Source organism: Cupressus sempervirens, chromosome 4 (assembly GCF_028749045.1).
Source record: "Cupressus sempervirens isolate cs-2001-9-10 chromosome 4, ASM2874904v1, whole genome shotgun sequence".
Classification (NCBI taxonomy): Eukaryota; Viridiplantae; Streptophyta; class Pinopsida; order Cupressales; family Cupressaceae; genus Cupressus; species Cupressus sempervirens.
In genome coordinates, this window is record NC_143121.1 from 487,723,338 (window position 1) to 487,785,837 (window position 62,500).

The 62,500-nt window shown below is 36.0% G+C and overlaps 1 protein-coding gene across 1 annotated transcript; it reads right to left on the minus strand.

The window, feature by feature from the left end:
- Window positions 1-25,627: 25,627 nt before the first annotated feature.
- Window positions 25,628-49,169, minus strand: LOC149562076 (UBP1-associated protein 2C-like). Its single transcript, XM_089825614.1, has 6 exons — window positions 48,995-49,169; window positions 47,160-47,280; window positions 46,595-46,738; window positions 26,715-26,911; window positions 26,518-26,593; window positions 25,628-26,430 (listed from the first exon to the last, which is right to left on the minus strand). The coding sequence occupies exons 1-6, from the start codon at window positions 49,117-49,119 to the stop codon at window positions 25,981-25,983; spliced, it is 1,113 nt and encodes a 370-aa protein (XP_089681740.1). The 5' UTR covers window positions 49,120-49,169; the 3' UTR covers window positions 25,628-25,980.
- Window positions 49,170-62,500: the final 13,331 nt, after the last annotated feature.

Consider the following 62,500-nt stretch of genomic DNA (forward strand, 5'->3'; position numbering starts at 1 on the left):
AGGGTACTACAGAAGCAGCAAAAGAAGAAGGTGAAGAAGCCGAGGATGATGAAGAGGAACAAGGTCAGGGACCACTTGCCCTAACCCAAGGTTTGGAGGAGGATGTTGAAGAGGGGGAAGGTGTCAAGCAAGAAGCACCTAAGGCTAAGCCAAAGAAAAGAAAAGCTCAAAAATAGCTAGTTGCACAGCCAAAGGGAAGGAAGAAGGTAACAAAGCCAAGCCCAGCCAAGCCAACTACAAGGGCAAATTCTACGGCTACAACTCAGGTGGCTAAGGAACAAGAGAAGCAGAAGGCAATAGAGCAAGGAGGGCCTATGGAGTATAAGAAGAGAAAAAAATTATATTGCACCTCCTAAATTAGATGAAGAAGGGACAAAGTCTAATGATGAGCAATTTAGATTGGTAAGACGTTCTACCCAATCTAAATTGGAAAATATTTGTAATAACATTAGAGAAAATGCAGATCTAACTGGTCTAAAGACCATAGATTTTTAATCATTTATCAAAGGAATAATAGAACATAGTGGAAGAGTCTCTCTACACTATGATGGCTAAAGTTCAAGACCACCCCACTTGAACTTGACAACTCAATACCTAAGGAGCTAAGCTCATTAGTTGAGAATAAACGGCATTACTATCTCAAAATGGAGAAATAAATTAGAGAGTCTAAATTGGCTCATATAATGCTAGACCTTACAAAAGGTCAAATAACTAAAGCTAACAAGAAGCATGGGAGCAAATTTGCACCCAAATACAAAGCCTTTAGAATTTTGCAAAACCAAATAGAAGATGTTGTGCAAAAGTCCACACAAATGTGGAAACTGATTTATGGATTGACAAATATTAAGAAAGGGAAGAAAGAACCCTTTGAGGGGAGAAATGAGGAAAATGAGAAAGAGGAAGAGGTAGAGAAAGAAAAAGAAGAGGAAATAGTGAAGAAGACACAGGATGAAGAGGCAATAGCTGAGGAGCAGCAGGAAGAACGGAGTGTCCAAGACACCCAACTACCACCACCAAGTCCTCCACATACATCACTTGAAAAAATAGTAATTGTCAAGGACATTCCTGACACTTTAGATCAAAGCATCAATCCACTCACTACAAAGGATCTCAAAAAGATCCTTCACCAAACTAGATTGCAATCACAACCATGTACTAATCTAGTTTTCGTGAGTGTGGATGAATTACAAAAGGTTGTAGAAGAAATTACAAGGGATCAGGTGAATACACAAGAACCACCTACATAACCTCCCATAGCTATAGTAGATCAACCTGAAGAGCAAGAAGCACAAGATAAAACTGCTAGGGTTGATCATACAGTCTTAGAAACAACTGCTAAGGAGCCCACAAAGGAATAAACAAGGCAAGATGTTCCTACTACACAAAGCCAAGGTGCACCTCCTCAAATCATCATTATTGATCAAGGTAGTAGAGAAGAGAAGGAAGAGGAGAAAACCCCTAAGGAGCAGAAGGCAATACAAACATCGGTGAACGTGCCTACCTCAGGGACTCCTACCAAGAAGTTGAGCACTGATATAGTACCATTGTAGATTTTAGCACCAAGGTTGCAAGGGTACTTTACTATAGAGACCCTGTACTTGATGAAGAAATAGTCATACCTAGCTATGAGTCCAAGACAATGAATTTAGCACAGATAAATGAAGTGCAAGAGGCACTAGAGAGAAGGAAGAAATAAGAGATACTCAAAAATGAGTATAGACAGAAGCAAGTATTGGTGGAAATCAAAGATATATTTCTTGATGCATTTAGCTCACAAGTACTTGATGAAACCCAGCCGATCATGGAGCAATTATCCAACATAGTGGACCAGGTACAAAATGAAGACCTTGATTCAAATGTCAAATTATTAGAATGGTCAGAAAAGAAGTTTTAGATGAAAGTTAATGAGAAAATATCTAGTGAAATAGCACTTTCACAAGTAGAATTGGCTAAGAAGATTGAAAAGGCAAAAACAGTACTTGAGAATGTATTCTCATTGTATTCCAAGTTGTGTGATTCATCATATTTCCCACAAGAAACTAGCCAAAGGATTCTGAGCTTGGAATGAAATCTCAAAATTTCTAGCACACAACTACCCAAAGATCCAGCTCAAAGTGAGAAGCATTTTGCAACAACACTTCACACCCAAAAGGAGTTAGTTGTACTGATAGCAGAAGAGGCCAATATTAAGGCCAAATTAATGCAAATTCAATCTTCTATCACTCCACATTTAGAAGTACTCCATAAAGAAATGGCCTATGCAGAAAATATTCTAAAGAAAGATCCTAGTCTTTCTACTTTAGAATGCCTTGTACATCTTGCAGCTAAGATAGCCATCCAGCACAAGTCACTGGAAATTGCTTTAGATAGTTTGGATGCTTCTCTGAAGATGATACTAGAGGTAAATAAAATATTTTTGGTGAAATATTATATTCATTCTTTGGACCCTTTGACATAAGTATCAAAAAGGGGCAGATAAGCATTGTGTAAGTAAAGGGGGAGATATAATATTTTGGGGAGATGTGAATAAGAATGGGGGACAATAATTCTTTGATGGAAGTAATAAAGAATATCCAAAGGGGGAGATATTCAAATTCACATTTTGAGGAAGTAATAAGGGAATAAAGTCAAAAGGATGTAGAAACTGCAAGAAGATGTGAAAGGGGAGTAGAAACAGGGTACAAATAGTTATAGAGTGCAAAGAAGGCAAAGAGTATTAGATACATCAACATGAGACACATTCAGCACAAGAATTTTGGTTACAGATATGGCACATCAGCTCAAGGGGAGTTACAAATTTTTGAGGTATATAGTCTTCTACAAAATTTTGAACAAGATTTTGAAGTCTTGTACATATGCCGAATAGAATGTGTAGTATACTCATAGAGATCAGATTCATAATGCCTTGTTAAGTGTTTTTGCCACTCATGTCAAAGGGGGAGGTTGTTGGTCTCAGATTGGTTTTGACATTTGAGTGTCAATAAACTTAACCAATTCTCAAGATGATGTTGAGTATAATACAAAAGCTAAACTACAGTGTGTGTCGAGCTAGAGAATTCAATAGGTGTTGAGTGAACTTCAGGTGCCGAGTGATCTTCAGGTGTCGAGTGAAGTTCAAGTGTTGAGTGATAATTGATGTTGAGTCACTATAGGTGTCGAGCAGAGTATAGATGCTGAGCAAGATAGAATTCTTATAGGATTCGAGTGATATAGAATTCTTATATGTGTCGAGCATCAACAACTAGTAAGTGTCAAGTAACACAGAATTAGCATATGAGTTTGTGCCTTCACAAACTCAGATGTAAACCATTTTTGGAGCTGACATAGGATGAATCTCAAAGGATCTTGAAGATAAGAATGAATCTTTTGCATTACCTATGTAATCAACATGCAACCAATAAGAAAAGTGGAGAAGGCATGTAACAAATAGGAAAAGTGCAAGAATTAAGCAAGAAATGAAGAGTAAATATTGATCATAGATTCATACCTAACCCTAAGTCTTTGAAATCTTTAAAAGGGAGAAGAAACCCCATTGTACACATGTGAAAGAAGTGTATGGGTGAACTACAGCAAAGTGCAGAAGGGTGTAAAGACTTAGAGAAGGAGCAAAATAGCATTGCAGAATTTAGTTAATTCAGAACAAAGTATTAGAGTTTCGAGAAGAGACATATCAAATCAAGCAAGGATCGGAGCAGACGGAGCTAAACAAGGATCTGGAATCAGCAATTAAGGATTGCAAGTCATCAGGTCAAGACATTCTACCATACTTTCTAACCATTGTATTGTAAGAATGGAAATCCTATGTTGATAGGTTGGCTTAGCAACTATATTAGTTTAGCAACCATATTGTAAATCCTTTAACAGGGTGACATTCCAAGTGAATGTTTGTAAATCCTTTAACCAGGTCACTTTTAATAGGGTGTAAAGTCTTTAACAGGACAGGCTTTTCACAAGGCAAACCATTGGAAGTGGTCAAACATTGTAACCTTGAACAGTTATATATTGTTGTAGTGATACTTTGTGGGTGTCATCTCCACCCCAGTTTTACCTTCTCATTTTGGAGGCTTTTTGGGTTACTAAATATTGTGTTATGTTTTTTCATGCATGTCTTTACTTTCATGTTTATTAGATGGATTAAATGCATGTGAATGTTTTCAGTTAAAAGGATTTGAAAAGGTTAAAGTTAGTTACTTCTAATTCACCCCCCCTCACCCCCTCTTAGAAGTAAATATTCCCACTTGTAAATTCCAATAGCTTTATGGTTATGTTTGATGATTAGTGGTATTTGTTTTCCATATTGTTGGATATTTTTTCTTGCTCAGTTAATTATATGATGAGATTACTTGGTACTAGTTATTTCATGTATGTATGATTATTCCTTGATGATGAGGATTATTTACAGTTATTTTAGTTATTTCATGATGTTAGTTAGATGGATTATTTATACATGTTTTCTATGGATACTTACCTCATACTTGCATGTGTATGATGTACCTATATGTTTTATTTTTTATTTTATGTATGATGTTTCTAATATGGTTAAGGAAGGGAGTTGTAGTTACCTGCTAGTTGAGATCTACACGATGCACCACTTCCTATCATTTCTTGTTTAGTTTAGAATATATGTTATGTACATGCATGGATTTTATGCAGATTGCAGGTGCTAGGTATCGACTTCCCTGAATTGCTAGGATGAGCGTACCGTATCGCAATATCTCAATGGTAAGAGAGGGGAGATAACTCTTGAGTCTGAAGCCTATCCTTAAACCATATGTCTTAAAAAGTAGGGCAAGAATTTGAGTTGTCTACCTTTTGAATTCATCAAGTGATGTAAATTTTTTATTATAACCCTTGAGTTTGATCTAGTTTTTAGTACTCTATGATGGGTTTTTGTAGTTCGTCTTGTGGGTCTATGATAATCTTATGTTATAATTAAATCAAATTAAAGGAATAATTAATGATTTAATTTAGTGAGAATTTTATAAAGAAATTTCAATATTTAATTAATTGAGAAATTAATTAAATTAAAGAATTAAATTTAAATACAAATTTATAGTTCTAATTTTGGAGCGTAATAATGTTTATTTAATTTAATAATAATATATTTAGGAGATCATTATTAAATAAATGCTAAATATTGTTATTACTTAAGTTAATAAATATTTATATCAAAAATGCTTCAAAAATTTAATTAGAGAGAGAGAGAGAGAGAGAGAGAAATAATTTAATAAAGATATTTTAAATTGCAAAAAGTGTGCATGAAAATGTAAAAGATAATAAAATATTAAAAGAAATTGATCAACAAGTTCCCTCGCATGATTGCACAATCAAAGCGCCAAATTAGAGAACTCTTTATCAGAGATCTAGAGCTCATTTTGTAGGGACTGAGATTTGGAGAAGTGATTTTCAAAGAAGGAAGTTTTCAGAAGAAAGAGGTTTTTTCACGTTTGTCGTGTGATTGTGTGTTTGCATGTTATCATCAGATTCAGGTAGAATCTTGTGATTGATTTACACAATAAGATTTTGTTTTTCCAATCTTTTGTCTGCTTCGTGTTTGGATAGATCCATTCTCGGATATTTGTAGATTTGTTTGATATCGTTGATGAAACCCTATTGTAAATCTTAAATTATCTTTGTATCAAAGTTATATGTGTTTGAGGAATGGAGTTTTTGATACCCTCGTTCGTTTAAAAAAAAAATTTAATGGGTTTTGGATTAAAAATTGAATTCTAGAATGTAAATTTGAATGCTTTTTCTGGGTTTCCTTTTTAGGGTATTTGATCACGTTTTAATAAAAAATCAATAAATTCAAAATTCAAAATTGAAAGGGAGAGTGTTGTGTTGTTTTTTTTTTGTTTTTTTATAAAACAAAAACAATTTTAAAATATATAAATTGATTGGAGGCGGGGCCACCAAACCCCCAAACCCCCTCTGTACCTATCTGCAGCCTTTAAAATCATGGTGTTATTTTAATTTTTATTAAAATTTAATTTATTTAAATTTTAATCTATTTAAATTTTAAGTTATTAAAATTTTTAATTTTTAATTTTAATTTTAATTATTAATATATTCGATTAATAATTTTCTTTTAATTATTAAAGTATGTTATTTTATTAAGTAGTTTCTTTAAATATATCTTATTAGCAATTAATTTAATTTATTTATTTATTTATTTGTTTATTTGTTAATAGGACGTTAGAAGGAAATTGATTAATGAAATTTATTTTAATATTTAATATTGTTAAATAATTACTAGTTAATTATTTAATAATTATTATTTAAATTTAAGATCCTTATAGAGACGTCGGTTTGGTGAATTAGTGGTAGATAGGCATTCGATTTTTAAAATAAAATGGAGATTTTATAAACTTTATCAAATTGAAAACTTACAATGAAATGAGAACTTGAACCTTACTATCAACTCAATCTATGTGTTTTCAAAACCAAACAAAACTATGAAACTACACTATTACTTGTATGTTTTCTTGTATGTTGGGTTTGGGGTTGACTTAGAGTGTTGACCAATTTCAGAATGTCTACGAGAGGCTGGGAGTATATTCATTTGATGATGTCATGATTTTATAAATATGTACTTGATTTTGAATCAATCGTGTCAAGACAATTGTATGGGTAAAATCTGTGATTTTGATTAGTGATGTCTTTTCAATAATTTCTAGTTGCTTGCTTAAGGACTAAAGAGTATTTATGGTTTTATGAGTCCTTCTTTTTGTTGAGCCTAGGGTAGGTTTTTTGTATGTTATGTTGAGAAGTTGCTTGCAATGGAGGTCGAGGCCCTAAAGAGGCTGACGGGTAACCCATTATAGGTTATTTTAATAAGTGATAACACTACATTAAATGAGAATAAAATGAATTAATAAGAGTCTTTCTCTTTCCTCGCCCATGCCTCAAGTGCTAGTACAGACTAGGATGGGAGTAGAGAGGCCGCTTGGTTGTGACCTTGCTTCATTAGTATTCCTTGTTAGTACGAAAGGATACCGATGCTACATAGAGACACTGAGGGGCCAAAGTATTAAAAGACTGCCAGGGTAACCTTAGAGTTGGCTCATGCGATGACACTTGCCCACTTATATAGTAGATTCCCTAGGTGTCTTTGTTTTGACTCTAGGTTTAGATGTCACTTATGTCTTGGTACCTTGAGTTAAATTGCTTTTAGGTTTTCCTTGACCTAGATATTACTTTCAACTTTTTGGATTGTTATCATATTTGGGACTTGAAACTATCTCCTCATCATAGTGGGAGTGGACCCTTTTTGGGTTTCACGAGGTCAGGTACTAGTGCTTTTTACTTTTACCATTGAGATCTACTAGTTCGATGTCATGCTGGAGTTTTTTGTTCTACATTTACTTTCATCATATTCTTGTGTACTATGATGGATGGTTATACCTATTGTATTGTATTTTATTTCATGAATCTTAAAGAGATGATGTAATCTATTTTATGATGTATATTCTTTTAGCCTTTCATACCCTATGACCTGTACAGTGGGTGATTGTGCATTCCAATTACTACCAGGTTGCATTCAGGACAATTGTATATTATTTAAATGGATTTTTACATGTAGTTGTTCTTTAATGTGGATGTGTTATATATTGGTTTTAGTATTAATTAAACTTAAATGTGATTCAACGTCATGGGACCCTTAAGAATTGTAATTTGTTTTATGGTACATGTTTATGTGTATGTTATTGCTTCCACTGTTTTATATCTATTGTTGTTAAGTTATTATCTTTCTATATATATATGTATGTATGTATGTATGTATGTATGTATGTTTGGCAAACTTAGTGAAACTTTAGGTTAATTTCTTTTGGGTTCCCTGGCAGTGAAACTTTAGGTTAATTTCTTTTGGGTTCCTTAGTAGGGCGTTACAATATATATATATATATATATATATATATATATATATATATATATATATATATATATATATATATATATATATATATATATATATCATATACTCTCCCTATATCATTATTTTTTCCTATCTCTCTCGCTCTTCCTATGGACCCTCTTCCCCCCCCCCCCCCCCCCCCCCTCTCTCTCTCTATATCTCTATCTCTATCTCTATCTGAATTTTTCTCTGTCTCTATCTTTGTATATGTCCTTGTATTTCTCTCTATTTGAGATCATTGAAAAATTAGGTGAACTCCAACTAATCATTCCAACTTTGTGAAACATGTAATAGCTTCAAAAAAAAGTTAAATTACAAAGGATATAATATGTATTGCCCACCTTCTTTATGTACATATGATGCAATAAAAGGTAGGTGTATCCCCAAACGAGGTGAACAAACCCCCATCAAATAAAAATATAAAAGAAGTAAATGAGATACAATTTGAAACAAACTCTATTATTAACAATAGATCTTGAATTACATCAAATAAACCATATACATGTTGGGTTGTAAGGAATTCTCGATTATGAACAATATATTCCAAAATAAATACCAAACTCTAACTTGCAAGATTTCATGTTTCTCCCTACTTTGAATGATACTTTACAAAACTCAATTACATTACATATATAACCATCATGACCCACAGGTCAACTTTGAGTTACATTCCCCAAAGAAAGGAAATCTGTTATACAATATAGGGTTGAACCTCAATGAATTAATGACCAAATACATAATACATTATAATATGTTTAATGGCCTTAGATATAGGTCCACATGTTATCCACCTATCTAGATCCAAGAGTGCATAAGTTATCTCTTAAATATAGAACCTCACATAAACAAATACAAAGCATCGTATGAGGAATAACATAGAGAATCAACACCTGAGAACATGAAGCATAACTCCAACCAATTGCAATAGTAGATTTTGTGATCTTAGGATGATGACCCATGATAGGTCCACAATACAGAGCCAAGCCTACAAAATATGGAAAGGACAAACAAGTGTTTTTTGAATCAAACTGTCAGACAGATAACTGGAAAACATAAATAAAGTAAATGTTTTTTTGGGTGATGAAAGATTGCCAACAACCAAAGGATACTCCTGCATTAGACACCCAAGGTGATCAAAGATGTTCTATAAGGACTTATGAACATCTAAAAGAACTCAACACATAAATCCCATGCTAATTCTTAACCCATAAATCCTCTCCATCGATCAACATATAAGTTTTCTCAAACAAACTATTACAACCAACTATTCTATCAAATATCTCAAATTTGCTACTACTGCTACTTCTAGGATCAAATGAACCATACATTTTCTTCTCCTTCATCTAATTATAAATCTTATTCCATTTACCTCTATCCTTAATCATAGGATCAGATAACTTAACCTTAACTATAGGTTAAGTTGTCTTCAAACTAAAAGTCTTAAAAACACTAGGTTCTTTGCTTTTCCTAATTCCTCATCCTTCAAAAGAACAAAAAAAACTTGTTTTCATCCTTCCCAACTGTAACAATATTCTTTCTATAATCATGTATAGCTCCTATGTCAAGTTTCCATGATCTTCTAAGTAAAACATGACAAGCACTCATGTTAACCATGACAAGCACTCATGTTAACCACATCATATAAGACTTCATCCTTAAAAGGTCGAATACTGAAATTAACCAAGCATTGTTCTCTAACCTGCACCCAATGATCATCTTGAAACTAATTGATGCCATAAGGTGTAGGATGTTTCAATCTTTGCAATCCAAGTTTGCTAACCATTTCCTTAGAACTAAGATTATTAGTACTGTCTTCATCGATAATAACCTTTCAACATTTACCTCCTGACCAACAAATAGTTCAAAATAAGTTCCTTCTTTGCACTAGTTCCACATCATGATTAGCTAGCATGGTTCTCATCAAAAGAGATTCTCCAACTTCAACTAAAGCCAAATCAACATCAAAAGTTTCCACTTTCTAATCTTCCTGTACTACCGAGTTGTGTTTGTCAATCTTCATACCCTAGACATTAAAAACCTTGATGTACATCTTTACCACATTTGAAACAAGTTCATTTAAACAAAAAATCCTTATCAAAAACTACTTTCTTACCCTTAGCCACTTTTGTCAATTGTTTACCTTCCTTCCTTCCTAACTTATCTTCTGCTTCAATGCATATTGATAAGCGTCTTCAACTAAACCAAGTTTTAACATACTCAATTCACCTTGAATGTTTTTTTTTCAAACCTTTAACATACCTTGCAAGATTTTCCTTAAAAGATTTACAATGTCTAGATCTAATTTGTATCTTGTAAAATTATTCTGTGTATTCTTTTACAGACATATCCTTCTACTTCAAATTTTACAACTTCCTAAATAATTCAAGTTCATAATCTTTAGGAATGAATTCAACCTTCAATCTAGAAACCATGGATTTCCATCTACTAATCTTAGGTTCATCATTATCTTCCCTATCTTTCTACAATTCCTTCCACCAAAAGGCAACATGACCTTTCAACAACATTCTCAAGCTCAAAATAATCCTCAAGATCATTAACCCAATCTATCAATTTCTCAAGATCTAAAGAACTAGAATAATTTGATACCTCCATACTATGACTCTTACCAACTTGTGCCAAAGCTTTCAGCAATTTTTCATCTTTTGCATTAACCACCATCTAACACCTCACAACCAAGAAGTCAAGGTCTTGACAAGTCACCTACAAGATCAACCTTGCTCTGATGTCATCTAAAGTAGTACAAGGTAGGTGTATCCCCAAAGGAAATGACCAAGCTTCCAAAAAATAACAACACAACAAAAGTATACAAGATACAATTGGAAACAAACAATCTTATTAACAACAGATCTTGAATTGCATCAAATAAACCATATACATGTTGGGTTGTAAGGCCTTCTCAGTCACGGCTAATATGTTCCAAATTATAGACCAAACTCTAACTTGTGATATTTCCTCTTGCTCCCTACTATGAATGATACCTTACAAGACTTAATTACATTACATATATAGTCATCAAGACACATAGGTCGGCTTTGAGTTACATTCCCCAAAGAAACAAAATGTGATGTATAATATAGGATTGACCCTCAATGAATTAATGACCAAATACATAATATATTATTATATCTTCAACAACCTTATATATAGGTCCACACGTTATCCACTTGTTTGGATATAAGAGCACATAAGCTATCTCTTAAATACAAAACCTCATTGAAATAAATACCAAGCATCATACGAGGAATAATAAGGAAATCAACACATAAGAAGATGAAGCACAACTCCAACCAATTGTAACATTAAATTATGTGATCTTGGGATAGTGATCCATGCCCCACAATACAAATTCAATCCTATGAAATCTAGAAAGTACAAACAAGTGTCTGTTGAATCAAACTATCAAACAGATAACTGGAAAACAAAAACAAAGCAAATATGTTTCTAGGTGATGCAAGATTGCCAACAACCCAAGGATGCTCATGCATTAACATAACTATATATATTCTAGATAATTCAACTTACTTGTGATTTTCAAATTATTTGATTAACTCTAGATTGGTTACAATCTCCATATTATTGTGTTTTGTTTTCACTATGTCATCTACATAATAAATGTATTTCTTACCTACACTACATGTTAACAAAGGGTTATAAAACTTTTTACTTCTAATTCAATTACAAAACATGTTTTTCTAATTCTATCTAGCCCAAGATTTCCATTTTTTGGGTGTGAAAAGTTTAAACCATTATCTCACCTCACGAAAATATGTCACATTGCCAAATAACACATCAAAATTTCCACATAAGAAAGGTATCACATGTTTTATTTCATAGTTGCAATTTTGGTTACCATCAATATCAATTTGTGTTGAGCATGTACATATAAATTTTAATTATCAATTGAAATATGTGATACCTGCTCCTATTTCAATTCAATTTGTTATCTTTTCACTTCACTACTCTGACAAACAAACACAACCAAATCCACAACAATTTTATATAGGTATCAAATTTAAACTTTTAATATTTCTTAACTTTTATATGATGCAAATTGATTATTTATTTTTCATATAAGAAACAATAACAAATTGGATGTGTGAGCAAAAAGCTCGTTCGCTGGAAAGGAGCTATTCTCAGTCAAGCTGGCAAATGTTAGCTAGTTAAATCCGCCCTTCAAAATTTGCCACTATACGCTTTAAGCCTCTTTGTGATTCCAGTTAAATTTGCGGAGAGGATGGAGAAAATTCAGAGGGATTTCTTATGGACAGGAGTTGAAGGGAAAAAAGAACCCACTAGTTGCCTTGGACAAAGTCTGTCTCCCTAAGAATTATGGAGGTCTTGGCATAAGGAAGCTTACTCATCTTAATAAGGCTCTTTTGGCAAAGCAATTATGGCGTATCTTCAACAGCACTGGGGAATGAAGAGACATCTTGGTCAACAAGTACATTAAGAGGCCTTCTATTCAATTCACCCTTTTTAGTGATGACTTTCCTAGAGGATCAGCTATCTAGAATGGTTTTTTGAAAGCCAGGGACCTAGCAAAGGAAAAAGTATCTTGGAAATTGGGGAATGGGGAGGATATCCAGTTCTGGTCTAATAGTTGGCTTATTCAAGGGCCCCTAATGAACAATCTTGTCTATAATGTTTGAGCGAACCATTGTGTTCAACTTTTTGGGCTGAAAGTTTGCAACTATAGGAACGACCAGGGTTGGATAGATCTATCTATAATCTCTGATGATCTAAAACCAATCATGTTAATGTTAAATTCAATGGCTCTCAGTAACAAGAGGGATGAAATGATCTGGGGGAACAACTCCAGTGGAAACTACTCTGTTGCTTCTGGGTATATGGCTCTTTGGACCTTAAAAGAGAAGCCTCCATGGTCAAAAGCTTGGATCCCAAGCCTCACTCCTAAAATAAATATTTTTTTTGGCTGGCCTTACAGAACAAAATTCTCACTCAAGATAACCTTATAAAAAGAGGACAGATTCTACCAAACAGATGTAGTTTATGTAAGAACCAGCTGGAAATAGGAAACCACTTGTTCATTCACTGTTCCTTCTCTAGGGAGGTCTAGGACTTCTTGACCCAAGACTTAGGGATTAGCTAGTGCATGCCAGATAATCTCCTCGATTTTTTCTGCCAATGGAAATCCTTGTTCAAATCCCCTGTTTTGCAGGAATTAGGAACCTAGATCTTACCCCACTACTGCTAGAGCATATGGAAGGAGAGAAACAATAGAATCTTCAGAGATAGAGAGGAGCTAGCCATTGTTCTCAGGAAGAAGATTCACAAAAATATAAAGTAAAACTACCTAGTAAGGAAGGGGGGAGATATCGAAGTGGGCAATAGGAAAATGGAGAAGGAAAAAGAAAGAATGTTAAAAAGACAAGAAGCCAAGTGGCTTCTCCCCCCTAAAGGATGGCATAAAGCCAATTTTGACAGGGCCTCTAAGGGAAATCTTGGCTCCTCAGGATGTGGAGGCATAATTAGGAATGAATTCAGGGATGGAGTAGTGGTCTTCTCTCTCCCACTGGGATTCCAAACTAATCACTTTACGGAAGCAAGTGTGGCCTGCCATGTAGTGAAACTGGCTTTTGAAGTAGGAGTTACTAATCTATGGCTTGAAGGGGACTCGAATAACATTTTTAAATGTTTAAATGCAAACTCTCATTATTCATGGTCAATTGCTAATCTTATTGATGAGACACGTGAGACTCTTGCTAAATTTGATAGAGTCCATGTCACTCACGTTTTTCAGGAAGCAAACCCAGTGGCAGATTGGTTCGCAAATAAAGGTGTCTAATCTGACCAAAAAATGTCTTAGCAACTGGGAAAGAGTTTTTCGGTGGATGTTAAGAGCTTGATCGAACTGGATAAGATCCGAGGGAGTACAGAGGAGATCAATCTACAATTATGAATAGGAAAGGCTTATGGGGAAAGGGTACGACTCCTAAAGGCTATATTGGTAAATGCAAGAAGTGGAAATTATTACAGTTTATTCGCCATGCTTTATGGATCATTTTTTGCATTTTTAACCTGAGCAACGACAAGGCTTATTTCTTCAATCTCTCTCTAAAAAATAGAGAACCCTATCAGGTGGTGAGATTTCAAAGGGTTGTGCTTATGAGAATTGTGGGAGAGCAAAGTGCCGAAATGGTGGGTGAAAGGTGCAAAAAAGAACCGGTGGGAAAAGTGGAGAAATGGAGAAGCAGGGAGAAAGTGTGGGAGAAGCTGGTTCAAGGCGAGATTTCAAGGTATATCATGAAGCTGCATGGTTACGACCAAAATGTGACTGATAGCGTGGTCAATTCATGGAAGGATGGTAGAGTCAAGGTGAATGGGATAGCTTTTCTGATAATGAAGGAGGTGATTTCGATTGTTACTGAGATCCCAATGGTGGGCTTTAAGTTCTTTACGGACAAAAAGCTTTCAACCAATGCAGTGAAGGACTTTGCTGACAACTCTAAGGAGCTAAATGCCCTAAAAAAGAGTAATATGTTTTATGATCCGAATTCTATAATGAAGATTAGGAGGTATGTTCTACGTGCTGTCATTGAGTACATTACTCTTGACCCTAGGTTTGATCGTGTTTGCACCCACCATTTCATTCTTTTGAATCATTTTCGGTATGATAGCAAAGTTTCTTTCCCTTTCTATTTGTTGAACTCTGTGAGCAAGGCATTGTCAAGCTTCAAAAAGAAACCCTTTGCTAACCCTGCTTTGCATGAGGGGTTGTTACTGCTCATCTATGAGCACTTCAAGGCTCAAACGATAAGTAACATCCCTTCATAGGCTAGGAATGAGGAAATCGAAAGCTCTAGCTACTTCTCTGACTTGGATGATATACAGAGCATTAGTTTTGAGGAAGGGGGGCTTACTTTCTCTGATAAAAAAGCAACGCCTAATGTAAAGAAGTCGCCCTCCCCCGTTACCCCTAGAAGAAAAAGCCCTAGAGATCATGGTCAAAAGAAGCTTGGGAATGAGGAGCAGGACACCTGTGATGAAGAGGAGGCTATGGAGTCTGAAGATGAGGAAAAGGAGAGGCAGGAGGAAAAAAAGGAAACCTAGGGTGGGAAGAACTGCAAGAGGGTGGGCATGGAGGATAACAGGTTGCAGTAGGACTCGGACTCTTCTTCGCTCCCTCTCTCCCCTATCCATCCCCAAGCCCACTTGGTGGAGCAGATAAAGGATAGTTTTGGAGCTAGGGGGGGGAGGTGCTGGCTAAAGATAGGAGGAAAGCCTGGAGAAATTTTAATGTGAGGACTTCAAAAATGGGTATTTTCAGAGAAGTGATGAACCCCCATATCCTAGTGGATAGCCAGGAGGAACCGCATCTTGAAGAGCTCATTAACCATACTATTGTGGAAATCTCTGATAATGTCAGGGAATCTGGGATGAACCTCTTAAACAATGCCTGTAACAACATGATAGACAATTACAGGTCAATCAAGTGGCCTTTTCATGAACTGGAGGAGGTTAAGGAGAAGGTGGGTCAAATGGAAGGAGCCAAGAATCTAAAGGGCCTAGAGAAAGGGACAGATTATGATGATATGCATAGCCTAGCAGAAAGGAGGATCCATAACCTGGAAAATTATAATCACAATCTGTCAAGCCAGACGATCTCACTGCTCAACTCGATTAATAACAACATTCTATCTTTAACTGATTAGCTTAAAGATAGAGGCATGTAGGGGGATGTGGATGGAAAAGACAAGAGTAAAGCCAGATCTAATGATGATAATACCACTGGTATCAATTTTTCTACTCTAGACCAAGAAGAACACGGGACTTACCAGCAGGAGGCCGAGGAGAACCAAATGGCCCAGGAGGCTGCCCATGCAGGAGCTAGAAAGAAAGATTGAGGATTAGTTCCTGTCTTTTTCCTTTTTGGCTGGCTTTTTGTTCTAGCTTTTGTCTATTTTGTTTTTCTTTTCTTTTCTATTTGGCATTTTCTTTTGCCTTTGTTTATTTGGTTGGGCCTAGTGCTTATTATCAGCCTTTAGACTTGTTACTCTTGTGGCTAGGCTTCTAACGCTTATTTTCAGCCTATTATGTTTTAACTCTTGGGTTTCAAGATCCTTGTAAAATCTGTTTATCTAATCAAAAACAAATTGGATATGTGCAAATTTCTATTAAAAACGTTGTCAATCAAAGTCAAAAAAAGATCAAGTATATCATACACTCTACCAGAATATACTAGCACAAAAAGTGCTCATGTCTCAACTAAGTTATGACTTCACACTAAGGTACTTCTTTATAATTCAATCTGTCTTTTACTGAAATTTTTGAATCAAAATAGAGTATATTGATTATGTAGCAAATACTTTAATGGTTTATATCTTTCTTTGATGTACAATTCAAAGTTGACGTATCTTTGTTATAATTTTTTCATCCTCTAATCATTCCTTACTCATGCTATAAAAGGCAATAGAAAATAGGATGTTGTATTCCAACCAACATATGACTTCACAATTCATAATGAAAATGTAATACAAACATTTTCAACAAATCGATCACTTCCTTCAAGTTAATTTAATTTCTCTAACAATTCATTATATGTTTTTGATTAAGTAAAACGAGTTTTAACAGGTTCCTGAAACCCAACGGTCTACAAAAGAAACAAACATTAAGTCCTAAACCAAAGAAAAAAAACAAAGGAACAACAAGCCATAGAAGGCCAAGAGAACCTGACAAAAAAGGAACAACCTCTAAGAGAGCAGACAAGTAACAAGTTTTGAAAGGACCTGAAACCTTATTCATTACAAACCGTCAAGATTTTCATTTTGGTCTCATCTTTTGAGATCGTAAAGACATATCAAACGAAGGATTGGAGGACTTAACTTTTTTCCCTTTTACTGATGTCCATCCATCCTCCACCTTCCCAGTAGCCTTCTACCAATCTGGGAAATCAGCCCCACATCCAACCCCCAAAACCCTTGCAGCAGGAGATAAAACATCTAAAATAGCACCAGCAACAGTGTTTTGGACAGTAGTAGAAGGGATAGTAGCACCATGCTGAATCAGATCTGCCAAAGGGACAGAATTCGAACCAATAGTACCAACAGTAGAAGAGTTGGCAGCAACGACATTCTGAGTCACCGCCTTATGGACAACATTTGAATCATCAGAGATAGCAACAAAATCTTCCAACAAAGAAAGATCAATCTAAGAAGAGCTATCCTTCCCATCCACAACTAAGGATACTTTTTGAACTGTGTAGTGATCATTTGAAACCCCCAACCACCAAAAAGGTGATTTCTTCGATCTAACACTTTTAGAGGAACATCACATAGCGAGATGGTCGATCTTATGACATTTCCTACATCTGAAGGGAATTCCCTCATAATCAAGAAGTTGAATCCAAGAACCAAAAGGAGAGGCCAACTTAATCATCTCAACGAGCCCCTTGGATACATCAATCTCCACAAGAATGAGAGCATATTTCGTCCTATACACATTGGAAGACTCTGAATCAACCAACAAAAAGTCCCCAAGGGCCTCCCCCACAGCCTCTAAGACTGAATCCAGCCACAAGTGAAGGGGAAGGTTTGGCAATCGAACCCACAGAGGAATCTTATTAAAGGATTTAGAAGTCGGGTCGAAATCCTTATACCAAGGTTTGGCCATCAAGGGGAACTTCTCCTCTCAAGAGAAACCATGGCATAGGATAGACTTTCTATCTTCAGCATTTGAAAATTTCACATTAAAAAAACCCCTTGCCACAAGGTAAATTTGAAATGATAGGTTCCCAATATTTGGAGATCCAAGCATGCAAATCTGAAAGAGAGGGCCAAAAACCCCTAAAACAAAAAATAGCAGCTATAGCAGAGTAATCCACCTCATATGTGTTGATCTCATCAACAATATTAGAATCTAGGTGAAGCAACAGTGGGTTACATGCAGAAATAGACACAGCCAAATGGGCACCTCCTTCACAGCAGGACCACCAGTACCATCCCCCCAAAGTAGGACCACCAACACCTGCCTCGTAAGCAACAACATCCACATAGGAGATAGCAGATTTCCCCACAACAACTCAAGACTTAGAAACATGGTGAGCAGCAGAAATAGCAAGGGCAGCGGGAGCAAGAACCGCAGAAACAATTCATGCCATAGCAAGAGGAGCAACCAGAGCCGCACCCTAGGAATGAAAAACCTCCCTTGAATCAACCAGTAGATGATGGGTGGGAGGAGCAAGAGCAGGAGTTTGAAATCCACCATGAGCAAGTGTAAGAATTTAGTATATAACCCTTAATCTTAAAAACTGACATTATAAGCATATAGCTTGCTTTTGTTTTCAAAGTAATCAATTTTCTTTCAACCAATAACTCAACCAAGCAGACCCCAATAGCATAACGACTCCTAGTAATTTTGTGTCTTTTATCTTGGAAGCCTTCACGAGAGCCATAAATGTTAGATTATGTTGTTATAACAATTCATTATGTGTTGCTTCTAAACAAGGCCTATTGAAATATTTGTAAAGTTGTTTATATCCCAAACCACAATGCCATTTATGACCATTTAAAAAATCATTTTAGTGATTTCCATTAACTTGTATTTTTAAACACATAATTATATTTTGAGTTTTGTAGATAACAGTGCTCCAATGTTACAATCCAATGTATCTTTCTCAATGTTGTAGGTCTCTTTTAACAAGCTCAAACAATGCCAACAAACTACATCAATCTTAACTTCTTTGTGAAAATGCAACCATTGACTTTTTTCTCTCTAATTTGTGTTGTAATTTTATTTAGATTGGGCCCATTGTGTATCTGGTTTTGTTTCCCTTTATGATAACAAATTTAACAACACACATTTTTCAAGGCAATGCACCAACTATATATAGACTTACCATTTGCACAGGGGTTGTATATAGCTCTTCATTCCATGCATGTTTTTATTAGTTGAGATGTAAAACCAACTCTCTTGTTTATTGCAATAATCCATAACTTTCACATGTAGGTTGGAAGAAGATTGATGTCATAAGAACGTAGATTTGGCAACATTATATGCTCTGTCAAATTTCAATTCAATTTAAAGTGCATTAGTTAAACCACATTTAGAGAGTATATTAAAAGAGAATAGATTTATTTTCACGTGCATTTAGATAATTCATTGCAACTTAAGAACAAATTAAATTATCAAATAAAAATTGTTGATAGCATCATGATCCACCCAAAAAATGTCATGCAAATCAATATTCGAGCAAATTGAATCAAAATCAGCAATTCAACATAAAAATAAATAAATAACCAAAACAAAGTTAAACAATCCTACTAATGTTACTCTTGATTTTTTTAATTCCTCGCTTAATTTTTAATACCTAATTTTTTTAGGAATTAAATAAAATTGGACTAAGTGAATTTAAGATGAAATCACAACTATCCATATAAGAAACTCCAACAAAATAACATGGTCAAGATAAGAGAATCCCTAAACAAATTTAGGAGGCTAATGAACGGAGGAGATGCATGAGAAGATTTAATCTTGGAAGAATTAATTGAAATACAGAAATGAATGTTTAAGATATTAAAATCCATTTCTATGTTGCTAACAACATTCATATGGTTAGAATGGCTCCAACTCCTGCCCATGCAACAATTCAATCTTTTGAGAATGGCTCCTACTCTCGTGTATTGCTCTCTGGCCAGTGCTGGTGTGGAGGTTGTCTGTCCTTCTATTGCAACCCAGTTCCCTGCCACATCTACTTACGCGGCTTCCTCCGCCCTGATGAATCTTGTGCCCTCTCTTGTTGTGGTTAGGGTCGTTGCCGCAAGACCTAAACCTGTTGCTCCAGCTGCTCATGTTGTGGATGCCTCTCCTAATGTTTCTCGAGGAGTTGTGGGGAGATCCATTATCTCTTATGTAGATCTGGTTGCTTTTGAAGCAGGTATTAATGCTCTAGTTCTGAGGAAGGGGTTTCATCTGGCTACGGTTAGTCATGAGGTTGTGCTTGTTCCTATAAGTAATCTGCTTGTGCTTAATCTTGATTCAGACATTGTTTATGAGATCAACACATATGTGAATGATTTATGTGTTGTTGTTGCTATTTTTTCTTTTTAGGGGTTTTTGGCTCTCTCTCGGATTTGCCTGCTTGGATCTCCAAATTTTGGGAACCAATCATTTTAGATTTAGTTCAAATTTGCCTTGTAGCAAGGGGTTTTTTATTTTGAAATTTGCTAATGTTGATGATAGGAATTCCATCATGTGTTATGGTTTCTCTTGGGAGGAAAGGTTCCTACTGATGGCCATATCATTTAATAAGATTCCTCTTTGGGTTAAGCTATTAAATCTTCCCCTTCACTTTTGGCAGGAATGAGTCTTGGAGGCTATGGGGGAAGCCCTTGGGGATTTCTTATTGCTTGATTCGATCTCCTCCAATGTCTATAGGATAACATATGCTCACATCCTTGTGGACATTGATGTCTCTAAGGGGCTCCCTGCTATGTTGAAGTTGGCCTCTCCAAGTGGTTCTTAGATTTAGCTTCTTGATTATGAAGGTATTCCCTTCAGATGTAGGAAATGTCATAAAATCAGCCATCTCGTTGCTCAATGCTCCTCTAACAAAGTTAGATCAAAGAAATCACCTTCTTGGTGGTTGGGGGTTTTGGATGATCACTAACGGTTCAGAAAGTAGCTTTGGATGTGGATGAGTTGGATAGCTCTTCTCGTATAGATCTCGCTTTGGATGAGGATTATGTTGATGTCTTTGATGATTTGCATGGTGTCCCTACGATGATTTTGTCTCAAAATGTTGATGTTGATCTGTCTCCTGTTGTTGACTCTGTTGTTTTGATTGTTGTCCCTTCGGCAACTTTCAGTCAGAATGTTGTTGTTGTTCCTTTTGTTGTTGACTCTATCCAGAACACTAGTGCTTCTACTACTGCGAGGGTTTTGGGGGTCAGTGGGGATAGGCAGAAAGCTGCAGGGAAGGTGGAGGATGGTTGGACTTCAGTGAAAAGCAAAAAAGGCAAATCCTCCAAACCTTCTTTTGATATGTCTTTACGTTCTCAAAAGACTGAACCAAAATGTAAATCTTGATGGTATGTGGTCTCTTGGGTTGTTTGCCCTCTTGTTAGGAACTTTGGTGTGTCCCTCTAGTTTGTCGGGTGGTTTTTCACAGTTGTTTTAATATTCTCATTGTTATATATTTCTTATCCCTTTGTACAAGGTTTTGGACCTTTCAAAACCTATTTTTACTTAATCAAAACATTCATACAATTAGAGAGAAACACCAGAGAACCCAAAGGATAGAGGGAAGCCATTTGTTACTACAAATACATTATTGTTGCAAGACTATAAACCAACCCAAATCAAATTCATAATATAGAGGGTACTTGTGATGTCTTTGGTGGTTGTGGTTATCTCTCTCCCTTTGAATGCATGCCCAACGACCTCTCTTGCTCTAGTCTATGTGAAGTACATTGTGCAACCTGGTGATGAGCTTGGGGATTCTTCCCCTATTGGAGACCTTGGTAGATTTATCTCTTTTGTGTCAATGTTAGCTTCTCCTACAATGGTCATTCTATCAAGGTGTAATTTGCTTCATTCATCGTAGTCTTTTGGGTGGGCTTGTCCTTCATCTTCATTGCCTATTGGTCGTAGGGTCCAAGACCCGATACCTAAGAAGTGTGTGATGTGTGGTCCCTTTTCCATCTACAATCATATTGTCATGGATTTAGATGAGGAGACATTAGTTGAAATAGAAGGTGTTGCTTCAATTTTCTCTTCCTATAGTCAAATTTACAGATTTAGGGGGTTTTGGCCTAGTCTGTCGAAGCTTCACTATTGGATCTCCTAGCAATGGGAGCCCATTATTACTAATACATATCTTTTTTATGGCCAAGGGATTCTTTGTAGCTGAATTTAAAAATGTTGTGGATAGAAAAATGATTTTGTGTGATCATTGTTTTAGTTGGGATAATCGCTTTACGTTAATAATGAAATCATGGCTTTTTCATTTCTCCCCATTTTGTGAATCTTTCAATAAAATACCTATTAAGGTCAGACTCCTTAATCTCCCCTTTCATCTTTGGGTTGAGCCTTTTCTGACAATTGTGAGTAACATTATTAGGGAAATGGTGATGGAAGATGAGGACTCTTCAAACATGTTTTATTCTACATTTGCTCACATCTTGGTGGAAGCAAATGTTTCTAAGGGGATATACCTACGGAGAATAAACTTGTATCTCCTAAAGGTAGCTAGATTCAACATATAGATTATGAAGGGATTCCCTTTATATGTAGAAGACGTTTCAAAATTGGTCATGTGTCAAATAATTTTGACCTTGAGAAAATAAAAAGGTATGCCTCATTGTAGAATGGTGCTTCACTGCAACATTATACGATGAAGAAGTCTTCTTTCCAGCGAAGCTTCTCCCAGGTGATTGGGTAGGACTACACTAGACCTCCTATTGCTTGACTTTTGATAGTTGTTTTGTTGACGTATGCAACTGGTTTTGTTGACGTATGCACCTCGTTGGTTACAACTCCTTCTATGGGTCCTCCTAAGGTGGTATGTATGTTTCACGTTCTTTCATTGCCAGTAATAGGACTAATGTTGTTACTATTTTTGGTTATTTTTCTCTTGCAATTGTTGGCCCTCCTTCAAGTTTATCTCAGGATGTTACCCCTAGTTATGATAGGGCTCCTAGTAGTGAGTGTGATGTTGGTGTTGTTCCCTTCTCTATTGTCGGCCCTTCCTCTCATTCGGATTATTGTGTAGTTGATGTTGTCTATATGGAAATGGTTGGTCGAACTTCTCAAGTGATTTATCCTCCACAGAATGTTGTTCCCACTCAAGGGTGTTGGGATTTATGTGTTGGATTCATTGAATTTGTAAGACACAACTACAAAGGTGGAAGAGGATTGGATCATGGTAAAAGGTAAATATCCTAAGAGATTGTCTCCCTCTTTTGATATGTGGCTTCAGTCCCACAAGAATGGGGCCAAAGAAAAATCTTAATAACTGATAGTTTTACTTTAATTAGAAGGGATCTTAGATCCTTCCTCTTGCCTTTGCTTGCACAATATTTTGTTCATGCAATGTTTGCTCCAGGTTGAGAAAGCCTGTAGTGAAAACCCCCATTCTAGTCTAGACTTGTTTCTTGTTGTTTCATCGAATATCTTTAGTGTTCATTTTGTAAAGGGTTTCAAGTCCCTTCAAAAAAAAAATTGCTTTAATCAAACACATTCATATAATTAGGGCTAATTACTCACTTGACTAGATCAAAATTGTAGTGACAACACCTCTTCAAAGGTTTGGAAGAGGACATCTAAATACTCCAATTATTCTCACTTGATAAATAAACACTAATACCACTATGTTATCAATTTTCACAAGGTGAGTGAACTAACTAGTGCAGCCCTCACTCTACAAAATTGTAGCATATATATATTCATGAAACTTCTTCCATGCAAAAAGGGGCAAACAATTGGATTCCACATCTCAACTATGATTTTCCCACGAGTGAAAATAATTCAATCTATGACATCATCAAACATATACTGCTTGTGTTTCATAAGCCCATCTCATTTACTCTTATGGTGACTCAACTTAGAATGTCATAAATATTATCATATTTAGTAGGCAAGTGATTTTCAAACAAGCGTAAAAATAAAATAAGAGTGCAAGAAAAGAAAAGAAATTAGGTATGGAAGGTATAGGAGTTTGGCATGCTAAGACCATAGAGTTGACGTAGGAATATAGCAAAGTAGGGTTTGAAAAGTTGATTGATCTAAGTTGGATCTACTAAAAAATATTTTTCTCAAAATTCCAATTTCATACTAAAATTTTACCTGATGTAGCAAAATATGAAAAGAAACACTTACAAGACTAATGGATGGTTAAAAAATCCTTCATGACTACTAAAATAAACCATATGATCTTATACTTCATCATATTTATGCTGAACACAATTATTTTATATGCTCGCATGTTTTACAACACTCATGTTTGTTTTAGATATGTACTTAAGATATTTCTTATTCACTAATCATGATTACTTTATTAATATCCATTTGAGAAACATTAGGTGCATCCTTCAAGCGTTCTTCCATGACCATGTCTTTAGTATATTTCTATTGTGTTACTTTTATATTTCCATATAAATATTCATTATCCCTTTGTCGCATCATTTACAAATTTACTCTTAGTACTTTCTTGGTTCTTCATATGCAACTAACTATAAGAGGGGAATATAAGGCCTAGTAAGGCCTAGCATTCCTAGCATTCCTCCTTGGAGTGTATTGTAATATTTGATATCTATATCCTAATCTCCAATATATAAATGTTTGAATAAATTATTTTCTTAAAACAAATACAAGTAAATATTTCTCTTTCCATACGCACTCTCCCCCTACGAATAATCTTGATTCTCTAAATCTTCCGCTAAAACTTCCATCAACCCCTAGGTTAGATTTATGATGAAATATTTAGTCTGAAATGTGAAAAGTAACAGCTAAGATTTTAATTTTCAGCTTCAAATTAGGTCCGAACCTCCCGTCCAACGAGCACGGCATTTCAATTGGGAATTTTTTATTTAAAGAGGCTTCCCTCGTTCATTCTCGCTTATATAATTTGGTATGAAATATTATATCATTCAGGCTTTCCTAACAAATTTCATGGCTCCTTCAAAAGCTACAAGGAGAGAAGGAGCAATAAATAGAATTTCTCAAAACTTAATACCACAGAAGGTAAAATTATACTTTGTATTAATATTATTTGAATAAAAAATCTTTTTGAGATGGTGAGTTAATAAAATTGTTCGAAAATTATAGTACAGTATTACCTCTTAAGGGCAGGCTCAAGCTCAACTTTGATGGTGTGCGTGATGAGGCCACCGTTCGCATCTGAAGAGGGAACTTGAGAGGTTTATGGGATATTCTAATTCATAACAAAAAGCAATAGAGGTTATTTGTGGTGTTCGTTTCGAGTCCTTGGCAGGTAATGGTCGTGTCAATTGCAGCACAATGCTGGATTGTCACGTCTAACATTCCGGTTTCAGGGTTGTAGTGGGAGGACAAGTTGTGGTTGAGATAAGCTTTACTCTCGACTATTCTATACATTTTCTTTTAATTGATTGAGTTCCTATTCTTTCAAGACCTGCATACTTCTATATGTTAAACTTCGCCCTTATATCACGAGGTTTATGTTGCTTCCTTCCCTATTTCTTTGAGATCATGAAAGTCTGCCATGTAATTATGGTCAAATTATTATGTATGTTCTATCGGGGACCCTGTAGATCCCTCTAATAATATCAATATAATGTGCTTCAAAGATTTTATATATAAAAACTATAAACTGTATACCTAAAAATACCCCTGTGGATTAGAATTAAATGTCCACTATTTGCATCATTAAATGAAAAAATTAAAACTAAAATAATTGACTATTTAATCTGAAATGATTCAAAATATAACATAGAAAGGATGCAAATCCCCTCCAAACCAAACATTCAACAACCGATCTATCAATACTTGTTTAGAATATGTTCCAATAATAGATTAATCCGAAAGTTTCCAATACTTGTTAATGACTTGGAAACTTAATGCAACCAACAAAACTAGTGTGAACTTAGCTTTTGGATTTAGGAATTAAGAATATTGATAAAATGGCAATCTTCCTCACCATGCAAGCACAAAACATCTAGTGACCCTGAATTTTCAATCATGGAGTTCTATGTGATCTTTCCATAAAAGTAACTCTTTAAATTTCATAGTAAAAGAAAATCGTAAGAATAAAATTTCTACTTATCATAAGTAATGACAACGTGACATTATTTCATCCAACTAGAACAGCATTGCTCAAGTTCAAAACTACCATGTTTGCAATCAGTTTGCATCTTACCTTAGTAACTAAAGGTTACAAATGCCTACAATCAAAGTAAGCATTTAAATAAGTACACTGTTGTCACTACAGATCCACTGAAACAGAATTAAATCACCGAGTTAAAAAGAAATTACAAGTCTTGGACCAGTAGAACTGCAAGTTCAGAGTGCTACTGGATTTGCAAAGAAGAATTTAATAGGAAATGATTCAACTAAAAACTATTTCCACTTGAACCATAGTAAGGATAGCCTCCACTACCTCCTGTTCCAGTGCTTCCATGCAATCCAGATGGAACGACACGAGGGGTTTGCAAGGAAGATGCATATTTTGCATATTGGCTTGAACTGTAAGGTGCTGCCGAGCCTAGACCTCCATAATGAGACGCAGAGGAAAGTCCTCCATATGTAGGCTGTGTTGGATATGGTGTCGGCTGAACAGCATATGCAGATAGACCTGGAGGATATGTCGAGTAACCAATTGATAGGGGTGCAGAAGCTGGTGCCTGTGGTACTGACCTATGATATGACATCATGCTTGGATACTCAGCTGCATAACCTGTCTGAATTTGTGGAAGTGGCTGTGCTTGTGGAGATGCTGTAGGTTGTGGTGCCGGTTTCTCCTTCTGACCCTCGGCTGCAAGTTTTGCATTAACCCCTCTACCCTGCATGCCAAGCACATACCATGAATTCCTATGACTCCTCTACAAGCAATCTGACCACATTTCTATTGCAGAAATCCTATTACTTACATCAATGGTTTTGTTTGGTTCCTTCAGAGCCCGCTTTGCAGCTTCCACAGTCTTAAAAGTCACAAATGCAAATCCCCTGTTCATGACAAATATAACACAGTATTAACAAAGCAAACCGGCTGAACCGTCCCCTTCATGATCCAAGCTAAACAACCAGAATATTGTAGCAAAATGGTTAAATATTAGGGGTTAGTGACCTGGATTTGTTTGTACTCTTATCATATGCAACTGAACCTTCCTCAATCTCTCCATACTTTGAAAATACTTCCAGCAGTTTGTCAGTAGTTGTGTCATATGAAAGACCACCAATATAAAGCTTCCTCTGTGAGAGATCACCAGTTTGACCAGGACTTGAATTTGCTGCTGCCGCTAAATTGGATATAGTATTCCGACCCTACAATTTTTATATCAAGAACACAATTAAAAATCAAAAATAGTAATGAAATCATGTCAGAAAAACTCATTTGTCTTTACTCCAAAAAAAGTAAACAAAAATAAAGCTTATAAAGTAAAAGCAGGCCAAAACAAAGCCCCAATCCCAAATGGAGAAGCCATCTTGAAAATCAGATCTGGGTTGTAAAGTTTAAACTATAAAAAAACCATCCACTATGAGCCAACAATGTATACAAGTGATAGAAGGCCATGAAGCAAGTGTTAATACAAGCAGCGTGTAAATTACAACTGAAAACTTAAATTATATTCCTGGTTAAAAACTGCTGTCTATCAGTCAGCATAGAAGTGACCTTGGAGATTCTCAGAAAGGATTTTTTTAATCTCATAGGCTGGCTAATCTTCAGTCCAGAAAAACTAAGGAACTCCTTGTACTCTTCGGAAGGAACAGTCTATGCTGTTAGTTCCACAAATTTGGTAACCAGAGTCAGAGAGCAAAGTAGCACATGCAAAAATCATTTTTGCTACTTCCAGTGTTCCTCTGAGTTCAGGGACAACAAAAAATTCCGAATTTTGGGGATGATTGGTGGTGTCTACCAAAATAATATACAAAAAGAATTACAAATAAGAGGAAAGTGAAGTTCTAACTTACAATTAATGTAAACACTACAAGAAAATGAGATATATACAAATACTGAAAATTTGACATCAATTGATCTAATGGCCAAAAAATAAGACTGAAGCTAAACATAATGGCTAATTAATTTGATGGTCCAGTGCACATTCTGTGGCTCATAACTGACACTAAATATAATGTCTAATTAATTTAATTGTTCAATGCAAATTCTGTGCTCATAACTGGAACTGTTAGCCTCATCCAGCCTGTATTTACATCCAACCTGTATGGTAGGGTTTTCCAAGAGAACATGTGTCAGGGTCTTTGAATTCATTATTTTTTGATGTGTGTGTTTTTTTAATTTAAAAGCTCTTTAAGTGGTGAGATGCACCCAGATGTCTCTGAACCAGCTGACAGATGCCTGGATCCCCCCACACTATCATGGGGCAGGACATCCCTAGATATTTCCCCAAAATGTGAATGCATCTCAGTATATCCTCAACAGATAAATTAATAATCTAAAATATTAACCATATTTTGATTATTGATAATTGTTTCTGGATTCAATTGTGTTGAAATTTTTTACCATCGATGTTTTGAATCACATTACGTGATTCATCATCAGGATGAGAAAACAAGAGCTGAAAATCAACGCAGTGTGATTTGAAACATTGATGGTAAAAAATTCAACACAATCGAATCCAGAAATAATTATCAATAATTTGAATGGATTGTGGAAATCACTCTCTCATATTTTGATTACCAACTCACCACATCTGATCACCTGAATCTTGTGAGGGCAAGTCAGATGAATAATGATTTCTCTACATATTATTTCCAATAACAATGCCAAGGTGATGACTATAAATATGCTGAAGCTTTAGCATAGCACACATGTATAAATAAAGCTTCCTCCACATTGAGCTTCAACAGACTATGGTTGAAGAGACTTTCTATTTGATTCTTTCAAGATGAGAATCTAGGAGAAAATACTTCATTATTCTTCTATATCATACCACTGTCTGGTATCCAATTCCTTATCAGCATTATTGTTTTGCTTGTTTGATCCAATCAAGAAAAAAATCAGGCACTCATTTTAGATGAGCATATAGACCATTGTTGTATGTACTGATATGCTTTTGTAATGTAAGGTTTCGATGGAGGACTTATCATAACTCTTTCATCTAGCATAATAACATGTAGTTAACATAGGCACACATGCATATCTTATTACCCAAGGAATTTTCTCAAACAACTCGCTTGTAACAGTTTCAAGTAAATAACGCTCTGATTTTTTTGTTTGTTCCTATTTGACATGAAATCAAAGGATCTAGCCATGAGTGTAGCCTTCCCTTGTTCATATGGTTCCCAAAGTACCAAGGGTTGGCTGAAGCTACCAATGCATCCATTCTTGTTTAATTTGATCATTAAATAATGCAGTTTTCCAATTGGCATCTCAATTTGGTCATACATATCTTTTGTTAGTTAATATTTACTAATGAACAGACAATGGATCCTAGACAGTGAATGCACTTTTAGACAATTGACCTGCAAAACATATTTCTGCTGTCCTGTGTGTACACATGCTACCATGAACAATTGCCCATAATAAAATTTGACCTCAGATGCTATCACAAGTGTGGTATCCCAATGAAAAAAAAATCATCCTGTCTGGGCATCAGGCCTAGAAGCATCAACCAATGCCAATAAAGTGAATAGTTAACTATCTCAATTCAAAAGACAAGCTAATGCACAGAAATCCCTCCAGAATTATCGTCACTTTAAAGTCAAATAAATATGCACAGTAGGGTCAAATGCATAAATAATTCTATGAAATATGTATTTCTTAAGACCTTAGGCCAAAACAAACAGCTCTCCAAATTTGCTAGGGATTAAAATGGCTGGTGACCCAGCAAAAATTGCCATGCAAAAAAAAATTAAGTAATAAAATACCTTCCAAATTGCAAACTACTGGCAATAACTAGTTCATCAAGAAGATTGCTTAGATTTAAAAAATTCATACTCCCTGACACCTGTTCTATGGAACCTCACAACTTATTGGTGTTTGAAGTGCAATGAATCTTAAGACAGATCTCGTTTTGAGCATCTCAGAATAGGGGCCATTACACTCAAGGAGTTTGAACATAAGAATCCACTTTGAAGGCACTTTTTCCATGCACAAGGAACTCATACTTTAGCATAACATCATTACAAAAACTATTCCTGATATACTCAATAGAATTGCTCCAGATTGCTTACAATATTTCCCTAAAAGGTCTATCTATTCATTACAGATAAACAACTCCACACTAACATTCAAGTACTTGTTCACACTGAACAATATCCAGCCCACTTTGTTATGGAGTGGCATGGTTTCCTTTATTCCACAATATCCAGCCCACTTTGTTATGGAGTGGCATGGTTTCCCTTATTCCACAATTAGTGTTCCTCATGTGTCCAATCAAATCTCCTAACACTAAACAAACCCTACTAGATCTGTAGTCCACTTCATTAAGATTTGCTGCTAGAGGCTATATTGTTCAGCTAGTATTCATTGTGTATAACCCATAGTTACACCGCGCGACAGGGGGGCAGCGGAATGGGGGGACAAGTTTCCAAGATGAGGGGACAAAGGGGTGTATATACATATGGTACTTAAAATGCTAGTTATGAAAAGATGTACTACAATTATACAGTATAAGATATAAAGATGTAAAAAACTTAAACATTGAACATTGGATTGAAGTTTTGAACTGGAACATTATGACTCATGATCAAATGACAAACAATGAACATTGAACATCAGCAAATGAAAGAGTCAAATTATATAATTTTAAATTTATAATATATATCAATCTTCAGATATAGAAATGCAAATGTGAATAAAATAAAGAATAGAAGGCTTTTGAACAAAGGAGGAAGGAATGGGTAATCCCATTATAACAAAAAAGAACCAAAAAAATATTAAAATAATGCCTTATTTTTTTATTTTTTAATATCCCCCATCTTGCTGCTGCAGGAGACGTCCTGGCAAAAGAATAGTAATCAAAATATGTATTACAAGAACTTCCCACAACAAAGCCTCACTCAGCAGATGTAGAGAAGTAAGAAAAGAAAAAGTAGCTATCAGATATTCATTAAAAAGGAAAAAGGTAGCAATCAGATATTCATTAAAAATAAGCAGTCAGATAATACATAATGGCTACCTGCCAAACTGTGAGGAAAACTTCCTGCATGGTAAATAACCAAAACATTAGTTAAATAAAAAGTTCACATTGCAGATATTATTCTCTGACTCAGTTGAGATCTGCAGATCTATTTCATGATTCCAAACCAGGCTCCTAAAATGGTGAACTAAACTAAAACACAGGTTCGAAAAGTTCTGTGGATGTTCGGGGGATAATCATCAGCATGTTAAGCTTGAAGGGGTGTGTTCTGTTATTTATTGGCAAATGGAATGTATCCATGCTGCTGGATGATTTCAGGATATCTCCTCTTCACCTCATCTCTACAGAGTACAACTCCAATTATGTTGATGTGGTGTTGTTAGACCCAGATGCACTCCAAAAAGAGTTGACTGGTGGAATCCAAAAGGAATATGTGGCAGTTTAACATTGACAAGGGTTCAAGATTGGTCAGAAAATTGATAGGGGTGCCAGCAATAGATCTCCATTGCGGTTTACGTTGGGTTGATTTGGGGAATCGTGCAGTGTAAATATGGTTCTGAAAATGGGAAGAGTCCAAGAACCCAATAGAACCCCAACTGTCCATTTCTTTTGCTAGTTATTGGCATCTTTGCACCATAGCTTTCATCTTTTTGTTTAAAATGCTGATAAAGTATCATTATAGTGCCATACCTTCTCACAGCCTTATATAAAATGCAAGCAGCAATCGGTGAAAGAGGATTTAAAGTATAATTTAAGTTGTTCCCCAAATTGGTATCAATGACAACATTTGTCATTTTTTGATGGGTTTAAATTTATGTACCCCAGGGCAGTGTCCCCGCCCAAAAAAGGCCATGTTTCGGAAACAGGGACGGGTATGGGAAGTTCCCCCCCCCCCGCAATCCCCCTTTTCTGATATTTCAGAGGAAACGTCCCAGAAACTTGGGGACTTCGGGAAAAAAAAAAAATGGATGTTCATACGTCCCAGGGACGGTTGGGGATGCCTTGGAAGTTCCCAGGACAGCTGGGTATCCTTTACAGATAATGTCAGCACTTCGAAAATATTTTTTTTAATTTTAACATGGAATATATTTTTAAAAATTTTATGTGGGCCTCTCCTTCCAAGTTCAACCTAACATGTTTTTTACTGGTTGGTAGTTTATTCCTGCTATTTGGGGCCTCTGATTAGTATTTGACAACATTAGGTTAAGAATCATGGAATTAATATTGCTGCTATAGTCACACAACATGCTCAGAATTATATAGCATAATGTTTGCAAAGTGCTGGGAAAGTCTGAAAAGTGCATTATAGAGCTAGAACATGCATCCTTATGTCATTTTCTGGCATTACATCAGTGCTAGGTTGGTCTTGGGTTGATCTGGGTCCTTTGAATATTGCAGTTGCATCAAAATACTGTCTTACTGTAACAAACCTATATCATGATCAGTACTGTATAGAGAACTTTTTTGTATTAATAATAATAACAGTCCGCTTACAATAAATTGAAAGTGTAGTTTCAGAATTAAGTGATAGTAGTGTGTTTCAATTTGGAAGGTGGGATACCATCTTACTGTAACAAACCTATATCATGATCAGAACTGTATAGAGAACCTTTTTGTATTAATAATAACAACAGTCCAGTTACAATGAATTGAAAGTGTAGTTTCAGAATTAAATGGTAGTAGTGTGTTTCAATTTGGAAGGTGGGTTATTGTTCGTGTTACTATTGAAAATGAATTCTAAATTATGTTCTTGGGTATATTTCAAATTTTTATGTTATTATTTTAATATTACATCTACATTTACAATAATTCCAAATTATGAATGCATTATTGCATATTGAGCATTGAGTTTGATTATTGAAATGTGTTATGGTTCGATGATGTTTAAATAGCATGGTTTATCCATGTCTTCATATGAATGTGATGTATATATGCAAATTTCCCTATATATTTTATATTTCTGGATTTTCCCAATTTATATATATAGCCGTCCCTGTTTGCCGTCCCCATAGGCAAGATCAATTGTTACACTGGGTCGTGCCCTCACTCCTCCCATCCCTGAAACCCCTATTCCAGTCCATTTAGGGGACGATATCCCAACAGTCTGCAGGTCACAACACCTGGTCATCCTCCAAAAGGTGAAAAATTGAAAACATCTAGGCAATGTGTTCCCCATTATTTGGGACACAGAGAAACAATTAGCAGACACCTCATTGTTCATCAGGCGGTCAAGGGCATCTCAAACATCCCTCAACTGTCCTGGGGATGATCAAGCATCCCCTACAAAGATAAAATTATGTTTAACCGTTTTTGCAAAGAGACCAAATGATTACTCGAAGTATCTAAAAGGGGTGTGGGCACCACAAACCCTCCCATTCTCCTCCAAAACAAAAACTAACTTAAAATATTTATTAGCAGACAGAAACAATTAGCAGACACCCCATTGTTCATCAGGCGGTCAAGGGCATCTCAAACATCCCTCAACTGTCCATCAGGTGGTTAAGGGCATCTCAAACATCCCTCAACTGTCCTGGGGATGATCAAGCATCCCCTACAAAGATCAAATTATGTTTAACCGTTTTTTGGGAAGGGACCAAATGATTACCCAAAGTATCTAAAAGGGGTGTGGGCACCACAAACCCTCCCATGCTCCTGCAAAACAAAAACTAACTTAAAATATGATTGTATTATTGATGAATGTTGGGAGTTATAATACTGTCATTTGAAACCTGCATCTGCCCTTCACTATCCAAGCAAGTGAAACATAAGATAATACAGGCACAAGGTACTAAGATTCAACAATATATATAAAATGACTTTTTCAATACGAATATTCAGCAGCAGTGGTAAGTACATAATTTTGATTTTCTTATTTATTTTTATAAACTTGTACAGGAGGGCATGCAATTAGCTTTAAAATATTTTTAAGGCCCGCAAAAACACCACAAAATGAGCACTAGCAACAATGAGGGCAACCTGGATGTGAATAAGATGGACAATGAAGAAGTTGAAATAAACAAAATGTATCATTCTTCTATAATTCCAAACACAAGTTCTATTGGCAACCTGCAAGACCATTTCACGTGCCTTTTATCCTCACTCTAAAAATTGGAAAATGGCCCTTTCTACCCGAGAATAGCATTGCCACAACTTGCCACCAATTTTAGCAGTAATAAGTGTAAAAATACAAGGAACAGCAAATATTGGTTGTAATATTTGCAAAACTGATTATCACTGGAGCTGTAGAAACATTGCACACATCTATTCGATGAGAGTGGACATGAGGAAAAAAGATTAGTACTAAAAACCATTCATCCAAAACATAGAAGCAGGAACCAAGAAAAAACTCCTGATTATACCCAATTGATCTGGAATTCTGGCCTAAAACATTTATCCCCAAAAAAATCCATCAACCTTGGTCAATAATTTATGACCAAAAATTTGCGACTAGATCAGATTTAAATTGTTCCAAAATACATAATAATCAGAAAAAAAAACTGTGCAAAAAATACATTGGCAAAAACAGGTCAGTTATATTTTACAGTATTCACAAAAATGTATAAACTATGAATATTAGAATTTAGGGTATATTTTTAGACTTGTAATACAAGAAAATTATTAAAAAGAAAAGTCTGGCAAAACAAAATATAGATTTTTACTCTCTGTAATAATACAACTATCTTATGTCTGTAGCTTCAACTGTTAAGGCTGATATGCAAACAAAATTGCTCTTAGATCTTGATCCCCTATAATTATTTCATGGATTCTACTCCTCCTTTATAGCTTTCCTCAACATGTTATAATTTTGACTTTCATTTAGAAATGTGAAAGTTGTAACTTTTTTATGGCTGTCTACTTTTCTGTTTAAGCTGCCAATATTCTGCTAGAAAATTAATAATTCCATTTTTTATTATTATCTGTGCTTTGATTATAACATTGGTTTCATTAGAACCTATTAAGCAATACTATAGATGTAAGTGGGGAAAAATAACTATGTTAAAAGTTTTGCAGGCACTAAGCCGGATACCAGTCCACATCATACTGGATACAGGTACAGTTTTGGTTTAGCCATGGTACACTGAATCTTCTACAGAAGAGCTAGCATGGGACCAGATGCCTTCCTTGCACCGAATTCATTACATGCCAAAAGTCCAGCAGTGGAAGATGTAGGAATTGAACTCGTGCTTTAATGAATGCAAATGTATTCATGCTTTAGTGTCTTTAAAATATTAAGCAATTTAAGATCCAAATTTACAAGTAAAATACTGGAGCTCTCTTCAACCTTTTTAGCATTAATCAAATATTACAAAACCTGTCTTGTGAAAACCGTTACTTTTGCAATCTGGAAGATACACGAAGGAATCACAAACAGGCATACCCCTGCACCCTACTATCACACCTGTATATGTCAGAATGATGATACATTAACCTGATGAAGAAGTTTAAGCTTTGGATCATACCTATTTGTACCATTTCCCAATGCATATGATCTACAGCCTTCCATCAGTGCATTGTGACAAGATTTCAACAATGGATAAGGAATTTGTTTTACAGGTAGTATATTATTAGCTACATTATAGAATTTTCATATTATAGAATAATATAATTTAAATTTTATATTACTTTATGTTAACAAATAATAAATACAATAACCTATTATTTATTGTATTATAGTAAATAATTATATTATATTCATTTATTTAAAAAATAGAATCTCTCTCTCTCTCTCTCTCTCTCTCTCTCTCTCTCTCTCTCTATATATATATATATATATATATATATATATATATTACGTGCTATTTTTTATTATTCTTGTTCCAGAAAACTGGTTTCTCCAACTCTAAACCTGAACCCAAACTGGCAACTTAGAAAAATAATGAATCCATTTATATAGCAATTGTTAGGGGATATTAAATATGAAGGGCAGATGGTGGTAGCTATTTGGGAATACGCAGAGTGTAAAAGAAGTAAAAGGATGAGTATAGAAGAATAATGAGAAATGAAGTAGACAGCAAATATATTTAAAATAAGGATGTGCAGATTGTCAATAATGTGTGTGTAGTTACATGTCATGGTAAATAAATAGTAGATTCAGAATGATGACTAGTTATACAAAATATCATACAATGTTAACAACAGGGAAGTGAAGCATAGTTAAAGCATATAATGTTACAACATAGATACGAATACATGATGTATTTGTGGTGTAACTGATCACAGAATGATTATGTGCATAGATAGATAGATAGAGAGAGAGAGATTGCAAAGAATGCAGAAATATGATCATTGCAAGATGGACAGATGTACACCACATACATGGAATAATCAGTATGAGATTATGAGTGATGTACTTACATGTTGCAAATGTAATCATTTATGGTGATATGTTGAAAATTGATACACAGTTATAATAAATGAATAGTGTTATGAAAAAGGTTGATTCTACAATCTAATTGATTTCCTATGAGAACTGATAACAGAAAATGTCTTGTTAGAAGCAAAATTAATTATTAAACACAATATAATTTGAACTTGTTATAATTCCGGTTCAAAATTGTAGCATTGATATTTAAATTGTTAATTTTTACATGGGGAGTCGAAATTTATTTTAAAATTCATTTTATTATGCTAACCCAATAGGTTTAGTTGTTATCATTATTAGTAATATCATTACTGGAAGTTTTAATATGGAACTATATTAATTAGTTTATATAGTATTGTTTTAAATTTTCTTCCAATATGTGATTAGTTGTAAATTATTAATTGATAAAATTTTCCTTTTGAACTCATTCTATACATTTTAACTTCCTGGAGATCAATAGTCCAAATGAAGTATGCCACACATCCAGCTATTAACAATATTGAACTGGGCAGGTACACTATCTAGACTCTAGACGAGCTATCCTTCTCTAAACATTTCAACAACACCAACTCTAATAATAGCTATCCAAATCACAACTAAGCATGTGTTCAACAACACCAAGACTCTAATAACAGCTATCCAAATCACAACAAATAATCATTTGTACAACAATAACAAAGACTGTTGGCACAGAAATTATAGACTCTCAAATAAACATGGACAACTGTAGAAAATCACATTGAATCACCTATTGCAAGATAGAGTTGACTAAGAAGTTGATGGGGAGTCCTAACTCTTCAGAGCCCTCTGGCTCTTCTTTGGTCTTACTAGGGTACTACTCACTACCCTACTTAGAGAGATCACTTCTAGGATCCCTAACTCCTTACAGAACCCTCCACCAACTTCAAATACTCGATTATGCTCCACAATCCTCTATGCACTCATGGGCTCAATTTAGCCATTTTCTCTCCCAAACTGGTCTAGAGACAAGGAAAAGGTATCCCTACTCTTCCCTACCTAGTTTCCATCCATTTTGATCCATCTTGTTGGATTCTTCCTTGGTTTCTCTATCGAGTTCTTGGTTTTCAAGGTTTAGGCCTTGTAGCCCTTTTTGCCCCAATTATGCCTCCTCAAATCAGGTTCTTGAAATAACCCTCAATTTCTCCAAACAAACCCCCCAACCTGATTAGGGATTCTTTCTAAGAACTTCCTAGGCTTCATGATTTCCTAGGTCTTAGTCTCCCAAAGTGTATGTACATAGGACTATCACCAAACCCCTATTTTTGAGGGTTTCTAGGGAACGTAACACTGTTTGGTTTCTTTGCTCTCAACAAGTGCTTTAATGGTCTCCTCTGCACTCCTCCTTCCGTACACATGTCTAGGACACATGCCCCTTCACTTCTACACTTCTTGATTGGCACACCCAATCCATTAAGCAAGCCCTCTCGCTCTTGTTCTGTACAAGCACCCAGCCAAAATGCCTCTGCACTCGCCTAGGACTTTATGGCAAAAATAGCTCTCCTATAAACCATGACTCCACAGACCATATTTACACTATATACAGTGTTACACTATATACAGGGTCCCCTACTTGATTCCAAGACACCATGGAAGTTCAACCACAGGATTTCAAGTGGGGCACATATTTACAAGTCTGGCTCTGAACCAAGCAGTGAACCAATGAAACACAAGAAAATAACAAAATGCTAACCAATTGTACAAAACAACTAAACCAATGCCACACAAGGTACTTACACAATGCAAATTGAAGTCTCAAAGCATTAGTTCAGTCCTTTCAATCCAATTTATGACTGGATGAAGGCTTTGTTACAAAAATAAAGTCAGATCTTGTTCTTTCCAAACCTCAGCCCGTACAATGCCACTCCCAAGTGTTAGTTTACGATTTGTTTGACCTTATATACCCCATTCCCACATGGCTGGACCCTTAGGTCGGGCTTAGAACACCATTAAGGTAATTTACAAGTTTTTCGGAAATGTTGTCATGACAACTTTGCAAAGTCATGAGCAACTTTTGCTCATTCAGCAAATTCCCTCTCCTAACTTGCATATATCAAGCTAAAATCCACTCCTTATCCCAAAACACTTGAAAACATCAAAAACATAAGTGCCACTCCATTTTAGGAATTTGGTCAAACTTTGACCCTTTTGTTGACTCTCCTAGGACTTTGACTCTAGGGCCCAATTGAACACGCAGATCACAAAACTCTAAACATCCTTATCTCAACCCACACACCAAATCAACCTTGGGGACCTTATGACTAGTCCATATTACCTTGGTGGTTGGCTAGAATCACCTACAAGCCAAAATTGTAAAGATCTTCCAAGAAGACCTTAAGGTGCCCCTACACCAGAAGCATTCATCAATAGGGAGCAACAAGCATACCAGCAAGTAAAAGACTAAAGATGTGAAACAAGTGTTAAATTCAAGCCTCTTACATACATAGATTTATACCAACCACCAAAAAAATGATTTCTAATCTAACTTCTACACACATAAGACAAACCATGATAATCAGGAGGTCATTTTTGATGAAGGCAAATGGACATTATAATCTTTGGGTATTTCGTAAGCACCCAATCACAGTATAAACCATAACAACATCTCACATAATATGAGTGATAACCAAACTTAATAGCCCACAGCCAATAATGATATTGACTAATAAATGCCTCTGCTAAATAACATATGGCTCATTATGCTTATCAAGATTACACGATTAGAAAAATCATTCGTGAGAATATCAACATAGTTACTAGCTTTTGTGGACGCAAGATATGAATCCAATGAGCATTTTGCTTCTTTAGCCACTTTTCCACACAAGAAAAAACTAGTACAAACACTACAACAATGATTATGACTCTGATAGCTTTTAGAGGAAGTATAATCACCTTAAGGCAGCACTATCATTGATCCAAACTAGGCAAGCAAAGCAGCTCAACCTCTTGAGTGACTATCACCTTGAATGTGTTTGCATTCTCTAAACGCTAAGACAAAGGGCTAATGAGGATGCAACATTAGAATCTGAAATTTAAAACTCCTTAAGTAAAAGGAGTTCACTATCTCTTAGTCATACTTGGGTATTCCAATTAAAGCTACTCCCCTCAAAAAAATAAGTTTGTTAGAGCCCCTTAGCAAAATGAATGATTAATCCAAATTTGGCCATGACAATGGCTCCCCTAGAAGGTAAAGCTACCCTTCAAAAACCAGCTCTTAAGGTTACAGAGATCTATTCCTCCAATCAAACTATTCCTAAGAGTTACTTTCAAGAGATGGTTTGACTCTTCTACAAATTACATTGGAATGACTTGACCAAAAGAAAAAGTGACACTTGATCCTTCAGCAATAGGTTTGTCAATCCAAACTCAGCTGCAGCTTTGGCATTTCCGATTCACTCAAATGATTGGAGCTAATGCCAGAAACCCTCCGAAAAATATGGCTTGATTATATTTGCCAAATAATGGAATATACTAGCAAAAGATAAAATCCTTCGCCATCAAGCATGGCTTTGAAAATTTGAAAACAATTAAAAAATGAGAAATATTTTCTGACTTATTTTGAAATAACAAAAATGATATTATTATTGTCCAATTCTCTCAATCATCCTAAGCTATTTAAACAGTGGCAGCTAAAGTTAAGAGGCAGACTTCCTCCCTCCCTCGAGGCATGTTTGGAGGTCACAGTTGGCTGAACAAATACATCACAATGGCTTGTTCACCAATTGGTGACCTATCACAAAATGTTGGGACGTCCTTTTGAATAGATGGTGGAGCCAATGACCTAGTGAGCTCAGTTGGAGCCAAGGAGAGAACATGTTTACAGTCAAAAAATAATACACAATCTTCTCTAAACTCAAGTGCTTCTTGACCTTGGAGAAATATAGAACAAATATGACCATTGACAGAGCGATCTAAGGTCAATACATTTGCTTTGCTAGCATTCTTGAACAAAATCTACAGAAGAGAAGCTTCCTTGCTTTGCTAGCATTCTAAGCTCTTGTGTCTTTATGCTTCAGGATGACAAATGTAGTGTACCACTTAGTTTTTATGAAAAATCTCATACCACTCAAGGTTTCCCCCTTCTAAATGCATAGATGATTTGGAATTCGCCCCTTCTAAATCTAAGACTCTCATTTGGCCTGGAATTAAGGCCTGGAATTAAGGCCCAGGTTTCTAGTGTTGATAATTTTGGCATTAAGAGATAGCATATATCTCCAAAGGGAAGAAAGGCAAACTTTGCCAGATGTAGAGCCAAGTGTTGAAGTAATTTAGGCCAAGGTTTCTTATATTGGCATTCTAAGTCTCAAGGTTTGAATTCGAATTCGAGTTCGTGATCATAAAATTTGAATGAAATTCGGCAAGGGTAAAGATTCAAAGAAAAAAATCGACATTAAATTGAACTTATATCTTTATCTATTTTTTAAAATAAGAAATATATCCACAAAATTGTCAAAATAGTTTGACATTGCTAAATAATTAAACCAAATAACTTAATTTTATTTTAAAATTGAAGTAATCTTATTATAAATAACAATATTATATTAAATATCATAAAAATTCGGATAAAATTTGGGAAGAGTAAAAATTAGCTGAAATTCAGACTTCATGGATGAAATTCGGCGAATCTTGTGACTTCTTAGTTGAATCAAATCCTCGAGGGTAGTTGTGGACTAGAGTAGCTAGATCTAGGACCTATGATTGACTCAAAATGCTTTGAAAAAAATCTATTAGCACTTGTTAACATTGTGGGAAATCAAAACATGTATAGTGGAAATGGAATTGCATATAATCCAGTAGATTATTAAGCACTATTGTAAATTATATTGATTGTCCCCAATCAAGGATTGCTCCATACAAGATTTGCATGCAGAAGTTGGGTACAATTTCATAATCCGTGAAGAAAGGAGCTTAAGAGGGAAAAAAATTACTGTAGATGTTGGTCATTGCATTTATAACATTAAAACTAATATTCATCGCCTGCTACAAGTTACAAAACAAGGAGTGATCAAATCTGAATAATTAATATCATTTAAAACTGAAAATTAAGTTTAACAGATGGTCATAAGGCATATAATAAAGACATGACTACTGCAAGAACAAAGGTGTAAAAGGAAGATTAAACAAGACGACTGAACATCATATACAGGAATGAATATCTGACTTATTAAATGCAAAGAGGACTCAATCCCTGCAAGATTTAAGAACAAAACCATTAATTTCCCTTAGCAAATTGGTGGATGAAACCCCCTCACTCAGGTAGAGATTAGAGACCATCACACAACAAAAACAGCTGCAGATTAGAATGAAAACAGCAGACAATCAAGATGAGTTCTAATTTCAGAAGTATGCCATAAGTTCCAAATCTAAATGCTATAATAAACTTCATAATTTTCTGTAAAGCCGTATTTATAAATATAATGCAACTATCATTTTGTGTTAGAAAAGAAACAAAAGGTTTGCCAGATATGGCACAGGGTGTTGAAAGTGTGTCAATAAATCAGGCATCGAATTCGTCTCCCTAGGCTTGCGCTATTTCAAATTTAGAATAAGTTGCTTTTGAGCAAATCAGGACTACTCCCAACAATAAAGGGTGTAACTACAAAGAATACTAGATCTTACTCCCTGATGCTTCATGGATCAGAATTAATACCAATTGGACCTCCAGTAAAGATCTGACACTGCAAGGGCTAAAATATTACATAAGGATGTGGGTCACGATGTGGGTGGCAATCTCATTTACTGTTCTGTTGAGTTATAGTGGTGACTATTAATGATGCAGTGCAGGGTTTGACTATTTGGTGTGCATTAGTTTTAACCATGCCCCACCATCTCTCTAAAGTGATGATTGAAACAGACTCTTGGATCTTAGTTTCTACCATTTCTATAACAAAAGTTGAGATTAGAGGAAATTAAACAAGTAAATATTACTTACATCCATCAGCTCTTTTCATGCTCCTGAGGATAAAAGGCCTGTGGTCATCTTCGATACATACATCAGGACTTCATTTGGAAAGAAGAGGTTCTACCAGATCTTGGGCTTAAATCAGGTCTTATGATGGTTATTGTTAAGGAAAGGATCTAATTATAATCATGAATTACAGAAAGGCACCTAAATATTCTTACTAAGGAATTTTATTCATTCCTTCTTTGAACTCACTGGTCATTGAGTATCAAGGGGATTTACATTATCATCATTCCTTCAGTTCTCTTCCGACATTCAAGCAGGCAACTAACCCTCTTCACTGACACTCATTCCCCCTGGGCTTGTATGATGAAGAGATCTAAGCAATTTGAATTAGCTCATAAAAATAGAACGATAACTATCTCATAGAGACAGCTCTTGAACATCTTCTACATCCACTGCTCTTAGAACACTTTCCTTTACAGCAAAGGTTGTGCTTCAGAAAACATTTGGAATATCCGAATAAGCCATCTTCTCAGCTCCTAATGAACATGAGCCTGAAATAAGATGTACTCACCAGTGGAAGGAAGTATGAAACAATGAAACAATGGTAAAAAGTAGCAATCCTTGGTTTTTCTTTACCAAACTTCGTTTCAGGTTGGTCCACCACCCCCTCCCCTCTATATTGTTCTTGTTCGAATTGTGGCCCTATATTTCTTCATAAGCCTTACAACAGAGGATGTATTTTAGAAAGCATTTAGAACAAAGTGACTTTCTCTGCTCCTACATGCATCAAAGACGAATACAGCTTTTGTAATGGCTCCAATTTATCAACTCTTTCAATGGTGACATTATGTTTCTTTGCAAAAGAAATACGGAATTTTTAGTACTTTGATCTTAAACAATGGAAAGAAAACATTAACCAGACTGAAATCCTTTTTTTAATGTAAATAGATTAAATAAGAAATGCAACTTATTCTAGATGGCTTTTTTGAAGGACCAAGACTCCTCAAGGGGGCCATTTTACTTATGCAGATTCACAACAAAAGAGACAGGCTGGAGAAATCTCATCAAACTGACTAGGAGTTCTTTGTGGGTCCCTTAGGCTTATGGCCTAGTGGACATCATTAAAAATCTTTCATTTCATTGGTATATTTGGTTTCAAGATATAAGAATGCATTCCAGAGGTTAAGGGGCGCTTACTGAGTCCTTCAAAGGACTTGTGATTTACAACATTAATTTGGCAGGTCACCGTAAGTTGTAACAATGGAATAACAATGCAAAAAAATCACGAAATTGATTGAAGATGGGATTGTGACAATAAATGCTTAAGAAATTTATATGTACAGACATGGGCATCCAACAAAGAAGACAGAAGATCCCTTTTGTTGAAGAGGTATAACAATGGTGGACCCAGTGAAGTAGCAAAGAAGAAAACAGAGTAAACAAGCAAAGTGTGAACCCATGTCAATGAAACTAATAGTATGGGCTGCAAAGGTTGTTAGATCCAATAAGAAGATGTCTGATATTGACCTTCCCATTGGCTGGGGAAATCCAGATTACTTCAATAAAACTGTTAATATCCTGAACTGGTCAGATATCCTTTAAGATCTAGACGAGCTTAGCAAGTTACCCTACATAGTCAGCAGAGCATATCATTGCTACATATATTTTGGTGTTAGCTATATGCTGATCTAAGTGTTAAAGGCTGCATTATGTTACCTTAACTCTTTAATTCTTTTGAAAACAAATGATCTTTTCAATGGTTGGGTTAGAATGCTTCCCAGACCTCCAAAGCGCTATCATACTGTAAAGGCCATACCCCTTAAAATTTCTATTAACAATTTAACATCCGGCTCAAAAACTTCTTACTAAACCATGCAAAAAGCCAAGACTAGATATAGGATAATGATTGCAAGATGGGATGATAACATGTCACTTTTTTCCTCCTGCTATTGGCTGCAAGGTCCTCAAACAAAATGTACAAGCTCAAGTATACTTAGAGATTCTAAAAGCTCTGTTGCTCTTAGTAGTCCCTCAGTTCCATCGACTCCATGACTATCTACACCAAAAACTCTTGACGAGAATGTTATTTCCATCACTCAATCAAATTTTTATTACAGGTACTTTAAAAGCAAATTGATGAAAATTAAGGATTCTATTCAAATGGAAATTGAAGCATTGTCAATTTTACCTCTTAAAGTAATGCCTATCTGAAACAAGACAGATGAGCGTAAATAAATTATCTTTAAATAGCAGGAAGGGACTAATGCTTTGTCTTCTAAACCTGATGCTGACTTTGATGTCATTAGGCTGGATATTTTCCACTCTAAAGACCTCAAGGTCCGTATAATATATAAATCTTTGTTTTTTCTTTAAACTATTAGATTCAAAAACAAACTGATTGCACAATATAGACTCTAGAGAAGAACTTTCACTGCAAGTTTCACCATATTGCTTATAGATCATTCATATAGTTAATGGTTCTGACACAGATTTAGAGCACCAATAAAGAAGTTTAATAAAAAGGCTACAAATTTAAGAATCAAGAGTACATAGAACTGACATAGAATCTCTAAAATAGCAACACTTTAAGCTTGCAGATTACACAGATTTCTTAGAGATTCTATCCCCAAGATACAACGTGCTAAAGGACAAAAAAAAAAATATGGTGCTAGGTAAGGATGAGCCATTGGTGGGTTAGGGTTGTGTCCATGCTCACTTGGACACTGAGATTGTCACCTCAACTACGTACATGCTTGGGGGCAAAAACAAAATATTCAGCATACCAAAAAACAAAGTAGATTCTTTAACATATACACACTTGGGGCAGTACAGTAACTTGCAGTGCAAGGCGAGTAAACAATCTGATTGCAATTGGTGAAGGGATGCCAGTCTGTAAAGACACAAACAACAATTAGCATGTTGGCTGAAGTTGGTAGAAGCTTCCAGTTTGCAGATAGTGGCAGACACCTAGTTGCCAAAGGGAAACCCTACGATAGTTTGTCCTTGTAAGACAAAAAAAAAAAACTGATTTCTCCACAAAAAGATGAGTGCACAGGTGGCAGACAGCACTGTCATCCAGGCCACATCACTCCATTTCACAGGTTCATCACAACATCTAATTTGATACACGAGATTTATCATTGTTTCAGTAATATCTCTACTCACATCCACGTCCGACAAAAACTCTTCAAAGCCTCTGTTTGTAGTATACAATCACAGTACAACTGTGGCATCTTTAAACTAATGGCCTGTAAAGAACAGTCCATTTGGGATAAATCCACAGAGTAAATATAGGCATATTACAGTACCAAATCATCATGCAATTGAATATACAATAAATCCACAAAATGCAACATTTATATCCTAACAATATCTCAAGTGTTGCAGCTTAACTTCTCCTTATAAAATATGATAGGAAAACAAGTTTAAAGATTTCAACATGATCATAACAAATTGAAGATCCAATATAAAAAGCCAGAGTCCTGTTCCATCCATCTATTCTTGATGGTTGTAAAGAGGCATCAATCAAGAACACGAGGTTTATTCCAACAACTAATTGGTATAGTCTTCAAAAACAAATATTGAGATGATTGAAAAAACTAAAAGGGCATTTTGGAAACTGGCACAACTTGTATATATAAGTAGAGTTTTCATCTCATTTCAACTTCTTATTTCCCAATTTCAAGCTGAAGTACTACAGCCTACAGCATTTTCCCCCACATTTGATCTCTACACTAAGTCACAAGGTTTGAATTCGAGTTCGTTGATCATAAGATTCGGAAGAAATTCAGCATGAGTAAAAATTCAAAAAAATAATCAACATTAAATTTACCTTGTATGAAATTTATATCCACAAAATTGTCAAAATAAATTGATCCATTGCTAAATAATTACAATAAATAACTTGATATTATTTTACAATAGAATATATTATTTTAAATATCCTAAAATTTGGAAGACATTCAGAAAAGGTAAAAATTCGCTAAAATTTGAATTTCATGGATGAAATACAATGCATCTTGTGACTTAGCCTCTACATATTCCACTTGATGTTGATGTAGATGTACTTCCATTCACATTTATGATTTTCCACGCTCTAAGAAAGACGCAACTAAAAATAGGTCCCAAGGATGGACCGTCACTGCATAGAACTTACAAAAGGTTGTTGAGGGTAGATATGCAACATTCTCAAGATTCTCTCTATGAAGTTTTCCTTGCATTCTAAATAGAATGGCAAGATCTTTAATATGATGTATCATTTTGAAACAGCATCATATGTAGAACATGAGGCTAATCAAAGTCACTGAATTGTTATAGCAGCACATAAGATATGAATGCAGATTGGTTAAAAGAAAAATTGAGTTGTTTACCAGGTTCTCTTTGTTAATCATATCAAAATTACATGTCAAAATCTATTTTTGAGAATAATCTACATGATTATTAACGAGACATCAATTTCTTATGAATGTTCATAATGACTGCATTGGAAACTTGTGAATTCATCACCACCAAAATTTATCTTGTGTATTCAATTCAAAAGGAGATCCCTATCCACAAAGACACAAACAGAATTAAATATATTAATCAAGTGTGCTTACAAAATAAATAATACATACATCAATTGTTTTACTAGGTTCCTTTAATGCCCTTTGAGCTGAATCCATATGCTTGAATGTGATAAAACCAAATCCTCTTGACTTTCCTGTTGACTTATCCATAATGACAGCCCCTTCTTCAATTTCCCCATACTGTTCAAAAGCCTGAGAGTTACAAATGAATAAATTAATATTTTCCTTCACCCTCTCCTTGCTAACTTCCCAAGAGACTACTCATATATTTTCAATTAACACATTTTTTATACAATAAAAGTCCTGTAAATTGATGTATAAGAAAGTTGAAGGGAGACCTCTAATGAAAAGCATACAAAATCACCAATGCATACACAGAAAGTGTCAGAGACAGGTAAGCAAGACAAATGCACGAAAAAACTGAACCTAATACAGAATAATCAAAACTGGCAAACATAGAAAACTCTGGGTAGAAGCTGATTCTAAAAACAGAAGCAATCGACATTTATCACCTACACAAATCTCAAATTGAAAGGAGTGACCACTATTAAAACTACAAAGCTTCATCCAAAATGCACGCCAATAACATTTAACCATGCCATCATGCACTCACAGCACATAGAGTCTGAGAAGAAGTCTCCCAAGCCAATCCACGCACAAACAGCTTCCGATGAGCAGGGTCCTTGCTAGCAACCTCTCTAATTTCTTCTGCAATTGCAGGGTTTGAGGAACCTCTGCAATGACAAGCAATCCCAGTCAATCCATTCATCAAAAAGCAAAGCAGCCAACCAGAGTTCATAACACTATATGGATAGGCTTCAATGTCAAAACCATAAACTTGAAAACCCGGCTACAGAAAACATATCAGACCATAATTTAAGAGTAAGCTACTATCTGAAATATAGCTTGATGTTGTAAAATATAAAATGTGTTAAGAGTTTTAATCCTGAAGAGTAGGATGAATGATGGTTGCCACCAAAGCAATGGAGGAACCTAAATATTTGTTTTGGAGACAACACATATCCTAACATTTTCAAAAAATATATAGTTCAGACATACAAGAGGAAAGATCAAGATTAAACATATGGTGGGGTAAGTTACAATGTGAGCTAGGAAGGAAACTAATGATAGCATTTGTTTTTTGGTCAATGTGACACTTTCTTAGTTGCAATCCACTGATCTATATGGTGAATATCATCATTGTGTAAATTTGGTAGCTATTAGTATTTTCAATGTGTTTACGTTCCTACCAAAGCACAAGGTCCAAATGTCTGTTGAAAATAAATCATATTACTAATTGAAAAGGAATTCAAAACAATTGAAATGTTCTGATTGATGAACAATTTCAAAGCGGATGGCAGATACGATATTACATGTTTGGACATTGTAAAGAAGAAAATACCAAAGTATAATCCATTTTCTCAGACTTAAGTGCACAATGGGGTAAGCCACGGAGGTTAAAAAAAACAAAAGAAAAATATAAAAATACTTTCTGCAAATAACAAAAATAAGTCAATACGACCAAACTATTGTAAAAGCTATGTAAAAAAACCCGATACGTAAATAGCAAGCAAATCGAAAAACAATCGCCTTCTCCTTCTTTGGAGTTCATCGTTTACCTCTTGCGCGAAAATATACAGACAGCCAAACAGTGTTCCTCAAAGTTTTCGCGATGGGAGAAAGCGGTACTAGGGTTGGCCGAAAAAATTGCTCATGTTCGGCAACAGAAAAGGAATGGCTATGCAAACAACTTAAAAAACTAAACACAACAAAAAAAATCATGAAGTCAATGATACGTAGAAGTTGCATATCGCAAATTGTCCTCGACTTTCTGCCTTTTAAGAGGGTTTTAGCAGTTTTCTTCACCCTTTCCTATTGCCATGCACCAAATGGAGAGCAGTCTATTTGGTTCTGAAATGGATCTGTCAACTATAAATCCCCAACTACCCACAGAATCTGGGACATCTGGGGGCATTCGTGGACCTCAAGGGCACATCTCCATGAGTCATGAGTCACTGGCATCCAGCGGTCTTTGGTCTACGTGTTAACATAATCATATAGTCACCAGATATCAATTTTTACCAGCCCCATACTCCAACACTAAGAGATGACACATAGATTGTTCCCAGGCCAAATTTGATGAAATGGCCAGCCATCGATCCTCGAGGGTTACTCAAAGAAGCATTTTTTTTTTCACACGCTAGTAACGGATTGGTTAAGAAGTTCCAACTGGCAAAAAAACATACAGAGTGAGGCGGAAACGATGTTGAATCTTTAGTTAGCGATGGAAAGGCCTGGAGGAACGTGGTCCTTGAGAAATAAATATTGGATGGGGCATCATTTCATGATGCCATTATCAACCTTAACCTATCTTGGCCTAGGCTAACCTCCAAGTACAAACTCTCCCACTGTTCCCCGCTAAGTAAGTAGAGATATGAATGCACTTACATATCGACCATGATAGAGAGCAACTGTTCTTTGCTCAAGGGTTCCAGAAGAGCGTGCAATTCATCCGGGTCGACATTGACGCCATTGCCTTGGTGAGCGAGCTTTCTCTTCTTGCCTGCGTCCATACCTGTCGAATCTCCCTAAAACCCTCTTCAGCTTCAGAAGCCCTCCGTTTAAACTCTTTCGTCCAATCCCTTGCTTTAAATATAAATTTCGTCTGACCGGAGGCGCCCGATCTTAAAACGCTATTCAACTCTTTCCATCGCCATACGAAGTTTTACTATATCAAGCTTCCAATTGAATGCTGAACAGCGTGTAATTTTTATTATTTTTAGTTTTAGTTTACAAATGCTGCCATTCCTATAGTTTATGCTGCTTTTTATTTGACAACACTGATTTCCTATCTAGTTTGAGTACTAGGAGCACAAGGTCTAGGTTAAAACTTCTTTGCCTAGCGTTAAGAGTTGAAGAATATATATTTTACTTTATTAAAGTAGTTGATTTTTTAATAGTCTCTATTGTTAAGGGGGGAGAATAAAGTTTTCAATTGCTTTTGGAGTATTATTTTGCATGTTGAAAATCATACATTTGGAATAATATTGTCCAAAATTATAGTTTTGGAGATAGATTGAAATTAGTATGACATCATTTATGAAAATTATTTATTTGCTATTGGATGTTGTTATTTTCCCTAGTAGTCTTTTCTTTCTTTCCATAGAAATATTAGCTAAAATGTTTAGGGCATTGCAATTGTCGTTTTCCATAAGGGCTACGTGTCTCCTATTGCATTTCTCAGACATGTTGTGGTTGTATAGGAACATAAATTGTTGTTTAGGACATGTTTGCATAAGATGAGGTGGATGTAAGTTGAGGAGTTAGTGCATAAATTCTTGTGACAACAATAAATTAAAATAGAGAGACATTTTGTAGTATTGCAGATAAAGTATTTGGTAATTGTGTTCTAATTATATGTTTTGTGTTTTGTTTCTAGTGGCAGCAATTCACATACTCTTCGGTCTAGCCCAAATTTTGCAAGTCATTGATTCTCCTCCATCCTCCATAAAAAGTCAATGTGCAAGAGTTAAGTGCAAGCTATGGATTTTTTTTTTCTTTATATGTAGGGCTACTAAATGGCATGAGATTAATGGGTTTCTAGGTGTGTTAAATATTCTCTTATGGTTTCCTTTCATTTGTTTTGATTCTGTGTATATCTTAATTTTCTCTTTTGTAGTAATAATTCCATGATTTTAAATTTTGCAATGAAATTAGATTATATATATATATATATATATATAGACATTGTTTTTGTATATGTAATTTCATTTCATTGCCTAAGTGATAGGGATGCTCCTCCACACTCTTGCCCTACTCTCTTCTAGGACTTCTCAAGGCTCTAGTCAAGGCCTTCTTAGGTTTCACTCTATGACCCCACACTAGGAGAATGCTTATTATCTCAATTCCCCTTTCCCTCCAAGGATCTCCCTACCAACTTACTCCTTGCAATCTACCTTCACAACTAGAGGCAACAACTCCTCATTCCACTCACCAAGGACTTCTCCATGGCCATGTTAGGGTGTAAGGCTTCTTCTTTTATCAATTTGATCAGGTTATGTGTGTTCTTGTTCAAGGATTTCATTGTTCTTCTACTAATATCCTCAAACCCACTTAATGGGGCTAGTAGTCCTTGTACCCCAATTAGGTCTCCTAATTGGCTTTTCCTGCTAATAACTTTTGAAACTTCTTAACAAAGCCCAAAATAAGATAGGGCTCCTGATACCCTTTTAGGAGAACTTTGAGATTTTCTAGGTTACAGATTATCAACTCATTTGTACACCCAATTTCTCAAATATCCCTATTTTTAAGGGTTTCAAGGGTTTATGATCAATTTTCTTTTGCAACTGATCAAATGGCATGTAAATAACTTCAACTTCCAACCAAACCTTGTGCTAGGGGCCTTCACACATTGCTCTACACATCCCCACTCATGATTGGCACAAACCAATCCATCTACTCCGTCATTCAAACTTTACAATTCCTCTAAGTACCTAGTCAAGTACAACAAACTCTCCAAGGGCTTGGTCTTAAAAATAGAAACCCATCTCAAAAGGATCCCAAAATGCATATGTACAGTGTATATACATTGCCTTACTTGATTCCAAAAGTTTATAGTGATCCAACCAATAGAAGTCAAGATAGAGCCATTATTTGTCCATCTACTTTATACAAGACAATGAACAGGTCACTATGGAAATATTCAACAAACACCTATCAAAATTGAACTATTTGAAAATCAAATGTCACTCCAAGAAACTACAAAGAAATTTATATTTAACCAAACAATCAAAACTTCCAAGTCAATCCATTAGCATGTGGATGCTTGGCTTGCAAATGGACTGAGACCTGATTTATTGTTATTGTTGTTTGCTTCAAGTAATAACTCTATACACAATGAACACCAACCCTTTATTTAGGTCTGACATGAGCTTATATATCTCTGGTGCATGTATGGAAACTATTAGTATACCTTCCAACTATTTCTTGGTAAGTTTCTCTAATGTTGTCTGGTAACTTTTACAAGTTTTGCATTTTAGTGCACTTTAGACTCATATTCGCTCCTAATGGATCAAGTTTGGTTCCAAATACATATTTAACACTCTTGATTACCTTTTTAATCATGTTGGAGTCAAATTCAATGTTTGAACTCCTTTAACCAATCTAGATAGCTATTGCAATAACAAGCTTACCTTAGCAACTCCTTAGGCAACCTTGTGTCAATTACCTATTGAGCTCCTAAATAACCTAATCACACACCCTTGGGACTATTAACTAGTTGTTATTCACTTGTGGTTTGCCCAGGACCACTACAAGCCAAAATTGTACTAGAGTTTGACCAAGTCTCTAGGTGCTCTTGCACCATTTCCCCGTGCAACAAAGAAGTCAAGTTAGATATGAGGTTAAGAGTTCCTTATTGATTCCCAACTTCTTGAAGTCACTATTTGCTAGCCAAGTAGCCTCAGATTCATGTTGGTGCTTCTGGTTGATCAAGTGCTCCATATAGTCATTGTATCTAGTCTTTTTCTTCACTCTAAAATCTAGGATATGATCATCTTGTGGTTTCATTGGTGCAAGCACTTTGAGTGTCTTCACATTCTCTTCTACCTCTATCTTGTATTCTCCTTCTTTGATCTCAGGTCCTTTGTATTTGACAAGATCTTGGACATTGAAAATAGGAGAGATGGATTATTCCTTTGGAAGGTTAGCCTTGTATGCATTTTGCCCATATTTGGCTAGGACTTTGCATGGTCCCCCTCTTCTCATTTGCAACTTTTTCAACAAACTATTTTGGAGTCTAGCCTTATTGAAGTGTACCATCACCCAATCACCTAACTCAAACTGAAGTTCTTTCCTCCTCTCATCTACTTTGGATTTAAGTTTTTGGTTAGCTTCCATTAATGTCTTTTTAACCTATTCATGTACCTCTTTCATTGATTATGCAAAGTCATTTGCATGGCCATTGATTCCTTCTTGGTTCTTCAACTCTCTGAGCTCACAAACTCCTCCTGGATGGGTACCATATACTGCTTCAAATGGATTTTTGCCAGAAGCTATGTTTATACTGTCATTATAAGCAAATTTTGCTTGAGGAATGACTTGATCCCAAACTTGCCCATACTCCTTAGTCAAACATCTAAGTAGGTTCCCAAGTATCCTATTGATTACCTCACCCTAACCATCTATTTGTGGATGGTAGGTTGATCCAAAGGCTAGATTTGTTCCTAATCTTATCCATAGGGTCTACCAAAAATATCCCATGAATTTGACATCCCTATATGATACAATGCTCATTGGTAATCCATGAACTCTAACCACTTTCTTGAAGAAAAGATGTGCTATATAACTAGCATCATGTGTGGTTTTGCAAGGTATACAATAACCCATCTTGCGGAATCTATCCACTACTACAAAGACACTATCAAAACTAGTGGTTGTCCTTGGCAAACCTATTATGAAATCCATGCTCAAACACTCCTAAGGCCTATTAGGAATTGGTAAATTTTGGTACAATCCAACATTAGAAGATGCCCTTTAGCTTTCTGACAAACATTGCATTGCTCCACATACATCTTGATATCTTTTTTCATCTTGGACTAGTAATATAACCTTGTAACAAGTTCCAATGCCTTATTTGGACCAAAATGTCCACCCAAACTCCCATTGTGCTTCTCTTGGATGATATTTTCTCTCACAGAGCCTCTGGATACACATAATTGATCATCTCTAAATAGTAAACCATTATGTAGTGTGTAGTTAGCAAAATCACTAAGAAAAAGATCTATTAACTCAGAGAATACCTTGTAGGCTTTTGCAAAATCTTCATCTCCTTCATAGAGGTCTTTGAATCCTTCAGTTCCTGTGCTCTTCAATTGGATCGCTTGGATTGTGAGTAGTCTTCTACTCAATGCATCTACCACCTCATTACTCTGCCCTTTTTCGTGCTTGATGGTAAATGTGTAAGCTTCTAGAAACTCCAGCCATTTTATGTTCATTAGGCTCAACTTCTCCTGTATATTGATGAAACTCAAGGCTTGGTTGTCAGTATAAACCACAGACTCTTTTCACAAAAGGTAGTGTCTCCACTTCCTAAGGGCTTGGACCAATGCATAGAGTTATAAATCATAAGTGGAGTACCTTGATTTGGCTTCATTCAATCTCTCATTATAAAATTCTATTGATCTTCCTTCCTAACTTAAGACTACCCCTACTACAATGTTGCATGCATCACATTCCACTACGAATAGTTTGTCAAAACTAGGCAACACCAAGATTGGTTGTGTAGCCACTTCGTGTTTCAACTTCTCAAACCCTGCATCAACATTCTTAGTCCATTTAAACCTAGTTTTATGACCTCTTATAATAGTTTTCAAGATGGGTGTACATATATCACCGAAACCTCTAGTGAATTTTCTATAATATTGAGCCAATCCATGGAACTTTCTCACCTCAATCCATGTTCTAGGAGTAGGCCAGTTGATGATAGCCTCTAGTTTACTAGGATCCATATTTAAGTCAGCTCATGATATGGAAAATCCTAGGTACACTAGTTATCTCTTCAAGAACTCAATTTTCTCCAAGTTGCTAGTCAACTTTTCCTCCTGCAACTTCCTCAATACTAACTCCAAATGTCTCATATGCTCTTCCTTGGTTTTGCTAAAAATGAGGATGTCATCAAGGTAGACTACTATAGACTAACCTATATAGTCCTTTAACACTTCATTCATTAACATCATAAATGTACTAGGTGCATTTGTAAGGCCAAAAGGCATTACTAGTCACTCATAAAGACCATATGTGGTTTTGAAGGTCATCTTCCATTCATCCCTCTCCTTTATCCTAATTTGGTGATATCCACTTTTAAGGTCAATCTTTGAAAAGTATTTAGCACCCCCAAGGCAATTCATTAAGTCCTCCATCCTATGAATATGAAATATATATCTAATAGTTATCGTATTTATTACCCTAGAACCAATACACATTCTCTACTTACCTCCCTTCTTTAGTGCTAATACAACTAGGACTACACATGGGTTAATGCTCTTCTTGATTAGACCTTGATCTAATAGCTCTCGAACCTACCTTGATATCTCCTTGTTTTGATCAGGTGTCATTTTATATGCAGCCTTGTTAGGCAATGATACCTCTAGTATGAAATCTATCCGATGTCTAATTGCTCTTTGAGGTTGCAATCTGGTTGAGGTTCTATCACATATGATGTCCCTGAACTCTTCCAGTGATTGCTTCACTTCAACGGGTATAGATGATTATTTTGGAGTGTCTTCCTCTCTAGGTTTCACCACAATAGCAAACCCCATGCCTTCTTCATGGTTGATATTATGTGGGAACTCTTTCCCGCTCATTAACAACACATTAGGTTCCACTATTTTGTCAAATTTTTAATCAACTATGGACTGAATTTTATATGTGACTCCATTCTTCTTGAAAGAGTTCAAATTCTTCTTTCCTTGGTGGACAACATCCTTGACATATTGTCATGGTTTACCCAACAACAAGTGACAAGCATCCATAGGCACCACATCACAGAGTATCTTGTCTTGATACTCACCTATAGAAAACTCAACCCATGCATGTTCATTTACAAGCACATTTTGCCCTCTGTTCAACCAAGTAACTCTACAGGGATGAGTATGAGGTATCTTGACACGTTTTAACTTTGATACTACTTCCTCTAAGATGATGTTATCAGTGGATCGTAAATCTATCATCACCTTACACACTTTGCCAAGTATTTTGCACTTAATTCTAAATAATTCCCTTCTTTGCTTAGATTCTTCTTTATTTGGTTCTCTAATCAGTACCCTCCTAAACATGAGGTTCTCCCCAGTCTCTAAATCAAGACTCGCCTCAAGAGACTTACTATTGCTCAATTCTTCTTGCACATAAGAAATATTTTTATCCCCTTGTGATGATGAAGCCTTATCAAGACATCTATAAGCTAGATGACCTAAGTGACCACGAGCTCTAAGAAACATGTCAAGAAACCTACAACATAATAATACTAAAAAATGGGATCCTTAGATGAGGAGAGAGCTCTCACTTTTAAAGGTAGACAAAGAGTTGAGATCAAGATCAAGAAGTGGATAATAAAGGGTAAGGGTTGACTTTTGGCATGATCCATGTGTAAGAGCAAGTCGACCAATGAAAAGGAGTTGACTTTTGGTGCAAGAGCACCTAGGGGTAAAGAGGAAACATAAGGCATTTTTGGTTTGTGAATGGTCTAATCAAGCATTAAGGAAATAAGAACTAAGAATAAAATCCCAAGGTGTGGATAGGAGGTTTGATTAGGTAGGATTTGGAATGTGAGTCAAGTTTTGTCAATTAGGTCCTGTTAGGCAAAATTGCTTGGAAATTGCTTAAAGAGGCAAAATGTGGGAAAATGTCTTAAAATGGAGAAAGATGTGTGTAAGAGTGGTCCTTAGGTGTACTAAGGTCATTTTAGGAAGTTTGGAAATAGACTAGCCAAGCTTGGAGGTCCAATGTGCAAAATTGCAAAAGTTGTCAAAAAGTTGCATTGAACAACTTTGCAATTTTTGCAAAATTGCTTAGCAACTTTTGTGCTATTTTGGAAGAACAAACTACTTGGGTAGTTATGATTTGAACTAAAGGCCAAAATGGAGGAAGAAGTCTATTTAAACCTTCTTTAACTCATTTACAAGGGTTGGATAGTTACTTGTACAAACAACACCTGTAGTCAAGTAATTTTGTGAACAGAAACATGGTTTTGAGTGGTTGAATAAGGAAAGTGGATTGAGTAACCTATTATTCTCAATGAGATAGAGTCCTAGAATAATGTTTTGAATTTGTGCACACTTGTTTTTGTTTCAAGCTTTCATTTGATAGGGTTTAGAAAATTGATTAGTTTTAGTGTTCCTGTTATCTAGTTTTGTATTGCCAGCATTAAAATGGCTATGACATGAGTTTCCTTGCTCAAAAAACCATGGCTCTTGTGAATCAAGTAGTAGCCTCTATAAATAGTGTACATATTGATTTTGGGTTTTGTGCAAGACAGGAAGCTAATTTTTCAAGCGATCCCTAGACAAGTAATATAAGCTTGGGAAGGTGTAATAAAAGCTTGAATTGGAGTTTTGAGAAGAATAATGGATTGGAACATGCCAATATTGATTAGGAAATGAAGGATTAGAGTATTTGAGGTTTATAAATTAGGAGAGGAGGTTGGAAGTGGATTTTGAAACTAGTGTTGGAGGAAAAACCTTTAAAATGAGGTTTTTCTAAAGTCGTACTGTATGTTCATCACAAAGACCAGAGACCTAGAAAATCTTCAAGCTTAGGTCATTAGGAACCTTATTTTTAGGAGGGCTAATAGGGGCTTTTAGCGCTACAAGGGCAAATAGGACAATTTAGAGTTTTGGGTATGGTAGAATTACAAAAGAAATGTAGAATGTCATGAAATGTCTTAAGAACCATGGAAAGATGGTCTGAACTTTCTTTTGGCCCTTTAGGCACACATGGTGAAGTTTGGCCTCACTAGGTCAAAGAATGCATAGTTGGTGAATTGAAGGTATAGGATTGAAACATTAATTGTTGGGAGAGTTTCTTGGTGAAAGGGGATTGAGAAGGGGTCCTCGAGGTTAGGGTTAGGAGTAGAACCCTAAGTGGTCTAGGAGTATCCTGGGAAGAGAAAGAGTGCTCCAGAGTGAAGAAGCTCCCCAACAAAGTGGTATTAAAGCCATAAGATTGTGGCTTGTGGTGGTATGTTGTATTCTATTGAGTCAAGTGGGTCTTCAAAGATGGTTGCCAATGTAGAGTTGGCAAAGGAGGTAGATGAGCAAAAGAAGCTCGTAGAAGAGAAGACTAGGGTCCTTGATGAGGCCATAAAGGAGATGAAGGATAAGATAAAGGATATGGAAGATGCAACCCAAGCTAAGGAGGATGAAGACTTTGGCAAGGGTGAAGAGAAGTGAGTTTGGAGGATGAGATACTTGAACTAGATCCTCCACTTAATGAACAAGAACCATTCCTCAAATCCCTCAAGGATTTTGGAGGAAAGAGCATACAAAATGTCTCACTTTTCCATGATAATATGGATGTAGAGGTGGTCCTAGAATGGCTTGAGAGCATTGAGAACTACTTTGAATGTGAAGGGACAATGAAGGCTCAAAAGATGAGATTTGCAAAATCCAGATTGAAAGGTCAAGCATTGACATGGTGGAAGTTTGTGTAGGAGGAAAGGGAGAGTGAAGGGAAGAAAATTGTTGCTAATTGGAAGGCTATGGTGCCAAAGATAAAAGAAACTTATTTTCTAGAAGACTATGAGATTCAAATTCATAAGCAGAGGTGGGATCTCGGGCAAAAGGATCTTGATGTGGTTACCTATGCAAAGGAGTTCCAAAAGTTGGCTCTAAGGTCAAGGGTACGAGAAGTAGAGAGCATCAAGGTGGAAAGGTATTTAAATGGCCTTAGTGGTCTATTAAGGAGGAGTTGACTTTATTTAGTCTTACCACATTGCAAAGTTGTTTTCAAATGGCTAGGAAAGCGGAAGATAAGCTGAGGAAGAAAGGGAACTCAAGTTCCAAAGATAGAGGTAGAGGTAAAGACTTCAAAGGTGGCTCAAGAGGAGGTTCTAGTGGAAGTACTAATGAATAGATAGGCTATGGGGATTCTAAGTGCAATGAGAAGGCCACTAAGACTAGTTAGAGGGGAGGCTCTAGTAGAGAAAGAGGATCCAATAATGGTGGTAGAGGTAGATATGAGAACAACAAAAGAGGCTCACTTATGAAGTGTTATAACTGTACCAAATTGGGACACCTTCCCGACAAATGTCTAGAGAAGTCATCATCATCCCATGGAGAGAAGAAGATTACCTACATCTAAGAGGAAGACAACTTCAAAGTAGGTGAAGTGGATCTTGATGTAGAGAAGGGAGAGAACCTCATGTTGAGGAGAGTTTTAGTGAAGTAACCTGTAAAAGAGGAACACAAGTAGAGAAGAACATTATTTAGGACTACTTGTAAAATACTAGGTAAGGTATGTAAAGTAATCATAGAATCAGGGTCTACTAACAATGTAATGTTGGAGGAGGTAGTACAAAAGCTTGGTTTAACAAAGATATTGCATGTGTGTCCTTATAAAGTGACTTGGTTGAACAAAGGGCAGAACATCCTAGTGAATGAACAAGTTTGGACAGATATCACTATTGACAAGTATTAGGATAAGATCCTATGTGATGTGCTTCCCATGAATGATTTCCATCTACTATCAGGAAGGCCTTGGCAGTATGATAGGGAGGCAATACATCGTGGGAAGGATAATAAGTATTCTTTCAAGAAGGCTAGGCTCACATACAAGATACAGTCCATAGTGGAGGAAGATAAGGTGGAAAAGGCAACTGCTAAGACCTTGTTAATGAGTGGGAAAGAGTTCCTTGAGGATTTGAAAGAAGGTGAAGAAGTAGAGTATGCCATCATGGTGAAGCCCAAGGAGGAGAAGACATCTTCACAAACACATATACCGCAGAGGTACAAAACCTACTGGATGAATTCAAAGATGTAATTTGTGATGGAGCACCGCCAACATTACCTCCCAAGAGAGCCATATGTCATCAAGTTGACTTCATACCAAGAGCATCACTACCAAACAAAGTTTCTTACAAGATGACTCTAGAGCAGACGAAGGAGATCGCAAGGCAAGTTCAAGAGTTTCTTGATCAAGGATTGATTAGGAAGAGCATCAGTCCATGTGTCGTATCAGTGGTCCTAACACCTAAAAAGGGAGGTAAGTGGAGAATGCACATTGATTCTAGAGAAATCAATAGAATCACAATTACATACATATTTCCCATTCCTAGGATAGAGGATATAATGGACTGTCTAGGTGGGACTAGGTACTTTTCCAAAATTGATCTGAAAAGTGGGTATTATCATATTAGGATGAAAGAGGGAGTGAATGGAAGTCTGCATTTAAGACTACTAAGGGTCTCTATGAGTGGTTGGTAATGCAATTTGGCCTTACCAATGCACCAAGTACCTTCATGAGATTCATGAATGAGGTCTTGAAAGACTACATAGGAGTATTGGTTCTTGTGTACTTAGATGACATCCTCATCTTTAGTAAGACAAAGGAGGAGCATATGAAGCACCTAGAATTGGTGTTGAGGAAACTCTAGGAGGAAAATTTGATAGTAAACCTAGAGAAGAGTGAGTTCATGAAGGAGGAGCTAGTGTATTTGGGGTTTGTAGTATCCCAAGGGAATTTGAAGATGGACAAGGACAAGATGGAGACAATCTTGAGTTGGCCTACCCCTAGATTTGTTATCGAGTTTAGAAGTTTTCATGGCCTAGCTCAGTTCTATAGAAAGTTTATGAGGAGGTTTAGTGAAGTTTGTGCACCTATGAATGACACCATCAAAGAGGGCATGAAGACCAAGTTTACATGGACTAAGGCAACAGATACAAGTTTTGAGAGGTTGCAGAAAGAAGTGGCAACACAACCAATTTTGGTTTTGCCCAGTTTTGAGAAGCCATTTGTGGTGGAGTGTGATGCTAGCAACATAGCAATTAAGGCAGTTTTGAGTCAAGAGGGCAGACCAATAACATTTTTAAGTGAGAGGCTTAATGAAGCTAAGACAAGGTATTTAGAATGTGACTTGGAGCTCTATACACTCATCTAAGCTCTCAAGAAGTGGAAGCATTACTTGTTGCCTAAGGAGTTTGTGGTCTTCATAGATAACCAAGCGCTAAGCTTTATCAACTCATCAGAGAAGCTAAGTCTGAGGCACATCAAGTGGATGGAGTTCTTATAGTCCTACACTTTCACTATCAAGTACAAAAAGGGGACAACTAATAAGGTGACAAATGCTTTGAGCAGGAGGTTGCTGATAGTACAAGAGGTCAAGTTGTAGAGCATAGGCTTGGATGACTTCAAAGACTTGTATGAGGAAGACATTAATTTTGCAAAGGCCTACAAGGTATGTACTAATTTTTCTAATCCTTTTCACAGTGACTTTGTTGAATACACCTTGCAGAATGGGCTATTGTTCAAGGGACAACAATTGTGCACCCCAAGGGGATCTATGAGAGAAAATATCATACAAGAGAAGCACAATGGGAGCATGAGTGGGAACTTTGGTCTTAATAAAACTTTTGATCTAGTGGAGAGGTTCTATTACTAGCCTAAGATGCAAAGAGATGCCAGGAGGTATATGGCATATGTCAGAAGGCAAAGGGAACTTCCTCAAATGCAAGGCTCTACCAACCTCTACCCATTGCTAATAGGCCTTAGGAATGCATCAGCATAGACTTCATAATGGGATTGCCAAGGATTAGGACAGGGATGGATAGTGTCTTTGTGGTAGTAGACATGTTTAGAAAGATGAGCCATTTCATACCATGCAAGACAACCCATGATGCAAGTAAATATTGCCAATCTATTCTTTAGGGAGGTGGTTAGGATACATGGCTTACCAAGAAGCATAGTTGTTGACAGAGATGTCAAGTTTATGGGGCACTTTTGGAAGACCCTACAAGAGAGACTTGGAACAAACCTAGCACATAGTTCTACCTATTATCCCCAAACAAATGGGCAAACAAAGGTCATCAACAAGGTCTTAGGCAACCTATTAAGGTATCTCACCAAAGAGTATGGGCAAAGTTGGGAGCAAGTCATTCCCCAAGCTAAATTTGCATACAATAATAGCAAGAATAGGACAATGGGGTTAAGTCCTTTCCAAGTAGTGCATGGCATTCACCCAAGAGGCATAATGGAGTTAAGGGGCCTACCTTCACTTGAAAAAATTAGTGGGCATGCTGATGACTTCGTTCAATCAATAAAGGAGGTGCAAACGATCAAGTGAAACAAACCTTGATGGAGACAAATCAAAAATTGAAGGAGAAGAGAGTTGTAGTTTCAAGTGGGAGACTTGGTGATGGTGTATTTGAACAAGGCCAGGTTACAAAAGGAAATTCCTAGCAAGTTATAGATGAAGAGGATTGGGCCATGCAAGGTACTTGAGAAGTATGAACCAAATGCCTACAAGGTGGACTTACCTAAGGATATGGCCATCTCTATCATCTTTAATGCTAAATACCAAGTACCTTACAAAGGTCCTAAGATGGATTAAATAGAGTATCAAGAATAACTCAACAAGGAAATCCCAGACCTCTCAATACCTGAAAAGAAACAACCACAGGTAGAGAAGATTTTGGATTCTAGGGTGAAGAAGAGTAAAAGAAACAAAGTTTACAAGGAGCATCTGGTGAAATAGGTGGATTTACCTAAGGCTAAGGAAACTTGGATTGCTAAGAGTTATTTCAAGAAATATGGCATCAACAAGGAGTTCTTATCTCCAACAATACCTTGATTCTCTTCTCACAGGGGGAGAATGGGGCAGGGGCACCTAGGGGTAAAGAGGAAACATAAGGAATTTTTGGTTTGTGAATGTTCTAACCAACCATTGAGGAAATAAGGACTAATAATAAAGTCCCCAAGTGTGGATAGGAGGTTTGATTAGGTAGAATTTGGAATGTGAGTCAAGTTTTGTCAATTAGGTCCTATTAGGCAAAATTGCTTGGAAATTGCGTAAAGAGGTAAAATGTGGAAAAATGCCATAAAATGGGGCAATGTGTATGTAAGAGTGGTCCTTGAGTGTACTAAGGTCATTTTAGGAGGTTTGGAAACAACATGACCAAGTTTGGAGGTCCAATGTGCAAAATTGCAAAAGTTGCAATGACAATTTTGCAATTTTGTGAACAAAAAAAATGGTTTTGAGTGATTGAGTAGAGAAAGTGGATTTGATAACCTACTATTATGGATGAGATAGAGACTTGGAATCATGATTTGAATCTATGCATACTTGTTTTGGTTTCAAGATTTCATTTGATAGGGTTTAGAAAACTAATTAGCAACTTTTGTCCAATTTTGGAAGAATGAACTACTTGGGTAGTTATGGTTTTAACTAAAGGACAAAATGGAAGA

What these genes read in the sequence shown, in the direction of transcription:
- LOC149562076 (XM_089825614.1), bottom strand. Translation starts at nt 49,119, where the DNA reads ATGGACGCAGGCAAGAAGAGAAAGCTCGCTCACCAAGGCAATGGCGTC. An exon ending in AACCTAGTAAAACAATTGAT is followed by an intron (nt 26,912 to 46,594) that starts GTATGTATTATT and finishes TAAAAATTGTAG; the next exon opens with GGTCGGAATACTATATCCAA. An exon ending in AAGAGTACAAACAAATCCAG is followed by an intron (nt 26,594 to 26,714) that starts GTCACTAACCCC and finishes TGTCATGAACAG; the next exon opens with GGGATTTGCATTTGTGACTT.